This window comes from Gossypium hirsutum, chromosome D11 (assembly GCF_007990345.1).
Source record: "Gossypium hirsutum isolate 1008001.06 chromosome D11, Gossypium_hirsutum_v2.1, whole genome shotgun sequence".
Classification (NCBI taxonomy): Eukaryota; Viridiplantae; Streptophyta; class Magnoliopsida; order Malvales; family Malvaceae; genus Gossypium; species Gossypium hirsutum.
The window spans coordinates 67,506,497-67,578,585 of record NC_053447.1 but is presented as its reverse complement, the minus strand read 5'-3'; the positions used below and the strand labels follow the sequence as shown (position 1 = coordinate 67,578,585).

General features: G+C 33.8%; 4 protein-coding genes across 5 annotated transcripts; 3 read left to right on the top strand and 1 right to left on the bottom strand.

Moving 5' to 3' along the window:
• The first annotated feature begins 19,967 nt into the window (after positions 1–19,967).
• LOC121223269 (TMV resistance protein N-like) lies at positions 19,968–22,085 on the top strand. Its single transcript, XM_041104414.1, has 2 exons — positions 19,968–20,722; positions 20,984–22,085. Exon 2 carries the CDS (start codon positions 21,153–21,155, stop codon positions 22,083–22,085), a length of 933 nt encoding a protein of 310 aa, XP_040960348.1. The 5' UTR covers positions 19,968–20,722; positions 20,984–21,152.
• A 7,289-nt stretch (positions 22,086–29,374) lies between these two features.
• On the bottom strand, positions 29,375–69,068 carry LOC121223268 (T-complex protein 1 subunit theta-like). Its single transcript, XM_041104413.1, has 10 exons — positions 68,877–69,068; positions 61,774–61,851; positions 61,391–61,524; positions 61,133–61,205; positions 60,970–61,047; positions 60,765–60,887; positions 60,532–60,626; positions 59,900–60,124; positions 59,735–59,792; positions 29,375–29,598 (listed from the first exon to the last, which is right to left on the bottom strand). Exons 1-10 carry the CDS (start codon positions 69,066–69,068, stop codon positions 29,536–29,538), a joined length of 1,119 nt encoding a protein of 372 aa, XP_040960347.1. The 3' UTR covers positions 29,375–29,535.
• Positions 35,998–38,001, top strand: LOC121223463 (TMV resistance protein N-like). Its single transcript, XM_041104956.1, has 2 exons — positions 35,998–36,556; positions 36,823–38,001. The coding sequence occupies exons 1-2, from the start codon at positions 36,069–36,071 to the stop codon at positions 37,979–37,981; spliced, it is 1,647 nt and encodes a 548-aa protein (XP_040960890.1). The 5' UTR covers positions 35,998–36,068; the 3' UTR covers positions 37,982–38,001.
• Positions 38,195–41,663, top strand: LOC121203382 (disease resistance-like protein DSC1). 2 transcript variants are annotated; one of them, XM_041104954.1, is made up of 5 exons: positions 38,195–38,241; positions 38,846–39,089; positions 39,223–40,305; positions 40,396–41,153; positions 41,545–41,663. In XM_041104954.1, the coding sequence occupies exons 1-4, from the start codon at positions 38,210–38,212 to the stop codon at positions 41,146–41,148; spliced, it is 2,112 nt and encodes a 703-aa protein (XP_040960888.1). In that variant the 5' UTR covers positions 38,195–38,209; the 3' UTR covers positions 41,149–41,153; positions 41,545–41,663. The 2 variants fall into 2 exon arrangements, with proteins under 2 accessions (XP_040960888.1, XP_040960887.1); XM_041104953.1 differs by lacking the exon at positions 41,545–41,663 and having other exon boundaries at positions 40,396–41,246.
• Positions 69,069–72,089: the final 3,021 nt, after the last annotated feature.

Below are 72,089 nucleotides of genomic sequence, written 5' to 3'. Positions count from 1 at the left end.
AAAAGATTTGTAGAAATCAAGAAAAGGCACAAACTCTGCCAGTACAAGCCAAGACTGCTGAAGATCTTCAAGCTCAGGAGGAGCATGTCTTCACTGCCTCATGTTCTGCAACCACAAGCAAATCCAAATGCAGTTGGCTTGTGGATAGTGGCTGCTCACATCACATGGTATCAGATGAGAGCCTATTCAAGGACCTTGACAGGAGTTTTACTTCAAAGGTCAGGATAGGCAATGTGAATCTAATTGAAGCTAAAGGCAGAGGTGATGTTGTGATCAACACTGGTTCAGGTAACAAGGTTATTACAGATGTGCTCTATGTACCTGAAATAGATCAAAATCTACTTAGTGTAGGTCAGCTGGTTAAGAAAGGCTACTCTCTAGTTTTCAAGAATGATTCTTGTGTTATTAATGATGTTCTTGGTAGAGAAGTTGTTTCAGCACCCATGGCAGATAGGTGTTTCATGCTGGATGTGAGCCAACTTGAGAGAAGAGCCTATACAAGTTCAGTTGACAATGCTGATCTGTGGCATAGAAGATTTGGCCATGTCAATTTCAGGTCACTCAATTTGCTACACAAGATGAGTTTGACAGAGGACATGATTAAGGTTGATGCAAATGAGTCTGTTTGTGAAGTGTGCCAGCTTGGTAAGCAGGCCAGGTTGCCTTTTCCAGTAAACCAAGCATGGAGGGCTCGAGAAAGACTTGAGTTGGTGCACTCAGATGTCTGTGGACCAATGAAGACCCCTTCACTGAATGGCAGTAAGTATTTTATACTGTTTATTGATGATCTGACCAGATTTTGCTGGGTTTATTTCATGAAACAAAAGTCAGAAGTGTTTGAAGTTTTTGGAAAGTTCAAGGCATTGGCAGAAAATCAAATAGGCTGCAGGATTAAGGCCTTGAGGACAGACAATGGTTCTGAATACTTGTCTGAAAGATTTCAGAAGCTATGTGAGCCGGCTGGGATTCATCATCAGTTAACCACAGTGTACACTCCTCAGCAAAATGGAGTGTGTGAGAGGAAGAACAGAACAGTGATGAACATGACCAGGTGTTTGTTGTTTCAAAGCAAGCTTCCAAGCATTTTTTGGGCTGAAGGTGTCAACACCTCAATGTACCTGCTCAATAGGCTACCAACACATGCTGTGAATGATAAAACTCCTTTTGAAGCATGGTATGATCTCAAACCAACTGTTTCCCATTTAAAAGTGTTTGGTTGCATGTGTTTTATACTTGTCCCTACAGAAAGAAGAACCAAGCTCGAGAAGAGGTCAGTTCCTGGTATATTTGTTGGCTACAGTAGCTGTAAGAAGGGCTACAGAGTATTTGATCCCTCAACCAAGAAGATTTTGGTAAGCAGGGATGTCAAATTTGATGAAGGAAGGTTTTGGAGTCTAGATGGCTCTAACACAAGTCAGTTTGAAGAAGAGCAGATTGACAGCAATCTGGAATTGGCAGAAAATGAAGTCAGTAATGCCAATGTAGATGATGCTCCTGTGAGAGGGACCAGGTCTATTGCTGATATCTACCAAAGATGCAATGTGGCCATTGTTGAGCCTTCAAGCTATGAAGAAGCTGCAAGAAGCAAGAGCTGGAAGAAGGCTATGGAGGCTGAAATCGACATGATCCACAAGAATGACACTTGGGATCTGGTAGACAGACCTGATCAGAAGAAGGTCATAGGTGTCAAGTGGGTTTTTAAGGCCAAATTCAATGCTGATGGCTCTTTGAACAAACACAAGGCAAGGCTTGTAGTAAAAGGGTACAATCAACAGTTTGGCATTGATTTTGAGGAGACATTTGCTCCAGTAGCAAGGCTGGACACCATAAAGCTCCTGTTTGTTTTGGCTGCACAGAAACAGTGGAAGGTCCGTCAACTTGATGTCAAGTCAACTTTCCTGAATGGTTTTCTTAAAGAAGAAATTTATGTTGAACAGCCTGAAGGATTTAAAGTCCAAGGAAAGGAGGACAAGGTTTACAAGCTGAAGAAGGCACTCTATGGACTAAAACAGGCTCCTCGAGCCTGGTATGACAGGATAGATGCTTACCTATCTAGGCTCAATTTCGAGAAAAGTTTGAGTGAGCCAACTTTTTTTATAAAGAAGTCCAAAGATGAGACTTTGCTGATTGTCTCAATATATGTGGATGATCTATTAGTGATTGGAAGCAGGGTCGATTTGATTCAGGAGTTCAAGAAGAATATGCAAGACATGTTTGACATGAAGGACTTGGGAATCATGACTTACTTCCTTGGTATGGAAGTAGACCAGCCTGATCAAGGCATTTTTATCAGCCATCATGCATTTGCTTTGAAAATCCTCACTAAGTTTCATATGGAAAACAGCAAACCAGTGAGCACACCATTAGCTGTGGGAGAGAAACTAAGCAGCTTTGGAAATGAAGAAAAGGTAGATGAAAAGGAGTATAGAAGCCTGATTGGTTGTTTACTATACTTGACAGCAACCAAACCTGACCTTATGCATTCTGTTAGTCTACTGTCTAGATTCATGCACAGCTGCAATACTACTCATTTGAAAGCAGCAAAGAGAATACTCAGGTATGTCAAAGGTACTTTAAAGTTTGGTGTAATGTTCAAGAAAGGAAGTGAGCTGAAATTAACTGGCTACTCAGATAGTGACTAGGGTGGATCAGTTGATGATATGAGAAGTACTTCAGGCTACTTCTTTACACTTGGTTCGGGAGTTTTCAGTTGGAGCTCAAAGAAGCAACAAACTGTTGCTCAGTCTACTGCTGAAGCTGAATACATAGCAGCACCTGCAGCAGTGAATCAAGCCATTTGGCTTAGGAAGTTGCTATGTGATTTGAATGAAGAACAGCTTGAGCCTACTGAAATTATGGTGGATAACCAGTCAGCAGTTGCCATCTCCAAAAATCCTGTTTTTCATGGCAAAACCAAACATTTTAAGCTCAAGTTTTACTTTGTTCGAGAGGTTGTTCAATCCAAAGAAGTGTGTCTAATACATTGCAGCTCACAAGATCAGTTGGTTGACATTTTGACAAAGCCTCTTGGTACAATCAGGTTTGAATTTCTAAGGGACTCAATTGGTGTTTGTTGCCTACAGTCCAAGAAGGAGTGTTGAGTATTGGCCTGAAATGCAACAAACTTCCAGCAGCAGTAATGCTAACATGTCTGTTTGAAGATTGAACCAGAAGCAACTTTCTTTTGTTTAAATTTTGTATTTTTGTGATGTTAACAAGTTGGCAAGTTGCTTGATATTTAAAGCTAGTACTTTTAGATTTGAAATTGATGGATGTAACAGCTGAATTTTTTCAGCTTTTCTTTTGTAATATTTTAGTTGGCAACTTGCCAAATTTGGTGAGAGTAGTTACGTTTAGGTAACTGACTTGTTGCTTTTGTAACCCTTATATATTTTGAAATGGAAATGAAAGTAGCAGGGGTGGACTTTTTCTCATTCGGTTACTTGCTGCTTCTCTTTGGATTTTCATTTTGTTCTTTTTGTTTTGTTTTGCTGTTAATGAGCTTTAGTCTTGGCTGTTTGAATTTTGCTTAGTTGCTGCCGTTTTTTTTTCTAACACTGGTTGTTGGGTAAACGATTTAACCAGCCCATAATGAAAGATCACCTTTTTCTTCGCTATTGGTCGCGTGATAAATTATATCCATTTTCCTTGGAGGATAAATTTGGTGACTGTGAAACCAATAAGTTATGGGCAACAGATTGCTTAGATAAAATATGCGATGAGCTTGAGGTGTCTTTCATAGATCGATTTGGACGCCGTGCTAAAGTGAAGAAGTGTGGTGTTAGAATAGTGTATGAGAAAGATTTGGAAGAAATAAAAGAGTTGCAGTGCCGTAGAAATTTTGAACACGTCCACCAACACTCTGCTCACGACGATGGATTAGTAGGTAGCACTTCTCACATAAAACGAAAACGTAATGCCTACGAGGAAGCGAAGGAAGAAGGGCGGCAACCAAAACGGTTGCAAAAAGTTTTCAATTTTATAATGGGCCAGTCGTGGAAGAAGCATTAACTATAGTAAACTATTTAACCACCTTTGTCCTATTAATTCCTTTTTTTTTTTACACATTTACGTTGTTTACATAAAATAATTATTTTCGATATCTTTACTCATAATATGAGAATGAAATATCATCCTTCAAATATATATATTTGAACGGTTAATAGTATTGTTTAAGATAACGACTGAATAAAAGAGAATAATAATACTGGAAAGCAAATGAAATCGCCATCGATCATCATTTGGAGGCATGAGAGGTAGATGAAAAGGAAGAGCAAGACGAAAGCGAAGATGAGGAAAATGTAAGCGGGAGGAGGCTGCAACGGTGGCATTCCAAGCGGACCCAAAAACAGCAGAGCAACCACCAACAGCATCATGGCTATCGAACTGATACCGCATCCGTAATCTTCCATCTTCACTGATAAGCCTTACCTCTTGCAAATGTAACCAGAAAAATTAACTTCCTTGAAGGTGCAAATGATAAGAGACGCTGATGAGCTATCTATAGAGTAGTGGCACTGTATGGATTGATGCACCTTTGGCAAAGGGTTCCGACGATTGGTTCAGCGACATATCTATGCAGCAACCGACTTGATTTTTGCCCACAACAACAAATATTTGTTTTAAGGGCACTTTATTTTTAAATTTTTCAAAAAATGCTGGGCTTCAATAATTTACTCTTTCATTTCCCCCACATTAGGTGGCAATGTTTATTCTTCATTTTTATTAACTGCTCTACACTACACATAGCAAAAGAAGCAAATTGCCATTAGTGATCAATTTTTATTCTTCATTGTGCAGCAAAGAATCTCATTCTCGCTGGTGTCAAACCAATGAGTTTGCATGATGAAGGCTGGGTGGTGGAATTGTGGGATTTATCCAGCAGTTGTGTTTTCCGAGAATGATGTTGGTACAAACAGGGCCCTTGCCTCCGTTTAGAAGTTGCAAGAGCTTAACAATGCTGTGATCATTTCCACCTTAAAAACAGAATTAACCAAGGAACAACTGTCTATAATTGCTTACCTTGTTCTTTTTTAACGAATTCAGAAGCTCCATATTTTTTGTAATAATCCTTGAGACATCATGCTGAAATTCGATTATCATCACCTCAAATTCCACTATTTATATTTGAAGAAAACTAAGTTCAACTTCTTTTAAGCTGGGGAAAGATATGATATGATTGAGCTAAAATATTGCACGAGTGTTTTTAGGATCTGCACATTCTATTCTCTTCCATCACATAACCTTATCTTCATGTTTCGTTGTATTTACTGATATCAGTTTTGAGAAAAGCCATTGAGATTAATGATTATAAGCCTCCTATCTCTTTCATCAAGGCCATGCAAAGGAGGTTTCCACAATTTATGTGCTTGGTTAAAAGTGAATATGTTCTTGTTCATATCTTCTTTCACTCTACAATTTTGGTTTCTGCTTCTTATTAACAAGCTAGAAGGGGATTTAAATTTGTCAGTGTGTTTCATGTTCATCCTTGGTGCGTGATGTATGGGTGTTGATTGCTTATTCAGTTTTCATTCTCTAATTTGTAATTTGTTTGCTTCATGTTGATTCTTTTTTCTATGCAGGTTGGAAATGCATCAACAAATAAGTAAGGATTCAAGCTTTTTCGCATAGTTTGGATGTATTTCAGAATGCTTAAAACTCAAACTTTATGTTTTATAAGAGCCTTTATTTTGTTGTAAGTTCCATCACATTCTTTTGTATACGATATTTCGTAGGACTTAGTAAGAGATATATGGTATTTTTTATGATTTTGACTATTGTCGGCAAATGTTCACACTTTACCGACACCTATGGTCAGCTCGTCAGAAAATTTTTACTGGCATCCGCCTACGACGGTCAACCAGTGGTTCATGATTGCCAGGAAAATCAATACCGGTCTTTCACCGGTGCTTATAAATGCCGGTAAAAAAGAGATCTTTTGTTCCCCATCTCTCCCAATCCCACAACTGCTAGCCAATTATGATCGCCTTTTCTGAAAGATGTCTTGCTGTTTGGGGGATAGAAAAATATTTATTATTTCTTATAGATGAGCAATATCTTATTATTTTAATTATTTCTTACTTTAACATAAGAATATTTTTATTTATTTCTATTAAAATTAAATAAAACTTTGATGAAGTTTCGAATCACACTTTATATTCATTTTTAATTCTACTTCATTGTGATTTAAACTACTATTTTTAATATTATATTGCAACTAAATATAAATATTGATTTACATTATATATTCTTCTTTAATTACATTTTCATTATAATATAAACTATTCAAGTTTATAAATAAAAATATTTTATTATTTTAAATAGTTATTACTCAACGTAAGAAAATATTTTTATTAATATATTTAAACTAAAGTCCCGTTTGATAAACTAAAAAAATTAAGTGCGGAAAAGTTAAGTTATAATATATGTTTGATATATTATTTAAAATTAATAATTGAATATAATTAGATTTTTTGATAAATTTAAATATTAAATTATGAAAAAAAACTATTTTACAATTTTATCCTTAATTTTTAAACATTACACATTATTTTAAACAAAGTCATATTTTAAATAATGTTACTATAAAGATGAAATATTTATAGTAAATTGTACTATTATTTATAAAATATTATAAACATTATGAAAAATAAATATTGTACAGAGATTATGTTGAAGAAAAGAACAAAGTGAAGAAAAAATTGGGACAATATAGTCTAAAAAGAAATAAAATAAAAAAAAGAATTGAACATATTCTTTATTAAATATTAAATAGATTCCTATTTACTTATTATTTTTTACATTCTTTGTGAAAAAAATTCTACAAAGTAATTTTTATTAACAGTTATCAAATATATTTAAAAAAATAAAATTATGAAAAATATTAAGGTTTTTAGTTGAATTTTGGTTTATCAAATAGGGCTAAATAAATATTTTGAGTAGATAAAATTCGATAAATATTGAATTGCACTTTATATTCGTCTTTGAATTACACTTTTTTTAATTTAAATATTGATATTTATAACTAATCAATATATTTTGTATACATAAATTGGTATCCAAGTTTGACAATTTTTCTATTGAGTGAGACGCCATACAATTCACTGGCAGATACTTGCATTTTTGGCGGATTCCCACGTTGAGTTGAACATTATCAGTTTTTCCTTCATTCTATATTCTAATACAGTACCCAACACAATATCACAATGAACTAACTAACCAGATCAATCAAAGAGTTCTTTGTACCTTTTACAACAAACACGTAATAACCTGAATTAACAAATGGAGTATTTACTTTGAAATTCTAGAATCGAATGAGATACTAATCAAATATGGTGGATATCACGTACCCAGATTTCAACACTATACAGCTCATTAGAACCCCAACTGCCAATTTCTCATAGCTTCCATAACCACAAATACACTCTTTCTATTCCACAAATACACTCTTTCTATACTAACACATTACCGAGGAGGATTCCCCATTCTTCAGACAAACAGATACACAATTTTTTTCTAAAAATATTCTTTAATGAACTTATTTGATTACTTCATAGGCTTAATTCGACTCATTTTAACCTTGATCATATCACAACATCCCCAGAATACATCCAGGACTTACCATAAAGAAGACAGATAGTCACCATTTCTCATGAAGACTTGGTTGAACACGCAACAAGGACCAAACAAAATGCGCCACAAAGGCTCAGTTGATCATGCCATATAGGACACATTTAGAATCATGTGTTTACTGTTCCGACGGGCTTTCACAGAAGATGTCATGGTTCCTTAGTCATGGTCTTATACTTAAACCTTATGTCGTGATCTGTCAGTCCAGTTTTTATCATAACGGAGGCATCACCATGAGTATTCATACAAACACATCTTGCCATTGTCTCAAACACATGGACTTATTCACTTCACGTATCGTGACGTACCAATCCAGACTATGTTTCACTAGAGGATACACCACATAAGTGTCATGAGTTTCCACCACATGGTCTTACACATACACTCATATCGTGATATATCAGTCTAGTTAGCAATATACCTGTCATACCAGAGGCATCACAGAAGAATGTTACTCCAACCCCACTTCTCAGATTATTCATACTTACTTGATTCTTACATATATACTTACGAACAACATTCTATTCACACTGAGTTTCATACATTCCATCATAACCACATATATCATCATTTATTTTTCACATTCTTAACAATCTTCAAAGATATCATCATCACTTATGCTTGTTTATATCTAAACAGTAAACATGCAAGAGTCAAGATAAACACTCACCTGGCACTCACCAACTGTAGTTCAAAGCTCCAAAATCGAACATCTTTTTTGGCCTAGCAGCAACAGCTAATCAAAGAACACAATTTCACCATTAAAATCCATATACACAGATTTTCAACATCTCAGTCATAGATAAACCCCATGCAAGACCTTGTTTTAGTCCTACTGCTCATTAAACTCTTAACATCATAAATCCTTCAAAACTTAACATGCAAAGCCATATAACTTACTAAGAGATAGAGTGACCTCTAACTAATCCCAGCATCTTAACATCTAACTTGAAGAGATTAAAATAGCACTTAACTTGAAGAAACAGAGAACAATATTGAAGGAAGAAATAGAAGAAGAATTCTCAATAGACCCTTTTCACCCATATATATAACCCACTCAACCTGTGGGAACTTAACAGATAGTGTGGGAACTTAACAGATGTCAATACATTTAGAACTGTCCTTCTTAATGGCCTACAAGTTCTAAGAGAAACATAAATGAAAGTCCTTTCTCAATAAATATTTGACCAGCCAATCCAGTTGGTTCTTAACCAGATCATGTTCAACTTAACTAGCCCAATGCTCAGACAAATCACGGTGTTAAACATTTGGCGGTATCCTTTACTAGAATTACTTAATTTGAGACAAAAATATTTAATCTCCTAAGCGGCAGGTACATTACACCCTATCGTACTCGCCGAAAGACCAAAAATGGCGAACTATAATACGTCAAATAGATAATATTTGCAACTCTATGCCATAATTTGGATCTACCAAACTCGGGGTGTGACAATCCTAACTAGACAAAAAGTTTCGCCACGCCCTAAACGGCCACATATGAAACAAAATAATGTGAGCTTTTCATACTGAAATCTCTTATATATGAAACTTGTTGAGGAAACCTAAATTTTCTTCCTCCTTTTCAATGGGGATCTCACATCTAATTTAACTCTTATTTGCAAATATTGACTAACACCTCTTGAAATCTGCTTCAAATTATAATCCGAAAATTTCTCAAATAAAATTACCAAACTATCTTGCCACTGCTTCAAAGAAAAATCCTAGGGGAATATCATGTACTTGAACCCAAAACCACGAATAATCACTGGTACTTGCATGGAATCTTCATTAATAGCCAAATGATGGAACACTAACAAATCATTGTTGAAAGTCCATGGTGCTCCATTAATCACCCTATCAATGTCCACCTTATTGAAAAATCTAAACAAATATCTATTCTCTCCCATATTCGAGATCTGCACACATAGTAAAGGATGTCACAAATTTGCCAATGTATTCTTCATCTTCGGGAAGTGGACTACACTAGCTGTAAGAAAACATCCCACCAAATAAAACTCTTGTTTTTAATTTAAATATTGAAATTTATAATTAAACAATATCTTGTAATAAAATAATGTAATGCATAATTTGGTACTTGAGTTTGACACTTTTTTCTAATGTGGTACTCTTGTTTTTTTTTTTGTTCAATTTGTTACATGTATTTGACAAAAATTATATATTTTGGTATTCAAAAGTAACGATGTTAACTTTTTAGTGTTTATTTCAAGTCTGGGAATTGATTTGATGAAAGTTAATTGTAAATATTATTAACATTAAATTTTTCATGATTTTGTTAATAGAATAAATTTAGTGTTAATTATAGATTTGTTTAATTTTACATTTAATTTGTCAAATACAGTCCAATGGATGTGATTTAATTCGGGTTTTAGAGTTGGTTTGGTGAAAATACATAATTAGCAATTAATTTTCATCAAATCAACCCTAAAACTCGAATTAAACACTTAACATCATTAGTTTTGGGTGTTAAAATATATAACTTTTGTCAAATACAAATACATGATTGGACCAAAAAATAACATAAGTATCACATTAAAAAAAAAGTGTCAAACTCAAGTACTAAATTATGTGTTAAGTCTAATAAAATATTTTAATTATTTTACATTACATAAAATAATATACATTTTTAAATAAATAATCATGTATCTTTAAATAATAAATAAATACACTAATTAATAAAATAAATATATAATTAATGAAATAAAAATAACTAGATGAATGTTACATAAGAAACTAGTTAAGCACGTAAAACACAATTAGTTAATACTTTATAATTATGAAGTAAATATGATAATGTAAAACACAAACGGTCCAACACTTATAATTATTGTAGGCTCAATTATGTCGACTCTTTCTTGGATTCTTCCTGGAGACAACATCTATCACTCATCCATCATCCCCCAATTTCCACACCTACGCAGTACGCACTTTCATTTGGAAGAAAAAATGGAAATGTATAGAGAAATTGCTGACAAAAATCTTCGTTGTTTCCCTTGAAATATGATCTGTTTTTCTCCTTCATGTAGGATTGTAGATTAGGTGATACTTATATCATTAAAGGAGACAAGTTTAGTCTTGATTAATGTCTCAACACTGATTTTAAGATTTAAGAAAATGAAAGAAAAATCACTATGCTTCAGAGAATCTAATGTTTGCTCAGGTTTATATGTGCAAAAAAATTGCATATATTTTTCAGATTTGAGAAATATGAGTATGGATCATGGGAAAGTAGTTCGATGATTCGTACATTATCTTCAAAACTAAAACATTACATGCTCACGTATGATAAGTTAAAAATCATGAGGTTTACAAACTTCAATTTTGTTGGAGTATAAATACAAAATTTTGCCATGTGACAATAGATTGCAATACCAATGGTCAAAACACATAGACTTTAAATTGACAGAAAAGTATAAAAATTGATGACTAAAATTGTTATTATACCAATAAAAAAAGTGTTACGTAATAATTGGATGATAAAAATTTAATTTCAAAAAGTTCTATAACCAAATTATAACTTTCTTTAGTTAAGTGACCAACACAAAAACTTATTATAATTTAGTGGCTAATAATGTAGGGACTAAATTTTAAATTTATAATAAGTACAGGGACTTGTGAAAAAATTTAACCAAAAAACTCTTAATTAATTGTTACCGACTCCCTTTCATATGTATTATAATCAAGATAGATTCATTTGGAAATGTAAAAGGTGGGAAATGTATACACTAATTTCTTAGAAAAGTCCTTTGTTGTTTCCTGTAAATTTCTTCTGTTTTTCTCCTTCCTCATTCTCATTTACTTCTTGTTTATGAGGTATTGAGCGACTGATTTTGAACACTACATCCACGTATATTATACCAACTAAAAAAGTGTCACTTAATAGTTGGGTGACAAAAAAATAATTTTGAAAAGTTTAATGATTCTTCTCACGTTCATATACTTATTGTTTCTACTTAGTTTTGAGGTAATGAGCCATCTATTTTCTGATTTTGAACACTATATCCATATATATTGTACAACTCAAATTTTGCCCGGCCCAGCAACCCAATCAATAAAACAGTCCATAAGTCCAAAACAATTGACCCGCGACCCAACCCGTCCACCGTCAGGATCCGCGTGTTTCTGCACTAAAGGTGATATTTATGCGACAAGTCCCTTTGCGTTTTCACCGTAGTGCAATCTGGTCGCTCTTGTTTTTTTAATTTGGCCACATGATTTTCTGCGCGTTTCTTTTTAGCCCGCGCCAAAACGCTGCGCATAAGGATGGGAATATTTTCCTAATCAGCCCTCAGTTCTTTGAGCGCATCCTATTTTGGTCGCCGGGGACCCCTTTCTTTTTATCTGCAACTTAAACTCTGAATTTTGGACCCGATTTCAATCCCGTCCTTAGTTCTCTTCTTTTTTTTAGATTTTTTTTTTAAAAAAGGGCTCTTTTATTATTGTTATATCTTTTAAGTGTTATATATATTATTTATTTTAAAATGTTTTATCTAATATCTACTCTTATTTTTTGTTATTTTTGACTTAATTATTATAATAATTATAGTTTCTTTTATATTTACTTGTTCATTACTATTATATTATAGTAATTTGATGTTATTATTACTATTATTATTATTATTATTCTATCTATGTTTACTTATCTAAAATTTTAAGATTTTGGTTTTTATCATATAAGTCGGAGCCAATTACAGCCGATTCTTCTGACACAAGGTGGAAATGGTTTAAGGTATTAGACTGAGTTTTATATATAGCTTGTACAACATTTAGTTGACTTAGATTTAAATTAGTATTCTAACTCAAGGTTTTATATCATGTGATATAGAATTGCTTAGGTGCTCTTGATGGAACCCACATCAAGATTAGGGTGCCAACAGTTGATAAACCTAGATATCGAACGCGAAAAGGTGACATAGCAACAAATATGCTAGGTGTTTGTACACCTGAGATGCAATTTGTTTATGTTCTTCATGGTTGGGAAGGTTCAGTTGCCGATGGACGGGTTCTTCGGGATGCCATTAGTAGAAGACATGGACTAATTGTTCCTCATGGTAAAGTGGATAGTTAGAGGACTTTGATATTGTTTTGTGGATTAAACTTTTTGAGCTGAATTAATCATTTTAAGTCCATCTAATTATTTTATAGGTTGTTATTATCTAGTTGATGCTGGCTACACAAATTGTGAGGGATTTCTTGCACCTTTTAGAGGACAACGATATCATTTGAACGAGTGGCGTCAGGGTTATCAGCCAAGTTCTCCACAAGAGTTTTTTAATATGAAACATGCCTCAGCACGTAATGTTATTGAGAGATGCTTCGGGTTATTGAAACTTAGATGGGGAATACTTAGGAGTCCATCGTTCTATCCTGTAAGGGTGCACAATAGAATTATTATTGCATGTTGTTTGCTCCATAATTTTATTCGAACGAATATGAGTATTGATCCCATTGAAGCGGAGGTGGGAGAAGGATTACCTACTAATGTGGTGGATGACGATGAACCGAATATCACAAATATTCATCCATCGGATGCTTGGGCTACTTGGAGGATGGAACTAGCGAACCAAATTTTCGATGAATGGCAAGCATCTAAAAATTAGTTTGTGAAACTTTTGTATTGATTTTTGTATTGTACTAAACTTGTTGAATTATAATCTAATTTCTTCTCATTTTAAATTTTAAATTTTTTGTGTTATAATTTTAAATTTTAAATTTTAAGTTATAGTTTGTGTTTGGGTTATTAAATTGTTTTGTGGTATGGAGCTTTTGATTCATGATGTTGAACTTAATTATAATTTTATAAAGTGTTCACCTTTTGATTCATTATATTAAAATAGTAATATGGACTAATTTGTTTTTTTTTTTTTGTTCTTAAGATAGTTATGTCAGGTGTTCCAGAACCAAATGCTTCTTCTCAAGCTTCTCAAGGAACCAAAAGAAAATGGGTTCCAGAAGAAGATGCAGCATTGGTTTCCTACATGGTGGACCTGCATAATGTTGGAACATTTAATGCTGATACCAGGTTCAAAGTCGGTTATTTAAACGAGTTGGAAAGAATGCTACAAAAGGTTTTACCAAATGCAATGTTGAAGGTGAAACCTAATATTGAATCGAGGATTAGGTTACTAAAAAGGAACTGGTCAATCGTCTATGACATGCTTAATGGCCAAAACAATAGCGGTTTTGGTTGGGACGAGCATAGGCAGCTCGTTGTTGCTGAAGATACGGTTTGGGAGTCCTATTTAAAGGTAAGATTATTTCAAGTCTTTATTATCTTATTTTTACCAAAATTATAACTAATATGATTTATTATCTTTTTAGAGTCACAAAGAAGCCGCTCAATTCAAACATCGTAGTTTCCCTTACTACGACCAGCTTACTACCATATACGGAAGAGATCAAGCAACTGAGAAAGATGCTCAATCAGATGCTGATGTTCTTCAAGAAATAAATGCTGAGGATGTACCTCCTACAGATATGAATGAAGAGAGAAACACATTCTAAGCTGACGTCTCTTTGGATGACATGGATGTTTCTGGTCCGGAGCCGCGAGGAGATAGAGACCAAGGGGGTTCCTCATCTTCAAACAAGAGAAAGAAGAAATCTGATGCTCGTGATATGTCTTCTTCATTTGATGAGGCTGCCACTTTATTGGCCGAAAACATCAAGGCCGTTGGCGATCAAATCAGTAGGACTATTACCTCGGAGGTGGTAGTTCAGCAGAAGTCAGAAGAATATCAAAAGATGGAAGAGAAAGCTTCAAATTTATATTCAGCCTTATGGGAAATTGAAGGTTTAACCGACGATCAGCGGTATGAAGCTTTGAGTAAAATTCCAGATCATCCAACTCAAATGATCGTTTTCTTTAGTTTACCTTCTGTTGCCCGATTGGAATGGGCCAGAAGATTTCTTTCTCACCATTAAAAATCATTGTTCAAACTTTTTGATATTGTAAAACTATATAACATATGGATTATGATGTAGAATTTCATTTTCATCTAACATTTTCTTAATATAAGTTAATTATGTCTATGCAGAATATAATTCTCAAGTTATATATTGATTTTAGTAAATTCATATAAGAACATTTTATGATTAAGAATTTTATGAAATTATATATCATTATTAAATTATATTTAATATTAATTATTTTAAATTGTATAAATTCATATAAGAAAATTTATTATCAAGAATTTTATGAAATTATATATTATTATTAAATTATATGTAATAATAATTATTTTAAATTATACAAATTCATATAATATAATTTATTAGTTTTAATTATTTTAAATTTTATTAAATCATATATTTTAATTAAAATATATTTAATATTAATTATTTCAAATTATCTTTTATAGTATCATATATTATGATTTGAGTAAATTCATATAAGAATATTAATTATTAAGAATTTTATTAAATTATATATTTTAATTATAATATATTTAATAATAATTATGTTAATTTATCTTTTATATTATCATATATTATGATTTGAGTAAATTCATATAAGAATATTAATTATTAAGAATTTTATTAAACCATATATTTTAATTAAAATATATTTAATATTAATTATTTCAAATTATCTTTTATAGTATCATATATTATGATTTGAGTAAATTCATATAAGAATATTAATTATTAAGAATTTTATTAAATTATATATTTTAATTATAATATATTTAATAATAATTATGTTAATTTATCTTTTATATTATCATATATTATGATTTGAGTAAATTCATATAAGAATATTAATTATTAAGAATTTTATTAAATTATATATTTTAATTATAATATATTTAATAATAAGTATGTTAATTTATATTTTATAGTATCATATATTATGATTTGAGTAAATTCATATAATAATATTAATTATTAAGAATTTTATTAAATTATATATTTTAATTTTAATATATTTAATAATAATTATGTTAATTTATATTTTATAGTATCATATATTATGATTTGAGTAAATTCATATAAGAATATTAATTATTAAGAATTTTATTAAATTATATAATTTAATTATAATATATTTAATAATAATTATGTTTAAATATGATTAAATTATTTATTATTGATATTAATAATCTTATTAAAATTTAAATAACAATAACAATAATCATTTACCAAAACAAATTTATGCTAAGGGTATTCTAGTCATTTTAGTTTTTTCCATTATGCTATTACACCTCTATTACATTCAACCAAACACAAGAATACTATTACGCCTCTATTCCATTACATTCAACCAAACAATTGATTTGCTATTACACCTCTAATCCATTACGCCTCTATTCCAATACAGCAAACCAAACGTGCTGTTATTGTTTCTACTTTGTTTTGAGGTAATGAGCCATCTATTTTCTGATTTTGAACACTATATCCATATATATATATTGTACAACTCAAATTTTGCCCGGCCCAGCAACCCAATCAATAAAACAGTCCATAAGTCCAAAACAATTTACCCAAATATAAGCCCAACTACCCAAACCCAATTCAACTCAAAATAAACCTAGCCCATAACCTAAACAAGTGACAGAAACCCTAACCTACCCTAGCCACCAACTGTTCTGCCGCCGCCGCTCCTTCAGCGCCGCAGCCGTCACTTCATCAACGCAAAAGACGCCCTCTGCCCACCTTCTCCAGCGCAGCCTGCAAGAAAAAAGGAGAAAGGACAACAAAGACCACGCAAGAACCGTAGAAAATAATATTAAAAAATGTATGAAATGGCTATATAAGCCATAGAACAAAGTTGTAACGGGGTTTTTTTTATTTTACGAACATATAAAAAAAAAGAACGATTTTGAAAGGTGAATATTTTTCTTCAGATTCGGTTTATTTCCTTCTGTTTTTATTTATTTATTTATTTATTTTATATAATGAAATAAGAAATAAAAAGGGGGAAAAGGGAACTCACCGGACGGCTGCGGATGCGCTGTCGAAGGGCTTCTCCTCCGTCGCCCGATTCGGGTCAAAAGGGCTCGAGAGTCCCCATTTTTTTCTGATCCTCGTGGGTTGAGAGAGCTCGGCTCTCAAGGAAGTCGTACAACGAGGGCCGAAAAGCCCATTTTGTGCAACACCGGCCACTGGCCACGGCGGCGGCGCAACAGAGGCCGGAGGAAAAAGGGGAAGGGCAGAGAGTTTTCCATTTTTTTTCCGAGGAAGGAGAAAAATGAAAGTTTTTAAAAAAACATTTGCGCCGTTTTGCAACTAGGGGTCAAGTGCCAAAACGACGACGTTTTGACCGTGACCCGTGACCCAACCCGTCCACCGTCAGGATCCGCGTGTTTCTGCACTAAAGGTGATATTTATGCTCCAAGTCCCTTTGCTTTTTCACCGTAGTGCAATCTGGTCGCTCTTGTTTTTTTAATTTGGCCACATGATTTTCTGCGCGTTTCTTTTTAGCCCGCGCCAAAACGCTGTGCATAAGGATGGGAATATTTTCCTAATCAGCCCTCGGTTCTTTGAGCGCATCCTATTTTTGTCGCCGGGGACCCCTTTCTTTTTATCTGCAATTTAAACTCTAAATTTTGGACCCGATTTCAATCCCGTCCTTAGTTCTCTTCTTTTTTTTAGATTTTTTTTTTAAAAAAAGGGCTCTTTTATTATTGTTATATCTTTTAAGTGTTATATATATTATTTATTTTAAAATGTTTTATCTAATATCTACTCTCTCTTTTTTGTTATTTTTGACTTAATTATTATAATAATTATAGTTTCTTTTATATTTACTTGTTCATTACTATTATATTATAGTAATTTGATGTTGTTGTTATTATTATTATTATTATTATTATTATTATTATTCTATCTATGTTTACTTATCTAAAATTTTAAGATTTTGGTTTTTATCATATATTATTTCTTTTTAGATTAATTCACTATTCTGTTAATAATTATATTATTTTTTTATTTATTTAGACCCTTTTATAATTCCAAACATTATTATTTTTATTATTATTAATATTATCATTTTCTTTTAGCCGTTTTACGTACCATTTATTTACATATTTGTTTATCTTTTTATCTAATTTTAGTTGTTTTTATTATTATTTATCATCATCTCATTTATGTATTTTATTTTTGCTTTTATTAATATTGTTTATGTTATTGCGTATATGATTCTATACACCTTAGCATCGTGTTTTATTCTTACATTTTCCTATAAAGTCACGTTACATTAGTTTTACCCGAGGTATAAATCATGTCTTTAAAACTAGTAAACTTTGTATTTTGACATTGTATTTTTGATTCGATAAGATTGTGCCCTAATTTACGGGATTTCGATTTTTTCGACAAATCCAAATACACGAATTTTTTTAAGTAAAATTTTTTAATAATCTCGGGAATTAATAAAAGATCGTGTTCTAACTTACAGAACATGATTTTCTTTTTTAAACCGAGATAATCGAATATCTTTCGAATAAGTAAAATTTTCGGCATTTATTCTCGTATCGGGAATCTAAGACATTGTGTCTTAACTTACGGGATGTAATCTTTTTTCTCGATTAACGTGAAATATGCCCTGTTCTCGAAAAATTTTCAATATTTTAACAAAAAGATCCTATTTTTAAATCTCTTCAAAATTTTTAATTTTCGACACCAAGACATTAATTAATTAACTAGGTACCAATTTTGGGCGTTATGAGGGTACTAATCATTCCTCGTACGTAATTGACTCGTCTTTTGAATTCTGTGGACCAAAATCATTGTTTTAATAAATCAAATCGTTTGTTAAAATAATTATTTTTGGAGGTGACCCGATCACATCTCATTAAAAAGGATTGGTGGCGACTCTCATATTTTTTTTTTCAAAATCCAAATCAACCCCTTTTTAGCAAAAAAATGGTTTCGACATATATTTTTCTTCTCATAAATCATCACGTCATCGTCACTTTCGAATTCCTCATCCATGTCTAGAAAGAAATATTATATTTTTTTGAGTTTTAGAGATGAAGATACCAGCAAAAATTTATCCACAATTTAGTGATTAATGATATAGGAATTAAATTTTAATTTTATAAAAAATGCAGGGACTTCTGGCACATTTTAACTAAGAAAAACTCTATAAATATTAGTTGTTATTAAAGTAGGCACCAATTGTCAACTCTCACATTCTTGGAGTCTTCTCGGAAAGAACATCTAAGGCTTATCTATGGCCCCCCCATGTGGATCCATCCGACTTAAGAAAAACAAAGAAAAAGTTGAAGAAGCCTTCACCAAGCACGACGAAACGTACAAGGAAGATAACAGATAAGATCCAATGGTGGTGAAATGCTTTGGCACGTAAAACACAATTTTAATACTTAATTTGTAATATAAATATATATATATAACAACGAGTTTGAAAAAGATATTTATTATTTTATACTACTAAATTTAAAATTATCATTATAATTATAATTATCGCTTAATTGTTATTAGAGTTTATTGGGTTCAGTATTCTTTTATATATTTGAATGAGGGAAATGGAGTTGCTTAGGATTGAACCCAAGCTCTCATACCTACAAAATCTAGTTTTTGTAAATAGGCCTTGTTAACAATTATGTTAAGTAGTTATTATTATTTTGAATAATATTACTTTGCATTAGCTACATAAAAGAAAACTATATTATATGTTGAATATGTTTAAAATTATTTAATTATTATTTAAAATTTTCTATTATAATATTTGTTTGAATTGGTAAATTGATACATTTTACATATATTCAATAATTAAAATAAAAAATATTATTTTATACTAATTACTTCAATTAAAAGTATAATATTTAAGAAAATTTAATCAAATATTAAATGCGTAAAATCACATATGTAACATAAGCTACTGATTATAAAGTAGATATGATAATATAAATAAATAAATAAAAAGTAAAACACAAACTGTCCAACACGTTACTTGATAATACTTGTAGGATCTATTTTAGTGCTGTTAAGTTTTATATATTTTTTTCTATTATTTAATAAGTATATTTATACATATAATCTTAGTTTTATAAATGATTTTAGGGATGATTTTGTTGTCGTCCTCTCTAGTTTGGTGAATGTTCGATTCTTTTATCAATTTTTGCTCGTCGCTTTGGACCATCCGAGGTTGATTTCCTTATCATATTAAGTGTTTGCAATTACTCCAAATATTTCGCACTTGAGTTGTGACAAATTTAATTGTTAATGTGTCATAAAGTTCTATTGATGTTAAGACTAAAACTTTTATTGTGTTGATAGAGTCTACCCTTCATCATCTACAACGAGTATTTATTATTTTCTTACTGCTGAATTACATGGTTCTCAATGAATTAATGAATTTAATTTTCAAAAAAATTGTAGGCTGCATTTTGTGAAGTCTCACCTTCTTCGAGTCTTCCCGGAAAGAGCATGTATGACCCCGAATTTCCACACCTACTCCTTTTCATAGGTATTATTACACTGATAGATTCACCTACTCCCTTTGTTCTTCCCTCGAAATTTCATCTGTTTTTCTCCTTCCTTATGCTCATAAACTTATTGTTTCTGAGGTATTGAGCGACTGATTTTGACCACTACATCCACATATTTTTCTTCTCATACATCCTCATGTCGTGTTACTTTCGACCTCCTCATCCATTTCTAGAAAGAACTACGATGTGTTCTTGAGTTTTAGAGGTGAAGATACTCGCGAGAACTTTACGGATCATCTCTACGATGCTCTAAATAGAACTGGGATCGTCACTTTTAGAGATAATCCAAAGTTGGAAACTGGTGAAGAGATCGCACCGGAACTCTTCAACGCAAGTCAGCAATCATGGTGCTCGGTAATCGTTTTTTCCGAGACCTATGCCTTTTCAGGTTGGTGCTTGGAGGAGCTTGCGGAGATTGTTAAACAAAAAAATGACAAGGCTCATAAAGTATTTCCAATTTTCTACCATGTGGATCCATCCGATTTAAGAAAACAAAAAGAAAAAGTTGAAGAAGCCTTTGCCAAACACGAAGAAAGATACAAGGAAGATAAAGACAAGATCCAAAAGTGGCGAAATGCTTTGACTGAAGTGGCTAACATCAAGGGATGTCATTTAAATAATAGGTATTTCTTTCTTATCTTCTCTATCTCCTAATTTTAATGACTAAAAAATTGTTTTTTTATTGGATTGCATGTTATTTTTTATAATTTTGCGTTTAATTGAGAATTCCCATATTTCAACTAACGAGCAAGTTGTGTATTTTGATGCTATAATATATCTTACTGTCTTATTCATACTTTTTGTTTGCTTCCAACCATATTATACTTCATGATTCACTAAACTAAAAATGAAAAAGTGCATATCGGATTTTAATTTCATTGTAGGCACGAATCAGAGTTTATTAGAGACGTTGTTAAGAAGATATCAGCAAAATTATGTCAGACATATCCAGTTGTTCATGATGAGTTGGTTGGAATTAGTTTACATTTGGAGGAGTTGTATTCGAAAATAAATATTGGGGAAGACGATGTCCGCATTATAGGAACTTGCGGAATGGGTGGCATTGGTAAAACAACTCTTGCGAGGGTTGCTTACACTCAAATGTTACCTCATTTTCAAGGTAAATGCTTTCTTGCTGATATTCGAGAAGTTTCAAACAAACATGGACTTGTTTCTTTACAGAAACAACTTCTTTCTCAAATCTTTCCGGATGAATGCTTCAATTTTTTTAATGTTCATGAAGGGAATGCCATAATTAGCCACAGGTTGTCTGGTAAAAAGGTTCTTGTTGTTCTTGATGATGTTGATAACATACAACACTTGAAATGCTTGGTTGGAAGGCGTGATTGGTTCAATTTAGGGAGTAGGATCATTGTAACAACAAGAGATGAACATTTGCTCAGATCTCATCGAATCGATGATGTGTATAAGCCTACAACACTGAATCCCAACGATTCACTTAGGCTTTTCAATTTGAAAGCTTTTGATAGTGATACAACGCCGAAATATGATTTCATTGAGCTTTCTAAACAAGTTGTACATTATGCTGATGGTCTCCCCTTAGCTCTTGAAGTTTTGGGTTCATTTTTGTGCGGTAGAGATATAGTTCAATGGAGAAGTGCAATCGAAAGACTTAAACAAGATTCTAACAAAAAAATTCTTGACACACTAAGAATTAGCTTTGATGGATTGGAAGAAAGGGAGAAGAATATATTCCTAGATATAGCATGCTTTTTCAATGCTTTTTCTACGATGAAGCGGAGGAAGAAGGGCCGCAACCAAAACGGATGCAGAAATTTTTCAATTTTATGGTGCGCCAATGGGGGAAGAAGCATTAACTGTGGTAAACTAGTTAACCAACCTCCTATTGATTTTTATTTTTTTTACACATATGTAGCTTTTATTTCATTTAAAGTAATCATTACATTTGTAGCTTTTATTTCATTTAAAGTAATCATTCTAAATTTATTTACTAAAGAGATATGATCCTTCTATTATATATCAAAAACTTTTAAAATCTTTATTCATACTCATATTGATCAACATGAGTGCATATTCTATGCATATTGCAAATATTGATAACATAGGGTTTTATACCATTAAAAATTTGTCACTTAATTCACTCGTAATTCATGATATGTCTACATTTATATTAGTTTCATTTTTTTAATTAAATTTTTATTTTCATTATATATATATATATATATTCACTTACAGCTATATTTTATTGCTAAGCTGAAGTAAACATAATCAATTTGTGACAAAAATGCGGAGAAGAAAGAATATCTTCCATAACAAAGCACGTAATAAAAATGTGAAAATCCTTAAATGAGGATTTAGATTATAATTTCACTTGAGTTAAAAACCATCATTTTTGTTGCGGAAAGGGTCGATTCGAGAACTCCGATATGACTACAAGTAAATTGACCGGAACGAAAAATAAAGTGAACACAAGGATTTACGTGGTTCGGCTTTAATGCCTACGTCCACGGGCAGAGGCGAAAAGAAATTTCACTATAACAAGATGAAGATTACAAGTGTTTTACACTCAAGACACAACCCGAGAACCTCACAACTCTCAACCCCTATAGAAAACCCGAAAGCTAAAATCCTAGCTTTCAAAGAACAAGCTTTGCTCTCTCTTGGTTTGGGATGATTAATATGGCTAATGAACCTCTCTATTTATAAGAGAGTTCAAGGACATAATTGTCCAAAACTTTGGCAAAGATTTGTGGTTGAAAATGGACACCAACAACCATCCACTAATCCACTACCACCAACAACCCACTACCAACAACAACAATCCACTACCAATTTTAAGCCATTTCTTAACAAATCTCCACCTTGGCTTGAAATTTACCAAGCTGAACATCATAGTGAATTCCTCGAACTGGATCACCTCTTCCAAACGCCTCTCTGGCGCTAATCAATCCCGAATACCTATCAAGTCCAAGCAATGCTTGAACTTATATGCAGGGATCACCTTAGTTAACATATCTGCAGGATTCTTCTCGGTAGCAACCTTGCTGATAACAATGTCACCTTGCGTAACATGTTCCCGAACAAAATGATATCTGACATCAATGTGTTTGGTCCGTTCATGAAACATCTGATTTTTAGTCAGATGTATGGCACTCTGGCTATCGCAAAATACAACAGTGAAATCCTGTTGTAAACCCAAACTGCTTACTAGACCTTTCATCCACAATGCTTCTTTCACTGCTTCTGCTAACGCCATATATTCCGCCTCAGTCGTAGATAAGGCTACGGTAGACTGTAACACAGCTTTCCAACTAATGGCTCCTCCAGAATAAGTGAAAACATAACCCGTCAGAGATCTTCTTTTGTCCAGATCTCCAGCATAATCAGAGTCCACATAGCCCGTGACACTGCTAGTGCAGTCACTCTGATCATATACCAAGCATAAATCTGCAGAACCTCTCAAGTACCTGAGAATCCATTTCACGGCCTGCCAGTGTTCCTTGCCAGGACAACTCATGTATCTGCTGACCACACTAACTGCATGTGAAATGTCTGGACGAGTGCAAACCATTGCATACATCACGCTTCCAACTGCACTCGAGTATGGAATGTGAGACATTTGCTGCTTTTCTTCATCAGATTGTGGTGACAACTCTGCAGAGAGTTTGAAATGTGGTGCCAACGGAGTACTCACAGTTTTCGCTTTATCCATGCCGAAGCGTTGAAGAACCTTTTCAATGTAGTTCTTCTGCGACACACGAAGCTTGCCTGCCTTGCGATCTCTGTGAATATCCATGCCCAAAATTTTCTTGGCAGCACCCAGATCCTTCATCTCGAACTCACCACTCAACTGCGACTTTAACTTGTTGATTTCCGACATGTTTTTGGAAGCAATTAACATGTCATCAACATACAGCAACAAATAAATGTGCGAACCATCTGAGAGCTTCCGATGATAGACACAAGCATCATAGTCACATCTTGTGTAACCATGCTGAATCATGAAGCTATCAAACCGCTTGTACCACTGCCTTGGGGATTGTTTCAATCCATATAAAGACTTCTTTAATAGACAGACATGGTCTTCTTTACCAGGAACTGTAAAACCCTCTGGTTGACGCATGTAGATTGTTTCCTCGAGCTCACCATGCAAGAACGCCGTTTTTACGTCAAGCTGCTCAAGTTCTAGATCAGACTTGGCCACCATGGCAAGTAATACACGAATGGAAGAATGCTTTACGACTGGGGAGAAAACTTCATTGTAGTCAATCCCCTCTTTCTGAGTGAAGCCTTTAGCAACCAATCGTGCCTTGAATCTAGTTGCTTCAACCCCTAGGATGCCTTCCTTTTTCTTGAAGACCCATTTGCAACCAACTATCTTCTGGTTACTTGGCGGCTTAACCAACTCCCAAGTATGGTTCTTGTGAAGAGATTCTATCTCCTCACTCATAGCAATTGCCCACTGTGCCGACTCATCACACGTGACAGCCTCATTATAACTGGAAGGTTCTATACCAATGGACTCCGCCACACTGAGCGCGAAAGACACCAGATTAGCGTAACGCGGATTTGGTTTGATTTGTCTCTTCGTTCTTCCAGTGGCAATGCTATATGGTTTTTCTTGAGGTGACTCATCTTCATCGGAATCTTGCACCTCAACTTGATCATCCTGGACTGAAGTACCTTCCGTAGGAATTGGAGCGTCCACCTGACACTCCACCTGCTTCTCAACACCGTGATCTCCCATTCTATCTGACACCTCCTTTTCCCGGGAATTTGTGGTGGATCGAAGCATGGATGACTCATCAAAAGTCACATCTCTGCTGATGATGAACTTGGACGAAACCGGATCAGGACACCACAACCTGTATCCTTTCACCCCTTGGCCGTATCCAAGAAATATGCATTTCTTCGCCCTCGGTTTGAGTTTTCCCTCATTTACATGAGCATACGCAGGGCAGCCAAACACTCTTAAACCAGAGTAATCAGCAGGAGAACCAGACCATACTTCCTCAGGAGTCTTCAGCTCAATAGCTGTTGACGGAGATCTGTTAACCAAATAACAAGCAGTATTAACAGCTTCAGCCCAAAATTCTTCACCGAGCCCAGCATTTGATCGCATGCAACGAGCTCGCTCCAAGAGAGTTCTATTCATGCGTTCTGCAACTCCATTTTGTTGTGGTGTTCGACGAACAGTGCGGTGTCTCACTATTCCTTCATTTTTGCAGAACTCATTGAATTCACCTGAGCAAAACTCCAAGCCATTATCCGTCCGGAATCGCTTGATCTTCTTTCCTGTTTGATTTTCGATCAAAGCTTTAAATTGCTTGAAGTTGATGAGAACCTCATACTTGCTCTTCAGAAAATACACCCAAACCTTTCTCGAGTAATCATCGATAAAGGTAAGCAGATATCTGTAACCACCTTTAGAAATTGTCGGAGAAGGCCCCCAAAGGTCAGAATGGAAGTAATCCACTGTGCCTTTTGTCTTGTGAATCCCAGTGCTGAACTTTACCCGAGTCTGCTTACCGAAGACGCAGTGCTCACAGAAATTCAACTTTCCTGTACACTGCCCAGACAATAATCCTCGTTTGCTTAGCACCGATAAGCCTCTCTCGCTCATATGCCCGAGCCGCATATGCCATAACTTCGTGGTGTCAGAATCTAGATCATCTGATGATGACACTCCCGCAACACCTGTAACCGAGGAACCATCGAGGAAGTAAAGGCCTCGCTCCAAATTACCACGTATCACAGTCAAAGCACCCGAGAATACCTTGAGAACTCCACCTTCAGCAGAGTACCGAAAGCCTTTCTTGTCCAACGTACTCAAAGAGATCAAATTTTTCTTCATTTCTGGAATGTGCCGAACATCAGTTAGAGTTCTAACAATACCGTCAAACATCTTTATACGAACTGTGCCAATCCCCATGACTTGACATGCGTGGTCATTTCCCATTAGTACTGAACCAGAATGCTTCTCGTATGTTGAGAATGCATCTTTCGAAGTACTTATATGAAATGTAGCTCCCGTATCAAGAATCCATCTCCCACCAGCGTAAGAGTCGGATACTGCAAGAACGATCTCGGCATCACTTGAAGAATCTGCATCAGCTACATTCGCACGATCATTTTGTTGCTCCTGTGATTCTGATTTCTCCTTCCTTTTCGGACAATCTACCTTCATGTGCCCGTACTTCTTACAGTAGTAGCACTGTATTCTCTTCTTGGACTGCGATCTAGGATGGCTTTTACTTGAACTTCCACCCTTTGCCTTGGATCTTCCTCGAGCAACCAAGCCTTCGCCTTCATTGTTTTCGACCACCTTACCAGTGATTTTCTTCCTCAACTCACTGGAACTTAAGGCATTTTTCACCTCCTCTAAAGTCAGGTCATCACGACCGTACATCATTGTATCAACAAAATTCTCATACGAGGGAGGCAAAGAACACAAAACAATTATTGCTTGGTCCTCATCATCGATTTTGTTATCGATATTATTCAAATCCATGATAATGGAATTGAATTTATCCAGGTGCTGGGAAACAGGTGTACCTTCCTCCATCTTCAGGGCATAGAGTCTTTGCTTGAGGTAGAGCCGGTTCGTCAATGACTTCGTCATGTACTTGCTCTCTAACCGGAGCCACAAACCGGACGCGGTTTTCTCATCCGCTACTTCTCGTAGCACTTCATCTCCTAGACATAGCAGAATAGCACTATGTGCTCTTTCTAGCATGTCATCCTTTTGCTCTTCCGAAAGCGTGCTTGGTAATTTATCTTTACCAGACAATGCTTTTAGCAATCCTTGTTGAACCAGCACTGCCCGCATCTTGATGCGCCATAAACTGAAACTATTTTTCCCGGTAAATTTCTCGACATCATACTTAGTCGATGAAACACTTGTAGCCATAATTTGGAACCTTTGAATGAATGATAATATTTTCTTCCTGATGTGAAAGATCAGACAAAGCTGCAGTCACAGGGCAATTCAGAAAATATTATCACTCCTTCAACTACGCTCTGATACCAATTTGTTGCGGAAAGGGTCGATTCGAGAACTCCGATATGACTACAAGTAAATTGACCGGAACGAAAAATAAAGTGAACACAAGGATTTACGTGGTTCGGCTTTAATGCCTACGTCCACGGGCAGAGGCGAAAAGAAATTTCACTATAACAAGATGAAGATTACAAGTGTTTTACACTCAAGACACAACCCGAGAACCTCACAACTCTCAACCCCTATAGAAAACCCGAAAGCTAAAATCCTAGCTTTCAAAGAACAAGCTTTGCTCTCTCTTGGTTTGGGATGATTAATATGGCTAATGAACCTCTCTATTTATAAGAGAGTTCAAGGACATAATTGTCCAAAACTTTGGCAAAGATTTGTGGTTGAAAATGGACACCAACAACCATCCACTAATCCACTACCACCAACAACCCACTACCAACAACAACAATCCACTACCAATTTTAAGCCATTTCTTAACAATTTTTATTTGAGATCTATTTATGTGTTCAATTTAATCAATCAAAATTGTTTTTATATATTTGAAAGATTAAATTTAAGTCCTTAATAGTACTTAAGTAGGTTTAATTCCTTTTAATAAACTACCATTTAAATTTCATGGCTTGAAGTACAAATAATATTATTCCAACTCTTTATTTTATATTTATTATAAAGTATCTATGTTTAGACATTTGTTTTTAACACTTATTCAAATATAAATATAAAGTATATTCTTTTAATTAATTGGAAAAATTTTTCTTTGTTAGAAACATATTCATATCCAATATATTTTTTAAATTCAATAGATTCATTTTTATTCTTGTTTATCATGAGTAAGATTTTCAACGATTGTGTTTTCTATTATATTAAGAAAAATTTCTCGATTTGAAATAAATTAATATACCATTGATATAGATTATCTCAATGCAACAAAAATAATCTTGGTGTTTTATGTTTATCCCTTAGACCGATAAAAACATGAAAGTCTGCTCAAAGGATCGTGCAAGTGAAGGACCAGCAAAAGTTATCAAGTTGAAATGGAAGCAGACACTTACGCAATTATATGCTCGGATGAATTTTGAAAATTTTTAGGTGAGTCAAAATTAAATAATAATTTTTACGATAGTAAAAATAAAATTTAATTATTTTAATAATATATATCTTCATAAATTTTAAATAATTGAATCAAATTTTTATCAATTTTAAGAAAATTAAAGTGTAATTTTATATTTACTAGTTTAAATTTTAAAAATAAAAAAAGTCTAAAAATGTAAATTTTAGGGAGATTATATGCTCGGATGAATTTTGAGAATTAAAATTTGATATAGATTATGTTAATATATAATTAGTTGTTTTTTTTTACATATAATGTAATGTAAATTATATTATTTTAAATGAAATTTTTTCAATTTGTTGTTTTCAAAATGTAATCTAATTGTAATGTCAATAAAACCTTTTAAACTAGGCAGGTTCTTAGAGTTTACAAATTTTAACAATTTGACCCTCATTTTTTTTCTTTTCAACAATTTAACCCTCAACATTTTATTTTGAGTCAAATTATTGATTTTTTATCCCAAATGTTGATTAAACCGATAATTAATGATATTAACGTGACATGAATAATGAATTTATTTTAACTCAACATTAAACTTTTCAAGTATCATCTCATCTGGACCATCTTTTCCTCTTAACTTAAATAGGGGATAGATTGAAGGAAATTCCATTTGACCGGTGCGCAATTTTCCTCTGACTTTATAATTGGTGCACAATTATGATTAGAATGAAATTATCAAATGTTCACCTCTATTTTACAGCGAGAATGTTATAACCTTACAATCAAAATTCTGAAATAAATGTTCTTAAAGACAAATTTATTGCACGAAATAACTAAATCTCAAGTTTTATTCTGAATTAGATTTGTCCTTTTAATACATAATAATTGAAGTTATCACTAAATCCTCCCTAATGCATAGAAGTCTATTCGAATCAATTTATCTGACCGAAACTGATGTAATCCCTTTTATAAAGTCTGTTCAAACAAACTTAATTATTCAGTCGAAACTAATGTAATCCCTTCATATACATATCTAGATATGTATCAAATATAAGTGTTAAATATAGGTACTTAGAGAAAATGAATGGGTTCGTGCAATATAGGCTATGATATAACCAACATCCATGCAAAATCGCGAAAGATATGAATGAGACGATATTCTAACTCCCTACCCCAGGCCCTAATATAGGTTAGCGTAATACGCTAAAAACATAGATCACCACTACTCCCCACCGTAAACATTCTAAAATCACATGCAAAATTCTTTCAAGCTCGTTTTAGCATCTAAAAAGAAAAAATAATAATAATAAAATAGATGCCTAAACAAAGTCCGAATATGGGTGGTGAGATACAAGAGATGGGAAATCAATCATACCATGCAAGATTTAGTCCTAATCCATTCCTGCCGGTTGATCTCTCCTCGCTGGACCTCCAGCTGGTTTCGCCATGATAATCTGCAAACATTGAATTAACGGCATTACTGAGCTTAGTGGAAGAAAATGTTTGGAAAATGAAATACATATGCGATCCTAAGAAACAAATACAGCTTTGCATGAGAATCTAATCCCATCAGCAAACTATTTTAAGTGCAATTTTCATTTTCAAGCTTTCTGCCTCTAGTAAATTACCCGATCTACAAGCAACACAGTGCAGGCAGCATCTGCAACATATTTGAGAGCAAAAAACCTGACAAAAAAAAGTCAACAATTGTAAATTATAAAAGAATCAGAGGTCAATTTTCGATGCAAAAGAGAACAGAACTGAGCCAGAAATAATTGTAAATAGCGACTTACTTAGTGACATAAAGGTCCCAAACATTCACGGTTGAGACATCCTTGCAAACAACATCCTCAAAGTCGTCTCCCCTCAAGTCGATGCCCACTTTAGCATTCCCAGATGCATGCTTTTCATACAACTTAGAAATAATATCCATTGGATTGAGTCCAGCATTCTCTGCCAGGGTTCAAGGTACCAATTCAAAACTTTCAGCAAACTTAGCAATACTGATCCAATCTGCAAAATATCCCGTAGTTAATATTAAAAGCTTCTTCTAGTACTCATCTAATCTACTATAAATCCCAAAAATCTGTAGGAGATACTCAACACAGCTATCAGAATGAACATGACCAATGCAAGATATAAATAACTTGACAGCCAACAATGCAGAAGTTGACTCATTTGACACCTCTCCAGCACTATGCCTGAATACCTAGTTGTTCAGCAGGTAGAATCATGATGGTCGGTTTTGCACCGGTTCCGGTCGTACCGACCAGTGTGGTACTGACTACCTTGGGTAGAATTCCATCAAGCTTAGTCTAATTGGTTTACGTATGGATTTGTTGATTATAATTATTAATAAGGATTCATAATATAAGTGTTTAATTTTATTGAACTACTCTTGTTAGAAAATGTCTTACTTAGTTCAAAATATTTTATTTACTATATTTTGACCAAAAGATTGTGATAATATTGAACATGTATGTAAATTTTCAAAAGTTTTATTGTACAATTTAAAGTATTTATTTTGCCTTCTTATTGCCTATTCTTGATTACTTTTAGGCTACCGAAGTTATTGAAGGCATGGTCATCAACAATAAAAGGTAGGAAAACATACATATAAATTTATTAATATGTACAATTAATATTGTCATTTTTTTAAAAAAATTCAATTATAAACAATGAAAAAAAACCTTTTTGCTTTGCTTGGTATAGTGAAAAAAATTTGAAGGATGAAAATTTGAAGGAATAAAAAATATTATTTTTCTATAGGTGTGCTTGGTAGGAAATATGAAAAATTGAATGGAATGTATATTTCCCTTCTCACTTGCTTTATATAGTGGAAAGTGGGAAGGAAAGAAAAAATAGAACATTTGAAAAAAAAAACATAATTCTGATTATTTCAATTTGGAATGATTGATTTTTATGCATTAAGATGCAATATGCACACTTAAAATTTATGTTCTTTTCACTTTTCCACCCAATAAAACACACACTTAATACTTAATATTTCAATGTTTTATAAATTTTTTATAGAAACACATTACTCTTTCAAAAGAAATTGTAAAGAGATGTATGTTACTGTCTTTGCTAATATTACTGGTTTATATTTGATGTAATGATAATATATATCAATGAACTAGGATATAACATGCCATCATTTGGTTCACTGGTAATGTATAGACTTACACATCAGTGCACCAAACGTAAATCAAAATATTAGTTCTAGTTTTTTAGGCTTAGGCAATTCAAAGTCAAATGTAAGTGTTAGATAGACTATTGTCTAATATGTTCAATCATATCTCAATACCATATTCAGATATGCATTAGATATAAGTGTAGGATGTGGGTACTTAAAAAAACAATATCAATGCAACATAGTTTTTAGATATCAAATGTTTCTGTATATTTTGAAACTCATATTTGTTTTGCTCATGGTTATTAGGGAATCGAGCAAGGTGCTCAATTTGAATGACGATACCTTCTCAAAGATGAAAAAATTGAGATTGCTCAAAGTTCTTTGCCTATCAAATTGTGATGGTCTCAAATATCTCTCTAATTATGAAATACGGCTTTTAGATTGAACAAGATATCCTTTAAGATATTTACCTTCAAGCTTTCGACCGGACAATCTTGTCCCGGTTCTTTTACCATACAGTCACATTGAACAACTATGGAAGGGAAATAGAGTAAGAATTAACTTATCTTATCCTTGTGTTTTAGCTTATTTTAATATAAATTATTAAACTTTGATTAAGGTGAAAAAAACAAAAACAAAAACAAAATTGAGCATTATTATGTTTTCTCTCTAACTTATTATTGTCTTCAACAGCCCTTGTATAAGTTGAAAATGATCAACCTCAAAGGGTCTCAATACCTGATCAAGACACCAGACTTCACAACAACACCAAAACTTGAAGCTTTGATTATGGAAGGTTGTACCAGATTAGTAGATGTCCATCCATCAATCAGAGTGCTTAAGATGCTTAAACTTTTAAATTTAAGAGACTGCACAAGTCTTAGGAGTCTTCCAACCAGAATTGGAATGAAATCTCTTGAAACATTAATTCTTTGAGGTTGCTCAAGTCTTGTAAGGTTTCCGGAGATTAATGGGAAAATGGAACATCTAAAAACTCTTGATCTTTCTAGTTGTTATAAAATTAAATATTTGCCAGTGAATTTACAGCAAGTAGAGTTTTTGGAAGAGCTTGACTTGAGTGAAACAGCGATAACAGAACCACCATCCGATTTTTCAATTGCAAAATCTTAAAATTCTGTCTTTCAATGGGTGCAAAGGACCATCATCTAAGTTACGACCAAATATGCCTCTGATGTTGCCTTCGTTGTCAAGTTTGAGTTCATTAAGAGAGTTGAAGCTAAGGGACTGCAATCTTCGTGAAGGAGGTATTCCTAGTGATATTTTTTGCCTATCCTCCTTGACAGATCTTGATCTTAGTGGTAACAATTTCCTCAGCATACCTGCCTCTCTTACTCCACTTCGCAAGCTTAAACTTCTTATGTTATCAAGTTGCAAACAGCTTAAATCGTTGCCTGAGCTTCTAACAAGTATAGCAAGAGTGTGCATAGATGGTTGTGCTTCACTTGAAGTAATTGCAAGTCCATCAAAAGTATGCAATTTATTGGATTTAGCTTCCATTAAAGCCATTAACTGCTACAGATTGGCTGAGAACATCAATGCGTTAACATTGTTGAAAAAACATCTCGTTAATTAATCTCTCTTTCTTTCCCTCTCATACTTGGGAATTTATGGTTTTATTTACCAAGTGACTGAAGTTTCATTTTGCAGGCATTTGCGAATTCAAGACAAATGTTTGATGTTATTATACCTGGAAGTGAAATCCCAGAATGGTTTAGCCAACAGAGAGGTGGCTCTACAATTAGGATACCTCTACCACTCAATATTCAGAATGATAGTCAATGGATTGGAGTAGCTTCCTGTTGCATTTTTGTCAATGATGATGCTTCCCGGGATAAGTTTATCAACTGCAGAGCTGTTATCCATTGTAGAAATTCTGGACAAGCCGGTCGAAATGGATCTGTCTTTCGAGATACAGATCTTCGACGTGTCGATGCAAGTAGTTGGTTGTTTGGGAAACGTTTTAACCAGCCCATAACGAAGGATCACCTATTTCTTCGATATTGGTCGCGTGATAAATTATATCCATTTTCCTTAGAGGATAAATGTGGTGAATGTGAAATTAATAATTTATGGACAATAGATTGCTTAGATCAGGAATGCGATGAGCTTGAATTGTCTTTCACAGACCCGGATGTTCCCTGTGTTAAGGTGAAGAAGTGTGGTGTTAGAATGGTGAATGAGAAAGATTTGGAAGACATAAAAGAGCTGCATAGCCATACCACTCATTGTTCTCCAAATCTTGAAGATGTCCATCAACACTCTGCTGATAACGATGGATCAATAGATTCAATAGGTAGCACTTCCCATGTAAAACAAAAACCAAAATGGATGCAAAAAAATTTCAATTTTATAATGAACCGATCGAGGAAGAAGCCGTAACAGTGGTAAACTACTTCACTAGCCTTGCCCTATAAATTCTGGTTTTAGACCTTTTTATCGACCTTATTTACATCTTTTATGTTATTTAAAGTATTCATTTTGAACATCTTTACTCAACATATATTTTGATACGAGTTTGAAATATGATTCTTCAAATTATGTAATCAACTCTAAATTTTGAGTATAGACATGTTGAACACCAACTTGTATTGAATGACATGTTTTGTTTGAAAGACAACATAGTGTTTTTATACATTTAAAAATTTATTCATCTAATTAATTAATTTTTACATGATTGAAACTTGTACTGTTTAATGAAATTTATTATTTATTTATTAAATTTTATGTTATATATATAAACTTACATCTATATTTCACTGCATGAAGAAGCAGGTAATAGGGTGAAAAATAATCATCTTTTGTCTTTGTCATCAGACTATTTTCGCTAAATAAAACGCCATGGGAACCTGTACTCTGTTTTGGTGTTGCTTAAATAGTATTTAAATTGCTGACAAAAATCTTCGTTGTTCCCTTGAAATTTGATCTGTTTTTCTCCTTCACGTAGGATTGTAGATTAGGTGATACTTATATCATTAAAGGAGACAAGTTTAGTCTTGATTCATGTCTCAACATTGATTTTAAGATTTAAGAAAATGAAAGAAAAATCACTATGCTTCAGAGAATCTAATGTATGCTCAGGTTTATATGTGCAAAAAAATTGCATACATTTTTCAGATATTGGATAGATATTTGAGAAATTTGAGTATGGATCATGGGAAAGTAGTTAGATGATTCGTACATTATCTTCAAAACTAAAACATTACATGCTCACATATGATAAGTTAAAAATCATGAGGTATACAAACTTCAATTTTGTTGGAATATAAATACAAAATTTTGCCATGTGACAATAGATTGCAATCCCAATAGTCAAAACACATAGACTTTAAATTGATAGAAAAGTATAAAAATTGATGATTAAAATTGTTACTATACCAATAAATTAAAAAAAGTGTTACGTAATAATTGGGTGATAAAAATATAATTTCGAAAAGTTCAGTGACCAAACTGTAACTTTCTTTAGTTAAGTGACCAAAACAAAAACTTATTATAATTTAGTGGCTAATCATGTAGGGACTAAATTTTAAATTTATAAAAAGTACAGGGACTTGTGAAAAATTTACTCAACATATTAAATATTAAAATGTACCGACTCCCTTTCATAGGTATTATAATGAAGATAGATTCATTTGGAAAAGTAAAAGGTGGGAAACGTATACACAAATTTCCTAGACAAGTCCTTTGTTGTTTCTTGTAAATTTCATCTGTTTTTCTCCTTCCTCGTGTTCATATACTTATTGTTTCTACTTTGTTTCTGAGGTATTGAGCCATCTATTTTCTGATTTTGAACACTATATCCATATATATTTTTCTTCTCATAAATCGTCATGTCATCGTCACTTTCGAATTCCTCATCCATGTCTAGAAAGAAATATTATGTTTTTTTGAGTTTTAGAGGTGAAGATACCTGCAAAAATTCAAATTTATCCATAATTTAGTGATTAATGGTATAGGAATTAAATTTTAATTTTATAAAAAATACAGGGACTTCTGGCACATTTTAACCAAGAAAAACTCTATAAATATTATCAACTCTCGCCTTCTTGGAGTCTTCTCGGAAAGAACATCTAAGGCTCATCTATGGCCCCCGATGTGGATCCATCCGATTTAAATAAACTATTTTCGTATTGTTAAGTTTTATATTTTTTTCCATTATTTAATAAGTGTGTTTATGCATATAATCTTAGTTTTACAAGTGATTTTAGAGATGATTTTATTGTCGTCTTCTCTAGTTTGGTGAATGTTCGATTCTTTTGTCAATTTTTGTTCGTCGTTTTGGACCATCCGAGGTTGATTTTCTTATCGTATTAAGTGTTTGCAATTACCCCAAATATGTCGTACTTGAGTTCTGACAAAACTAATTGTTAACGTGTCATGATGTTCTATTAATGTTAAGACTAAAGCCTTCATTGTGTTGATAGAGTTTATCCTTCATCATCTACTATGAGTAATTATTATTTTCTTTCTCCTGAATTATATGGTTATGAATAAATTAATGAATTTAATTTTCAAAAAAATTATAGGCTGCATTTTGTGAACTCTCACCTTCTTGGAGTCTACCCGGAAAGAGCATCCATGACCCCGAATTTCCCCACCTACTCTCTTTCATAGGTATTATTATACTGATAGATTCACCTACTCCCTTTGTTCTTCCCTCGAAATTTCATCTGTTTTTCTTCCCTCATGCTCATTTACTTATTGTTTCTGAGGTATTAAGCGACTGATTTTGAACACTACATCCACATATTTTTCTTCTCATACATCCTCATGTCGTCGTTACTTTCGACTTCCTCATCCATTTCTAGAAAGAAATACGATGTGTTCTTGAGTTTTAGAGGTGAAGATACTCGCAAGAATTTTACGGATCATCTCTACGATGCTCTAAATAGAACTGGGATCGTCACTTTTAGAGATGATCCAAAGTTGGAAACTGGTGAAGAGATCGCACCGGAACTCTTCAACGCAATTCAGCAATCATGGTGCTCGGTAATCGTTTTTTCCGAGACCTATGCCTTTTCAGGTTGGTGCTTGGAGGAGCTTGCGGAGATTGTTAAACAAAAAAATGACAAGGGTCATAAAGTATTTCCAATTTTCTACCATGTTGATCCATCCGATTTAAGAAAACAAAAAGAAAAGGTTGAAGAAGCCTTGGCCAAACACGAAGAAAGATACAAGGAAGATAAAGACAAGATCCAAAAGTGGCGAAATGCTTTGACTGAAGTGGCTAACATCAAGGGATGGCATTTAAATAATAGGTATTTCTTTCTTATCTTCTCTATTTCCTAATTTTAATGACTAAAAAATTGTTTTTTATTGGATTGCATGTTATTTTTTATAATTTTGTGTTTAATTGAGAATTCCCATATTTCAACTAACGAGCAAGTTGTGTATTTTGATGCTATAATATATCTTACTGTCTTATTCATACTTTTTGTTTGCTTCCAACCATATTATACTTAATGATTCACTAAACTGAAAATGAAAAGGCGCATATCGGATTTTAATTTCATTGTATTTGTAGGCACGAATCAGAGTTTATTAGAGACGTTGTTAAGAAGATATCAGCAAAATTATGTCAGACATATCCAGTTGTTCATGATGAGTTGGTTGGAATTAGTTTACATTTGGAGGAGTTGTATTCGAAAATAAATATTGGGGAAGACGATGTCCGCATTATAGGAATTTGCGGAATGGGTGGCATCGGTAAAACAACTCTTGCGAGGGTTGCTTACACTCAAATGTTACCTCATTTTCAAGGTAAATGCTTTCTTGCTGATATTCGAGAAGTTTCAAACAAACATGGACTTGTTTCTTTACAGAAACAACTTCTTTCTCAAATCTTTCCAGATGAATGCTTCAATTTTTTCAATGTTCATGAAGGGAATGCCATAATTAGCCACAGGTTGTCTGGTAAAAAGGTTCTTGTTGTTCTTGATGATGTTGATAACATACAACACTTGAAATGCTTGGTTGGAAGGCGTGATTGGTTCAATTTAGGGAGTAGGATCATTGTAACAACAAGAGATGAACATTTGCTCAGATCTCATCGAATCGATGATGTGTATAAGCCTACAACACTGAATCCCAACGATGCACTTAGGCTTTTCAATTTGAAAGCTTTTGATAGTGATACAACGCCGAAATATGATTTCATTGAGCTTTCTAAACAAGTTGTACATTATGCTGATGGTCTCCCCTTAGCTCTTGAAGTTTTGGGTTCATTTTTGTGTGGTAGAGATATAGTTCAATGGAGAAGTGCAATCGAAAGACTTAAACAAGATTCTAGCAAAAAAATTCTTGACACACTAAGAATTAGCTTTGATGGATTGGAAGAAAGGGAGAAGAATATATTTCTAGATATAGCATGCTTTTTCAATGGGGAGGAGAAAGATTTGGTAATGAAAGTATTGGATGGTTGTGGGTTTTTTCCAGATATTGGAGTCGATGTTCTCATTAAGAAATCTCTCATAAAAGTCAGTAATGACAACCAATATTTGCGGATGCATGTCTTGTTGCAAGAAATGGGAAGAAAAATTGTTGAAGAAAAATGTGTTGATGAACCCGGAAAACGTTGTAGATTATGGAAGAAAAGGGATGTCTATCATGTCTTAGCAAAAAACACGGTAAATCATTCAACAAAAATTACATACAAAAATTTCTTTTATCAATATATGATGTAAATCCAAAGCTTATTCTAATTGGTTTATATATTGATCCTTAGGTGACATTGAGTAGCTTTAATTTTATTGAATTACTTTCATTAGAAAATATTTTATTTACTATATTCCAACCAAAATATTGTGATAATGTTGAACATGTGTGTAAATTTTCAAATGTTTTATCGTACAGTTTAGAGCCTTTATTTTATCTTCTTATTGTCTATTCTTGATTACTTCTAGGCTACCGAAATGGTTGAAGGCATGATCATCAACAATAAATGGTAGGAAAACATACACGTAAATGATCATCTCTTTCTTTATTTTTTTCTCTCATTTTTTTTCTACCAAGCATACTTTATTCTCATATTCCTTCACTTTTTCACCTAACCAAACACATTTTTAATGCTTAATTTTTCAATCTTATATTTATGAAATTTATTAAAAAAAAACACAGTGCTCTTTCAAAAGAAATTATAAAAAAATTAATGTCATTGTCTTTGTTAATATTAATGGTTTATATATGATGTAATGATAGTATATATCAATGAACTAGGCCATAACATATCATTAAAAGTTTTCAAAAGTAAATCCAAATAATGCCATCATTTCGCTAGTAATGTGTAGAATTACACATCAATGCACTAGACATAAATCAAAATATTAGTTCTAGGTTTTTTAGGCTTAGGTAATTAAAAGTGTGAAATAAGTGTTAGATTAAGTATTGTCTAATATATTCAATTATATCGCAATACCATATTTATATACGCATTACATATAAGTACTGGATGTGGGTACATAAAAAAAATATCGATGCAACATAGCTTTTAGATATTCAATGTTTTTGTATATTTTGAAGCTTATTTTTGTTTTACTCATGATTATTAGGAAACCGAGCAAGATGTTCAATTTGAGCGCCGATACCTTCTCGAAGATGAAGAATTTGAGATTGCTCAAAGTGTTTTGCGTATCAAATTGTGATGATCATCTCAAATATCTTTCTACTGAACTACGGCTTTTAGATTGGACAGGATACCCTTTAAAATTTTTGCCTTCAAACTTCCACCCAGATAATCTTGTTGCACTTCTTTTACCATATAGTCATATTGAACAACTATGGAAGGGGAATAGAGTAAGAACTAACTCATCTTATCCTTGTGTTTTAGCTTATTTTAATATAAATGATTAAACTTTGATTAAGGTAAAAAAAAAACAAAAATTAGCATTATTATGTCTTCGGCCTAATTTATTATTGTCTTCAACAGCCCTTGTTTAAGTTGAAAATGATCAACCTCAAAGGGTCCCAAAACCTGATCAAGACACCTGACTTCACAACAGCACCAAAACTTGAAGCTTTGATTATGGAAGGTTGTACCAGATTAGTAGATGTCCATCCATCAATCGGAGTGCTTAAGAGCCTTAAACTTTTGAATTTAAGAGACTGCAAAAGTCTTAGGAGTCTTCCAACCAAAATTGGAATGGAGTCTCTTGAAACATTAATTCTTTCAGGTTGCTCAAATCTTGCAAGGTTTCCAGATATTGATGGGAAAATGGAACATCTAAAAACTCTTCATCTTTCCGGTTGTTTCAAAGTTGAATATTTACCAGAGAATTTGCGGCAAGCAGAATCTTTGGAAGAGCTTGACTTGAGTGAAACAGCCATAAAAGAACCACCATCCTTCATTTCTCAATTGAAAAATCTTAAAGTTTTGTCTTTCAGTGGATGCAAGGGACCATCATATAAGTCACGATCAAATTTGCCTTTTCTTTTCAAGGTAATCCAAGGAAGAAGGACGAATCCCATAGCTCCGATGTTGCCTTTGTTGTCAGGTTTGAGTTCATTAAGAAAGCTAAAGCTAAGGGACTGCAATCTTTGTAAAGGAGATATTCCACGTGATATTTCTGGTCTATCCTCTTTGATACATCTTGATCTTAGTGGTAACAATTTCATCAGCATACCTGCATCTCTTACTCAGCTCTCGAAGCTTTCGTTTCTTGATTTGTCAAATTGCAACATGTGCACTCTTGGTGAAGCAGATATTCATGGTCTATCCTCTTTGAGTGATCTTTATCTTATGGGTAACAATTTCATCACCATTCCTTTGGCTCTTACTCAACTTAGCAGGCTTTATTTTCTGGGATTATCAAATTGCAAGATGCTTAAATCGTTGCCAGAGCTTCTAACAAGTATAGCAGATGTGCGTATAGATGATTGCTCTTCACTTGAAGTAGTTGCAAGTCCATCAAAACTGCGCAATTTAGTGGATAGGGGTATCATTAGAGCCGTTAACTGCTTCAAATTGGCTGAGAATATCAATGCATTAACACTGCTTAAAAAATATCTTAAGGTCGATTAATCTCTTTATTCTCCCTTACAAAATCTCATACTTGGGAATTTATGGTTTTAGTTACCAAACGACTTGTGTTTTGTTTTGCAGGCATTTGCAAATTCAAGAAAAAAGTTTGATATTATGATGCCCGGAAGTGAAATCCCAGAATGGTTTAGCCAACAAAAAAGTGACTCTTCAATTAAGATACCCGTTCCGAAAGATAGTCAATGGATTGGAGTTGCTTGTTGCTGCATTTTTGTCAATAATGATGCTTCAAGGGATGACGAGCATATCGGTTGTGGAGCATTTATCTATTGTAGAAATTCTAAAGAAGCCAGTTGTAATGGAGCTATTTTTCGAGGTAGAAATCGTATACAGATTGATGGGAGCGGCTGGATGGTGGGTAAAAGCTATAACGAGCCCATAATGAAAGATCACCTTTTTCTTCGTTATTGGTCGCGTGATAAACTATATCCAAATTCCATGGAGGATAAATATGGTCATTGTTTAACCAATAATTTATGGGCAACAGATTGCTTAGATCAGAAATGGGATGAGCTTGAGGTGTCTTTCGCACATCCAATTGAAAGCAGTGTTAAGGTGAATAAGTGTGGTGTTAGAATAGTGCATGAGAGAGATTTGGAAGAAATAAAAGAGTTGCAGTGCCATACCACTCAATCTTCTCCAAATTTTGAACACATCCATCAACACTCTGCTCACAACGATGGATCAACAGATAGCACTTCTCACATAAAACGAAAAGCTAATATCTACGATGAAGCGGAGGAAGAAGGGCCGCAACCAAAACGGATGCAGAAATTTTTCAATTTTATGGTGCGCCAATGGGGGAAGAAGCATTAACTGTGGTAAACTACTTAACCAACCTCCTATTGATTTTATTTTTTTTACACATTTGTAGCTTTTATTTCATTTAAAGGAATCATTCTAAATTTATTTACTAACGAGATATGATGCTTCTATTATATATCAAAAAGTATTAAAATCTTTATTCATACTCATATTGAACATGAGTGCATATTCTATGCATATTGCAAATATTGATAACATAGGTTTTTATACCATTAAAATTCAATAGATTCATTTTTTGTTTTTATTTAACGTGAGCAAAATTTTTAACGATTGTGTTTTCTACGATATTAAGAAAACTTTCTCGATTTGAAGTAAATTAATATACCAGTGATATAGATTATCTCAATGCAACAAAAATAATCTTGGTGTTTTATGTTTATCCCTTAGACCGATAAAAACAAGAAAGTCTGCTCAAAGGATCGTGCAAGTGAAGGACCAGCAAAGGTTATCAAGTTGAAATGGAAGCAGACACTTACGCAATTATATGCTCGGACGAATTTTGAGAATTTTTAGGGAAGTCAAAATTAAATAATAATTTTTACGATAGTAAAAATACAATTAACTATTTTAATAGTCTATATCTTTATAAATTTTAAATAATTGAATCAAATTTTTATCAATTTTAGAAAAATTAAAGTGTAATTTTATATTTACTAATTTAAAATTTTAAAATAAAAAAAAGTCTAAAAATGTAAATTTTATGGAGATTATATGCTCGGATGAATTTTGAGAATTAAAATTTGATATAGATTATGTTAATATATAATTAGTTGTTGTTTTTTTACATATAATGTAATGTAAATTATATTATTTTAAATGATTTTTTTTCAATTTGATGTTTTCAAAATGTAAAATAGTAATCTAATTGTAATGTCAATAAAACCTTTTAAACTAGGCAGGTTATTCGAGTTTATAAATTTTAACAATTTGACCCTTATTTTTTTCTTTTCAACAATTTAACCTTCAACATTTTATTTTGAGTCAAATTATGGATTTTTTATTGCAAATATTGATTAAAGCGATAATTTAATGATATTAACGTGACATGAGTAATGAATTCATTTTAATTCAACATTAAACTTTTCAAGTACCATCTCATCTGGACCATCTTTTCCTCTAACTTAAATAGACGATAGATTGAAGGAAATTCCATTTGACTGCACTACACCAAAACAGGTCTTTAGCGGCATATTTTGTCGCGCTTGGACGAACAACGCCGCTAAAAATCGAGCATTAGCGGCGCAAAGAACTAAACGCCGTAAAAGAACATCATTAGTCGCGTTTACCACAATGCACCTTGAAATCTCTTAACCAAAACGCTGTGTTTTCGTCTTGATGATTCCTAAAAGTAGTGGCGTTTATGCGAAACGCCGTTAAAGGACAGTAATAGCGGTGCTTTTTGGAAACGCCGCAAAATAGCTTAACCAAAACGCAGAGTTTGGTCTTGAGGTATCTTAGAATTACTGGCGTTTATGGGAAAACGCCGTTAAAGGATAGTAATAGCGGCGCTTTACGGAAGCGCCGCAAACTATCTGAACCGAAACACATCGTTTTGGTCTTGATGTATACTAGAACTAGTGGCGCATACGGTCAAACGCCGCTAAAGAATAGTATTAGCGGCGATTCGTGGCTAGCGCCGCAAAATATATTAACCAAAACGCAACGTTTTGATCTTAATGTATATAAAATTAGTGGCGCTTACGGTAAACCGCCGCTAAAGAATATTAATAGCGGCGCTTTGTGAGAAGCGCCGCAAAATATCTTAACCAAAACGCATAATTTTGGCCTCGATGTATAGTAGAATTAGTGGCACTTAGGGAAACGCCGTTAAAGCATAGTATTAACGACGCTTGGATAAAAGCGCCACCAATTATCTGAACCAAAACGCATCGTTTTGGTCTTGATGTATACTTGATTTAGTGGCGATTACGGTAAAATACCGCTAAAGCATAGTATTAGCGGCGATTTGTTGCTAGCACCGCGACATACCATAAACAAAACGCAGTGTTTTGGTCTTGATTTATACTAAAATTAGTGGCGCTTTGTTGAAAGCGCCGCAAAATATCTTAATAGATTTTTGGGTTTTAACCATGCATTATATAATGTAGGTTACTATATATTTAGTTTATCATATTTGGTTTAGGTATAGGGTATTAGGGTTCATTATATAATGTTTAGTATTTTTGGATTACAGTGTAAAGTTTAAAGTTTAGGGTTTACGATGTAGGTTTAGGGTTAAGGTATTAGAGTGTTTAGGGTTAGGGTATTAGGGTGTTTTGGGTTTAAGGTTTAGGAGTCTGGGGTTTAAGGTTTAAGGTTTGGGGTTTAGGCTACTTTAGTCATGTTAATAGGTTAATTATTGTTTTGGATTTTGGGGTCTGGTTGTTGGTTTTAGGGTTTAAGGTTTAACGATTTAATAGCTTAGGATTTTAGGGTTTAGAGGTTTAGGGTTAAATCCCAAAAGTGTGCATGAACAACGGTTTAATGTTCAATTGTATACATGAACTTTAATTTGATATAAATATTGTAAAATATTTACACAATTATTGATATAATTAACATCATTTTTCATTTATATATTGCATACATAAATATTTATATTTATTCAATATAAAAATATATTGATGTAAAAATTTTTATAGATCATGAAATAAATTTTTAAAAATGCATTATTCTCCCATTTTTTATTAATTGATAATTTCATTTTATAAATTTTGTTTTAATTTTGGATAAATTTGGCTTGAATCTTGGAGGAAGGCATTAGCGGCGCTTGAGCAAAAGACGCTACTAAAGGTGATGTATTACCGGCATTTTATGAAGAAACACCGCCAATTTCCTTAAGTGTAACAAAGACACGGTGCCCTTTTTTGTTTTCATTTAGTGGCGCATTTGGAAAATGCCGCAAAAATTTATAACGAGTTGAGGAAACGGCGTCGTTTCCTATTTTTATTAGTGGCGCTTTTGCTAATGCGCCACAAAAATGTTACGGTATATAAGTGAAAACGGCACCGTTTTATTCTGAACTTGGAATTTTAGTGTCGTTTTTATTTAAAACCCGTCAAGTGTGGACTCAATAGCGGTGTTTGTTCTCAACGCGCCGCAAATCTGACTTAAAAATTTCTTAAACGGCGTCGTTTCTTAAGAGGACATTTAACTTAATACCCTTCTGTCGTCATCCAAAAACAGAAAGAGTGAATTTGCAGAAAAGTTAAGTGCAGACCTCAAGTGTCGAAAGGGAACAAATTTCGGACTTCTTACAAAGGAAAAAAGAAGGTCGGGGTCGGTCTTGAAAGAAGTTTGGCGCAGCTGCGAGATTTTTCAATTAAATAGGTAAGGCGTTTCTGTTATTTTTGGATTAAATTTTTAGGGTTTTAGCTCAGTCCTAGTTATTTGGGGTTTTAGGGTTTCGATTAAACAACTTCAATAATGTACTATTCCGATTAAATATGTAAGGCGTTTCTGTTAAATAGGTAAGGCGTTTCTGTTATTACAGCCACTTATAGAGTTGAGTTTCATATTCCAAATTCTGGTATTGATTTGTGGTATTGAAAAAATTTATATTACAGCCACAATATTGATTTGTGGTATCAATTTACTATTCCGATTTAGATTATAGCACATGAGAGGGTGGCAAAATTTATATTCTGATTTAGATTATAGCACATGATTATGTTGTTATGTTCTGAAATAATTGAGTGGATTTGAAATAATTTGTTTTTGATTATGTTGTTATGTTCTGAAATATGCTTTGGATTTGAAATAATTTCTGAGTCTGAAATAATTTGTTTTTGATTATGTTGTTATGTTCTGAATTATGCTTTGGTTCTGAAATCTGGATCTGGTTTTTGTCTGCGTTGCTTTCTTAGCTTGCTGGGTTGGAGCTCGTTTCATTGCTGCCGAATTTGGATATTCTTTGGCATGGAGGTAAATTTTGTAAAGGTAAATTTTATGTTACAAATAAAAGGTTTTTAGTTAATCATCTTTAGTTAATCATCTTGCTGTTCGTGGTAGTTATATACCCGTTGCATTTTGGTCAGCCTGTCATGTATTATGCAAATCCCGAAATGGTTTTAAGCAAGTGGACTTTGTTTATTTAGTTATGCACATAATACTTTTCTATTTTATTTGTTGTAGAAGTTGGTATTGTTGTTCCAATAGGGTCGGAAGCGTGTAAATTATTGTACTAAAAAATCACACAAAGTTCAATTCCCAGGGAAGAGAGGTGGATCACAATGATCTCTTAAATACCAAGTCTTTCCTTAGTCAGAATATCCCTTCTATAGTAATTTAATAGCACAATTAAATACTACTATTATACCCTCAAATATTGAAAGAAAAATAGGACAAAAAAGAACACAAGAGTTTTCACGAGGTTCGGTAAATTATACCTACGTCCTCGGGCACTAACACCAGATGATAACTTTACTATCTCCAAAATATTACAAACAAATAGAATTCCTTAAGAATTCTCAAATGGGAGAAGAGAGAAAACTAAGAGAGAAAGATTGGTTGGGATGGTTGAAATGAGAAATGGTTAGGCCTATTTATAGTTGAGGTTCAGGGACTAACTTGCAAATGGCCTAAAAAATTAGGGACCAAAATTGCAATTATCCCATTCAACTTTAAACAACTTGCCTATCACTTTTTTTTCTTTCGGTGCCACTTGCACCTCCCATTTTTGACTTTTCAACAATCTCCACCTTGAAGATTTGATTAGGATAATCACATCTTCACACACTTCCTTCAACTCCCCAAATTCGATAAAGCTATCTTTTGTAGTGCCTCCAAATGAGCTTTCGAGCGCCATACACCTAAAGGTGCTCAAATTCTCAGGATGTTAATCAAGTTCAAACAATGATTAAACTTGATTGTTGTTACCACCTTGGTCATCATATCTGCGGGATTATCTGCTGTTGGAATCTTCTGAAGTAGAATTTTTCCTTTTTCAAAGACTTCCCGCACAAAGTGATATCTTACGTCGATATGTTTGGTTCTTGAATGATAGACTTGATTTTTCGCTAAATGAATAGCGCTCTGCCTGTCACAATATAAACTTATGTGACTTTGAACAACTCCTAAGTCTTTCAACAATCCATTAAGCCAAATAGCCTCCTTAACAGCTTCTGTAACTGCCATATATTCTGCCTCTGTAGTAGACACAGCTACTGTAGACTGTAAGGTAGACTTCCAACTCACTGGGGCTTTCGCAAGAGTAAACAGATACCCCGTAGTTGAACGACGTTTATCTAAATCACCAGCAAAGTCGGAATCAACATATCCAACTACAAACTGACCAAGTGATTCATCCTGTTCAAAAATTAAACCAACATCTACGGTTTTTCGAAGATACCGTAGAATCCATTTCACAGCTTGCCAATGTCCTTTTCCAGGATCATGCATATACCTGCTCACAACTCCAACAGCTTGTGAAATGTCAGGCCTCGTACACACCATCGCATACATCAAACTCCCAACTGCATTAGCATATGGGACTTTTGCCATATATTCTCTTTCTTCTTCAGTTTTCGGAGATAATTGAGCACTAAGTTTCAAATGAGAAGCAAGTGGGGTACTTACATGTTTTGTGTTTTCATTTACACCAAAACATTGTAATACCTTTTTCAGATATTGCTTCTGATTCAAACAAAGCTTGCCTCTCTGTCTATCTCTACTTATCTCCATGCCGAGAATCTTCTTGGCCTCACCTAGATCTTTCATCTCGAACTCTTGATTCAACTGAGCCTTCAGCTTATCTATCTCATTTTGGCTCTTCGAAGCGATTAACATATCATCAACATACAAGAGTAGATAAATGAAAGATCCGTCATGCAGCTTCTGCAAATATACACAATTGTCATATTTGCTTCTTGTGTACTTCTGCCTTCTCATAAAGCTATCAAATCGCTTGTACCACTGCCTCGGGGATTGCTTCAATCCATATAGCGATTTGTTAAGCTTACAAACCCAATTTCTACCACCAGCATCTGTGTATCCTTCTGGCTGAGTCATATAGATCTCCTCTTCTAACTCACCATGCAAGAAAGCCGTCTTAACATCAAGTTGAGCTAGCTCCAAATTCAACTGTGCTACCAAGGCCAACAAAATTCTAATGGAGGAATGCTTCACAACAGGGGAAAATACATCATTGTAGTCAATTCCCTCCTTCTGAGCATATCCTTTAGCTACCAATCTTGCCTTGTAGCGAATATCCTTCTTGCTAGGAGATCCATCTTTCTTTGCGAATACCCACTTGCATCCGATTGCCCTTTTACCTTTCGGTAATTGCGCCAACTCCCAAGTATTGTTCTTCAGGAGAGACTGCATTTCTTCATCCATGGCGCTTTTCCATTTATCACTTTCTAAGCTTTGCATTGCTTCTTGATAAGTGATAGGAATATCATCAACAACGGGAAGGGCGTAGGCCACCATATCAGTAAATCTAGCAGGTTTACGAATTTCTCTCCGTGGCCTTGCAACTGCAACTGGTTCTGGTGTACTTAGTGGTTCTTGGGTCAGAACCTCTTTAACCTCTAATTCCTCCATTGTGGCTGGAGAATTAGACTTATTAACTGGGCAAATCCCCATCTGCTCAAACTCCACCTGTTTTGGCGTACACTCCACCTGCTGTGGAGTATTGCTCGTCTGAATATCTTTATCTGCTACCTTTTTCAATGTGGCAGATTCATCAAAGGTAACATCTCTGCTACAGATCATTTTCTTTGTGCTTAAGCACCAAAGACGAAATCCCTTCACTCCAGAAGTGATTCCCATAAAGAGAGCTTTCTTTGCCCTCGGATCTAACTTTGACTCCTTCACATGGTAATATGCAGTGGTTCCAAACACATGTAAGGAATCATAATCTGTAGCCGGTTTTCCAGACCATACCTCCATAGGAGTTTTTCTTTCTAATGCAGATGATGGCAAACGATTAACAAGATGGCCAGCGTATGTCACAGCCTCAGCCCAAAATTGCTTGCCCAACCTAGCATTGGACAACATACATCGAACTTTCTCCAGCAATGTTCGATTCATACGCTCTGCCAATCCATTCTGCTGTGGTGTATCCCTAACTGTGAAGTGTCAAACAATACCATACTCTTGGCACACATCGAAGAACGGATCACTTTTATATTCCCCTCCATTGTCCGTCCTAAGCCGCTTGATTTTCTTGCCAGTCTGGTTTTCGATCATAGTTTTCCATTTAAGAAAAACTCTAAGCACTTCATCCTTAGTTCTCATGGTATACACCCAAACTCTTCTGGAAAAGTCATCAACAAAAGTAACAAAGTAGTGTTTTCCTCCCAATGAAGGTGTCTTGAAAGGCCCCCACACATCTGAGTGAACATATTCCAAAATACCTTTTGTATTATGGATAACAGTACCAAATTTCACTCTCTTTTGCTTTCCCAGAACACAATGCTCGCAAAATTTTAATTTGCAAGCCTTTGCACCTTTCAACAATCCTTGCTTTGCCAGAATTTGCAAGGATTTTTCGCTGGCATGTCCCAACTTCATATGCCACAACTGTATTGAGTCCAATTCTTTGTTGCCGAAAGCTGCAGCGACTGCTCCAATAACTGTACTACCTTGGTAGTAATACAAGCTATTTTTCTTGATGCCCTTCAATATCACAAGTGCGCCAGATGTCACTTTCAAAATCCCATCTCTCATAGTAACAACTGAACCATTGGATTCCAAGGCTCCCAATGAGATGAGATTTTTCTTCAAACTGGGCAAGTACCGAACATCAGTCAGAACTCTGGTTGATCCATCTTGATTCTTTAATTGGATTGAACCTATCTCAACAGTTTTACAGGCATTGTCATTGCCCATATAAACAACTCCTCCATTTAGTTCTACTAAATCAGAGAACCACTCCCGATTAGGGGACATATGATAGGTACAACCCGAATCCAATATCCACTCATCTGAATGGAACGACGATGATGATGCAACCAGTGATAGTTCAGAGTCACTAGTATCATGCTTTGCAACACAAGCATCTACAGCAGCTTTTTCCTTATTCTTCAGCTTTGGACAATTTTTCTTCCAGTGGCCTTTCTCATGACAAAAAGCACATTCATCTTTCCCGAGTCTGGACTTTGACTTTGATCTCCCCTTTTGAGTTTTCTTCAGAGTGTATGAACGACCTCGGACTACTAAAGCTTCTGTATCTCTGATTGAGTTTTTCTGTTTGTCCTTCTTTCTCTGTTCATAACTGTATAAGGTCGCACAGACTTCGCTCAGAGATATATCACTCCTGCCATGAAGTAGAGTAGTTTCTAGGAACTCAAACTCCTCAGGAAGTGACCCCAACAGCATCAAAGCCAAATCTTCATCTTTGAATGTCTCATCCATATTCAGCAAATCAGTTACTAACTGATTAAATTTGGTGATGTGATCATTCATTGTGGTACTTGGGACGTATGTGAAGCGAAACAGTCTTTTCTTCAAGTGGAGCTTATTTTGACTGTTTTTCTTCAAAAAATTTTCTTCAAGTGCCACCCACAACTTATTTGCAGAAGTCTCCTTTGAAAAAGCATACCTCTGCTCTCGAGAAAGGCATGATCGAATTGTGCCACATGCCAACCGATTGATCGCCTTCCAATCTTTCTCCTGTACATCATCTGGTTTCTCTTCATCAATGGCAATGTCTAGACCCTGCTGAAAAAGGGCATCTAGAACCTCACTTTGCCACATACCAAAATGGCCTGTGCCATCAAAGATCTCCACGGCCAATCTTGCATTTGCAATTGTCGGTCTTGTCCACATGGACGATGTTGAAGCTCCTACATCGACCGTTTTCTCCATAATCTTTCAATATACCTAAGGAAATCTTTTCTGATGTGGAAGATCAGTTTAAACTGCAACCACAGAGCATACTACGATTAACCTTCGGCTCTTGATACCACTTGTTGTTCCAATAGGGTCAGAAGCGTGTAAATTATTGTACTAAAAAATCACACAAAGTTCAATTCCCAGGGAAGAGAGGTGGATCACAATGATCTCTTAAATACCAAGTCTTTCCTTAGTCAGAATATCCCTTCTATAGTAATTTAATAGCACAATTAAATACTACTATTATACCCTCAAATATTGAAAGAAAAATAGGACAAAAAAGAACACAAGAGTTTTAACGAGGTTCGGTAAATTATACCTACGTCCTCGGGCACTAACACCAGATGATAACTTTACTATCTCCAAAATATTACAAACAAATAGAATTCCTTAAGAATTCTCAAATGGGAGAAGAGAGAAAACTAAGAGAGAAAGATTGGTTGGGATGGTTGAAATGAGAAATGGTTAGGCCTATTTATAGTTGAGGTTCAGGGACTAACTTGCAAATGGCCTAAAAAATTAGGGACCAAAATTGCAATTATCCCATTCAACTTTAAACAACTTGCCTATAACTTTTTTTTCTTTCGATGCCACTTACACCTCCCATTTTTGACTTTTCAACAGGTATCTCACAGTTTCTCATCAAATGTATGCGAGTAGTATCGAATGCAAATTGTTTTAACAGCCATTTGATCAATTGTTCTGTTTTTTTGTAATATTCCTTTATAACATATTGGAAGATATGTTATGTTTTAACTTAATATATTTGAAACACAATATCTTATGCCTCACAAAATCCAATTTTTGATGATTGTCTTATTTTAAATAATGCTTCCAATCAATGGTATGTGTATTATTTAAACAAAATCCACGAAATAAAAATTACTTACTAAAACTTGTAATTCAAATTTTAATTTCAACTCCAAATTAATATTTTACTTAAATATATTACTTACAATTTAATTTAACTTATTAATAATATATATTGTTAAGTAATAATTTTTTGAAATTTATATCTTACATTACTTAAATATATATTTTTAAGTATATTTTACATGACTTACATTACTTACTAAAACATATTTTTCACTAAAATTTACTTGAATATATTAATTAAATAAATTACTTAAATACTTGATTGTTTGAAATTGGTTTAAATTTTAAATACATTACTTAAATATATATTACTTACTAAAATTTAAGTATATATTACATTACTTACATAACTTGTTAAAATATATTATCATTTCAATTTTTATTATATTTTTAAATATATTTTTACAATTTAATTTAACTTATTAATAATATATATTGTCTCATAACAATTATTTAAATTTTATTAAATTTTATTAATAATAAATTAATAATAAAGATTGCTTATGTAACTATATTTAAATTTTATTAATAATAAATTTATAACTTAAATAAGTATTACTATTTTTTTAATATTATACATATATTCATTTACGTATGTAAGCTATATTTAAATTTTATTAATAATATTTAAACATATTTTGTTGTCAAATCAGTGACACATATACCTCTCCACGAATTATTCAGTGGAAGATTAGTTTAAAAGCAAAGATTGCTTATGTAAGCTATATTTAAATTTTATTAATAATAAATTTATAACTTAAATAACTATTACTATATTTTTAATATTATACATATATTCATTTACATAACACATAAATTATATAACCTACTTAATATATAACTTGCATAACTTAAATAAGTTACATAATAATACATAATACACAACTTACATGTGTAAATAATATAGAACTTACATAACTTACATACCCTACATAAATTAAATAAGTTACATAATAATACATACTCTACATAAATTAAATAAGTTACATAATACACAACTTACGCATCTTACATAAGACATAACTTACATGTGTAAATAATACATAAATTACATAACTTACATAAGACATAACTTTCATAATACACAACTTACGCAACTTACATAAGACATAACTTACATGTGTAAATAATACATAAATTACATAACTTACATAAGACATAACTTTCATAATACACAACTTACGCAACTTACATAAGACATAACTTACATGTGTAAATAATACATATTTTACATAACTTACATAAGACATAACTTACATAAGTTTCTTAATACACATCTTACGCAACTTACACAACTTACATAACTTACATAACTTACATAATGTATATCTTGTTGTCAAATCCTAAACCCGTGCAATTTATTGTCAACATCAGACTTCAAGAATTAAGAAATGGACCAGTCTTGGATGAATTTGTCAAGGGTAAGCGACGGTTATCGAAATGGGGTGCAGAGTTTTCTAAATTTTGCATTTCAATATGCAAGCCAAGAGAACATGATTCTTTGCCCGTGTAAGAAGTGTGTCAACATAAACTGGCATTATCGTGAGGTTGTATACGAGCATCTAATTGTTGATGGGTTTGTTCGGGGTTATAAACAATGGTTATTTCATGGAGAATGCCAGCGTAGTACTTCCTCTTCAATGATCGATGTATCTTACTCTGGTACTACTTACCATCAGTCTGATAGAGGGGATGACATGGAAGGTATGTTGCGGGATGCATTTAATATGCACAGACATGGTGTGCAATCGTTCCCAGGGGATTTTATGGTATCTGATGATTGTAATATTGGTGGAACTGCTTTTACCGAACCGGGAAGTAGTGTACCTCATGAAGAGTCAAATGGAGAAGCGGCGAAGTTCTACGCTCTACTTAATGACATGAACGAAGAACTGTATGAGGGATCAAAATTTTCAAAAATGTCCTTCTGTGTTCGTCTTTTTCAGTTAAAATGTTTGGGAGGGTGGATCGAAAACTCGTTGACAATGCAATTACAAGTTATACTAGCACTAGGGACAATAATCCTGTCGAGGGAAATGTAGAATATTTCGGACAGCTTACTGACATAATTGAGTTGGATTACTACGGCAAATGGAAAGTTGTCTTATTTCGAGGTGATTGGGCCGATGTTAATACAGCTCGTGGAATCAAGCAAGATCAATTTGGTTTTACAATGGTGAACTTTGACCGATTGATTCACACAGGACAACAACTGATAGATGAGCCGTATGTATTCTCAAGTCAAGTCAAACAAGTTTTTTGCTCAAAAGATCTAACTGATGAGGTTGGTATGTTGTACTCCGTAACATCCCTAGAGACTTGTTTGACATGGGCAGTGGAAGTAGAGATAACATCGACGACAGATCAGAAACTTTTCCATTTCCAGAACAAAATTTAAACGATAATATCCCTAGTACTAGTGCACAATTTCAATGGCTTCGTCAGGATACGGATGAAGATATTTATGAATAATGATGTAGTAAGATTTTACGATTGTTTAATTATATGTAACTTACATTAGTATTAAATCTTGGTCTTATTATATAACTCAACTATTTTATATGTGCTGTTATTATTGTAATTAGTTATTAAGTTTAATTACATTTTATGTGTATTGCAGATAAAATGCCTAGAAGAAAAATTATAAGGGAAAGCATTGTTCAAAATGATCCAAACTCGATAGAAACAAATAGTACTGAACAACAGACAGCAATTGGATCTTCGAATGTTCCGATTACACACGAGGATCCTATGGAAGTTCAAAGTAACTTACATTAATTACATGCGTGTTGACTTATAATTGATTTATTTTTCAAATTCTTATATTATAATATACCATTTGTAGCTAAAAATGGTGGGACGCGTAGAGGTCGAGGACGTACGATACTTAGAGAGTTATACGAGTTAGATCCAGCTGAGCGTGTCAAGGTATGCAGAAACAGTTTTGGTTAGCCTGTTGGATCAGAAGCTCGACTTTTAGCAGGATACATGGGCATTTTAGCACAAAATGGGAATATGTTGCCTATCAACTACGAGTCATGGCGTCAAATGCCCGATAGCAACAAAAACCAAGCCCTCGATAATATTAAGGTAACAAAATGTTAATGTCATCTGTAATGCTTAGGAAATAGTTTCATTTATATTTACTTTATTAACTTGTGTTTTTTGTAGGCGAGGTTTGCTTTAGAGGTCTCCGATGCTTATGTAAAGAAGGCATTGGGAAAAAGATGGAGAGACAATAAAAGTACTTTGAAGAAAAATTATTATAAGACAAAAACAACCCTCGATGAGAAATTGCAAAATGTCCCGCCGGGTATGTTGAGGTACCAATGGGAAGATGCGGTTAGATTTTGGCATTATCAGAAAGGCGAGGTATGACGTACTTCCAAACTATTGTAATTATTTTGGTTTATAGTATTTACTATTTACGTACTAAAAATTTTATAACGTAGGATTGTGAACGAGTTGGAAAAAGTAGCCGGCAGCAACAAAAATTCACTCACACAGTCGGGTCGAGAAGTTTTGCATGTGTAGCTGAGGCGGAGGTATTTTTAATTTTTTAATATTCTCAAATATGTATAACTTTCTATTAAATAATATTTTTACTACTATATTATAGGAACGGTCGTCCGGTCAAAAAGTTGGACGCCTACAACTTTTTGAAATTACACATAAGAAGAAAGATGGATCTGCTATGACTCCTGAAGCTGGTGAAATTATGGTACGTTTACTTAATACGATTTCACTTGTTTTAGTTATTTATAGTGTTTATTTTCTAATGGTTTAATTCATTGCTTGCAATGCGACTATTGTTATATTGCATTTGTTTTTTTTACTATATATATTGCGTTCCTAACTATGTGATTTATTTATTAGGAAAAACTAAAGGAAAAAAAGACGGAGTACGAAGCAATTGCTTCTAGTGATAGTTTTGTTCATCTTGAAGACATTGATAACCGGATTATTACTGAAGTTTTGGGTCTTGAAAAGTATGGTCGGGTTCGATTTCAAGGATCTTTTATCAGCTCAACCCAATATTTTGGATCCAGCTCGCACCAATACATGGCTTCGGGGAGTCAATCTCAAGCTGAAGTTCAGAGGTTAAAAGACCAGATGGCTCAGATGCAAGCGACCACATTTGAGGTTCAAAGGAAATATGAAGAACTTCAGCAACAACTTAAAGCAGAGGCGGCAGCGAGAGAAGCAGAGGCTACAGTGAGAGAAGCAGGGGCCACAGCGAGAAAAGCAGCGATAGAAGCAGTGATAGAAGCAGAGGTTCAAAAGAAATATGAAGAACTACAGCTACGACTTCAAAAAGATGCGGCATCAAGAGAAGCAGAGCAGAGCAAAAAGTACGACGAACTTCAACAGCAGCTTCAGATTATGATGAAGATGTTTCAGCAGTCGCAACTTCCGCCGTCATAGTGTATGTTGCATAAATACTTTTAATGCTTTTGTAAAGAAAAGTATGAATTCAATTTTATTTATATCAATTAATATTATTTTAGTCATTTAATTTGAAATATTATATAAAATTATTGTTTTTGGTTGGTTTTGATCTGGTTGCTTTTGATTTTTTGTTGCAGGAGGGCTGAAAAAAACAGAAAATTTTATTTAAAAAAAATCCCAAAATTAGTGGCGTTTTTCAAAAAAGCGCCGCTAAAAGTCATATCAAACAGTGCCGTTTGTGAAATAAGCGCCGCTAAAGAACACTACTTTTAGCGGTATTTTTTAACAAGCGCCGCTAAAGAACATGATCTTTAGTGGTGTTTTTTTCCTTAGCGCCGCTAAAGAACATGATCTTTAGTGGCGTTTATTTCTAAGCGTCGCTAAAGAACATGATCTTTAGTGGCGTTTTTTTCTAAACGCCGCTAAAGAACATGATCATTAGTGGCGTTTATTTCTAAGCGCCGCTAAAGAACATGATCTTTAGTGGCATTTATTTCCTTAGGGCCGCTAAAGAACATGATCTTTAGCGGCGTTTTTTTCTGTAAGCGCCGCAAAAGTTTGCGACGTTGTCATTAGTGGCATTTTTGCGACGCTTCTTCAAGCGCCGAAAATAGATTTAGTGGCGTTAAAAAGTGCCGCTAAAGGCCCAAAAAAACGCCGCTAAAAACTTGTTCTGCTGTAGTGCTGGTGCACAGTTTTCCTCTGACTTTATAATTGGTGCACAATTATGATTAGAATGAAATTATCAAATGTTCACCTCTATTTTACAGCGAGAATGTTATAACCTTACAATCAAAATTCTGAAATAAATGTTCTTAAAGACAAATTTATTGCACGAAATAACTAAATCTCAAGTTTTATTCTGAATTAGATTTGTCCATTTAATACATAATAATTGAAGTTATCACTAAATCCTCCCTCACTAAGAATGCATAAAAGTCTATTCGAATCAATTTATCTGACCGAAACTGATGTAATCCCTTTTATAAAGTCTGTTCAAACAAACTTATTCAGTCAAAACTGATGTAATCCCTTTATATACATATCTAGATATGTTGCGCGGAAGCGTGTAAAAGAGTAAAATTATTGTACTAAAAAATCACTCTAAGTTCAATTCCCAGGAAAGAGAGGTGGATCACGAGGATCACTTAAGTACCAGGTCGTTCCTAGCTAGAATATCCCTCTATCATAATTTAATAGCACAATAAATCACTACAATCACATTCGCAAAATATGCAAAATAAACAATAAAGAACACTAGAATTTTAACGAGGTTCAGCAAATTTTGCCTACGTCCTCGGGCACTACCAAATATATTTCACTCCAAAATACAAGTGAAAATTTACAAATAAGGAGAGAGAACAATGCCTTAAGTAGAGAATGGCATATGTGGGATGTGTAAAATGAGACATAGTTAGGCCTATTTATAGTTGAAGTTCAAGGATTAACTTGAAAAGTCCCTATACAACTAGGGACCAAAATTGCAATTATTCCATGCCAAATTTCAACCCAATTTCAGTGCCTTAAATGCTCAGATTTTCGGTGCCAATCTCCTGACACCCATATCTTTGAAAAGTCAAAGATTGCATGGTTGCCAATAAGATATGTATCAAACATAAGTGTTAAATATAGGTACTAAGAGAAAATGAATGGGTTCGGGTAAAATAGGCTATGATATAACCAACATCCATGCAAAATCGAGAAAGATATGAATGAGACGATCTTCTAATTCCTTATCCCAGGCCCTAATATAGGTTCGGGTAATACACTAAAAACATAGATCACCACTACTCCCCACTGTAAACATTCTAAAATCACATGCAAAAATTCTTTCAAGCTCGTTTTAGCATCTAAAAAGAAAAAATAATAATAATAATAAAATTGATGCCTAAACAAAGTCCGAATATGGGTGGTGAGATACAAGAGATGGGAAATCAATCATACCATGCAAGATTTAGTCCTCATCCATTCCTGCTGGTTGATCTCTCCTCGCTGGACCTCCAGCTGGTTTCGCCATGATAATCTACAAACATTGAATCAACGGCATTACTGAGCTTAGTGGATGAAAATGTTTGGAAAATGAAATACATATGCGGTCCTAAGTGTAATACCCAATTTTAGCCCGGGCTCACATATGGAAACATAATTTTTGAGGATATGCAATTTTAGATATGATATGCAATCCTAGATATGATATGCAATCTTAGATATGATATATATAATCTTAGATATGATATGCAATCTTAGAATATATGATTTTGTAATCTTAGAATTTAATTTGTAGATACCCTTTAATCTCAGCCGTTGATGTAATTGATCTGTACCGTTGGATTTTGGGAGGCTCAACTATAAATAGAGGCCTCTCCCTTCATTGTAAAAAAAAAAGAAGAAGAGAAAAGAGGAAGAGGAATAAAAAAGAGAACGATTGGCAATTTTTTAAAGGTGGCTTACTTTTTTTTCTTTCGATTATTTTTTTTACTTATTTATGATTTTAAAAAGGGGAGAAGGTGATACCACTGCGAATTTTATTTATTTTATTTAGCCCCTCCGCCTTTTAATATTTTTGTAATTAAGTTTTTTTTATTTTTCTTAATTTACCCTTTTATTTATTTTTATTTCAATTGGGTCTAAGTTGAACGGCGTCGTTTTAGAGGAGAAGGGAAAATTTCCCTTCTAGCCCCTCTATGTAATTCGCGCGTTCAAATTAATCCTTTTACTTTTATTTATTTGCTGATTTACCCCAGTGTTTTTATTGCAATTCAATTTAGTTTTTCTTTTCTTTTTTTGTTCTTTTCATTTATTTTATTAATTAATAACGTAATCATTTTTTTTTATTTTTTTTAAATCTATACATGTATATTTTATGCACATATTTTTAACTTATATTTTTCTCACATTTATATATGTATATATATGTATATTTATTTTTAAAAAAGATTAATTTTGATAATGTACTCATTATTTAATTTTTTTGTCCATGTATATTCCTTTTATATGTACATGTATATATTTTTTTAAAACGAATATTATCCTATATTTTTTTAATGAATATTTTCATATTTATATGTATATATTTACGTTTTTTTTTAATGATTAAATACTTACTTTTTCTTTTTTAAAATATACTTATTTTTTATTATTTCATATATGTACGTATAATTATATTTTTTCTTTATTTGCATAAGTATATTATGTATTGTATTTATATATAAATTCTATAACCCAAAATTTTATTTGTAAATTATATGTATATTTTTAATCTTCATAATTTTCATGTGTATATTATACGTCTTTTGATCCTTATTTATTTGTTTGCTATCCCATCCATTGTATAATTGTGTTTACATTTAATATTTTGCATGTCATGGATTACCTTTTTTTATTATTTCGTTTATTCATTTGCTTATATTATTTTTATGTCGATGATGTATTTATTATTGTTATTATTATTATAGCATTTGTATATGTATAAAATCACGTTACATCATTTTTTTACTCAAATTTAAAGATAGAAATTTTTTTAAATTGAGATAATGTTCGTATTTAGGATTTTCAAGGGAATTGAGCCCTAACGTATTGGGTTCCGATTTTCTTCGTTAAATCCGACAATCGAGCATTTCTCTTCAATCAAAAAAATAAAAACTCATTATTGGGAATTCAACACGTTGTGTCCTAACGTATTGGATGTGACGCATTGATTTCTCGAAATGAAGATTTTTTTTTAAAAAATCATGACGGAAATATTCCGAGTTTGAGATTCTAAAGGAATTGTGCCCTAACGTATTGGGTGTGATTTCTTAAATCTTGGATGAGTGGATGTTCTTTTAAAGTAAAGGAAATATTCCGAGTTCGGGATTCTAAAGGGATTGTGCCCTAACGTATTGGGTGTGATTTCTTAAATCTTGGATGAGTGGATGTTCTTTTAAAGTTTTATTGTATAAATATTCTGACCTAATTCATTTTGGGGGAAATTAGAATGTTGTGCCCTAACGTATTGGGTGTGGCATTTTTGCTTCTCTGAATTGAAAAGGGTCTTAATATGCAACGTTTTAAGTTTTTAAAGATTATATTTTTAAAATTTTCGACCTTAAGACATTAATTAATTAACTAGGTACCAATTTTTGGGCGTAATGAGGGTGCTAATCCTTCCTCATACGTAACCGACTTTCGAACCCGTTTTTCTAAAATTCGTAGACCAAAGTCGTTTTAGGTGATCCAATCACACCTCAATAAAAAATTGGTGGCGACTCCCAATTTTCTTTTTTTTAAAGTCGACAACCTAAAATTTTTTGTTTTCAAAAAAATAGTTTCGACACTAAACAACAAATACAACTTTGCATGAGAATCTAATCCCATCAGCAAACTATTTTAAGTGCGATTTTCATTTTCAAGCTTTCTGCCTCTAGTAAATTACCTGATCTACACGCAACACAGTGCAGGCAGCATCTGCAGCATATTTGAGAGCAAAAAACCTGACAAAAAAAAGTCAACAATTGTAAATTATAAAAGAATCAGAGGTTAATTTTCGATGCAAAAGAGAACAGAACTGAGCCAGAAATAATTGTAAATAGCGACTTACTTAGTGACATAAAGGTCCCAAACATTCACGGTTGAGACATCCTTGCAACCACAATCCTCAGAGTCATCTCCCCTCAAGTCGATGCCCACTTTAGCATTCCCAGATGCATGCTTTTCATACAAGTTAGAAATAATATCCATTGGTTTGAGTCCAGCATTCTCTGCCAGGGTTCTCGGTGCCAATTCAAAACTTTCAGCAAACTTAACAATGGCATACTGATCCAATCTGCAAAATATCCCGTAGTTAATATTAATAGCTTCTTCTAGTACGCATCTAATATCTACAATAAATCCCAAAAACCTGTAGGAGATTCTCAACACAGCTATCAAAATGAACATGACCAAAATGCAAGATATAAATAACTTGACAGCCAACGATGCAGAAGTTGACTCATTTGACACCTCTCCAGCACTATGCCTGAATACCTAGTTGTTTAGCAGGTAGAATCATGATGGTCGGTTTTGCACTGGTACCGGTGTGGTACTGACTACCTTGGGTAGAATTCCATCAAGCCACAAATGTGTTCATGTCATTCATACAAGTGTAATGCTTAAACTTGCAGCTTAAATATGAAACAACACATGCAGGATGGCATTTTGCATTAAGAAGAGCACACGGAAAAAACAAATCACCCTGTTTCCTTGAAGGAGAACTCTTTCAGTCTTCTCGCCAACCCGATTTCTGTAGCAGCAGCTCCAGGTACTATACGACTATCCCTGCACATTGCCTGACCAAAAATGAATGGGCATTAAGAATGGGATAATGATTCTTTCCTCGGAATTTACATCCAAAAAAGATGGAAAAGACAATTTCAGCAGGTGAGGTTTATATGGCATTCAAAGAAAAAGATCAGCAAAAAAAAAACCTTATATGTATTGACTCCATCATCAACAGCTCTTTCAAGATCATCCAATATACTATCAGTACTTCCTCGCAGAACCACAGTGGCAACCTTGTTACCCCCATCTTCACTTCTCACAACAGTGACCTACATTAAATTGGAAAAGGCAAAATAGAGTGAGGCAAGGACAAGGAACCAAATATAAGTAAATCCACCTCTTCAAACATACCCGAGAACCACCGATTTCCTCAACTGAAATTGAATCAACAAATCCCAAATCATCTGGCTTTGGTTGGCTGAGTTTCAGCTGTCAGAAGAATTAAAGGCCCATTAGATTGCAATCAAAATATATGATCTTTTTTCATATAACATAATCTAGATAGAATGCTCACAAGAGCAGAAGTGCCTGTTGTGCGGCAGAAGCGTCGTAGTTCAAACTTTGAGCTAATTTTCAAGACCATTAACCTGCCCAAATAAAATCACATATCAGAGATGTTGACCAAGAGAGCAAAATAATTGAAATAATTTTGAATCCAAAAAGTAGGTGAATCTATCAACACAACATATTCAACATCATGGGCTTAATATCAAATCAAAACAAGAAAGAGCAAAGTAAAGAGTCGGAAATATGGGAAGGAAGCTTGATGTACTTGTAACGGTCACAGAAATGCAATGCCATTTCCCCGACTGCTCCTCCACTAACGATAACTTTGGCACCAGAATCAGCAACTGCTTTAATGAACTCCTCAACCTTAGCTTCTTCAGTTTTTGCGTAATTCTCTAGCTATAAGAAAAAAAACATAAAGAGAAGCCTTCCACATTTAGAATATTTGACCAACAAAAGCACCCTATACCAATTTACAAAATGTAAAAACGGACAGCATGAGATAAGAAAATCATTATGCCCATATTGCCCAAAACCACAGATTTTAAAATAACAGGAATGCATTCAAAACAATTTGCCTTCTAATCGGTTGCTTCTTTCATACGATCTCCTATTTAAAAAAAGAATTAAAAAATTATCATAATTTACCTGCTCAGCAGAGTGAATCAAAACAATTCCTTTTGTTTCAGTAGCAGATGAATCAACACCAATTGCAAACACAGCCACCTAACACGAAGTGAACACAACAATACAAGTCAAAAAGCAACGAGACCTTTAACTTGGCCAAGTGAAAACTATCAAGCAGCTTTGTATAACTTAAATTAATCTGAAATGGATAAATAGAAAGAAAAAAATTAATTTAAATAATATTTTAAAAAGTTAATATATTGGTGCATAACATAAAAAATTAAATATTTTTAAATAATTAATATAAATGTTTTAAAAAATTGTATTTTGCTAAAGTATTGAATTTTAAACTATGTAATAATCACTAGCTAAATTGTTGGAGCTAAGTGCAACAAATAGCAAGGTTCAACAAAAAGCTTGCCGAGCAAGAATCGAGACTTGCGGCAGAAACAAAGAAGAAAAATGAAATAAATTTTAAGCAAAGCTAAAATAGAGAGTATATGGATGAAATCTTGATTGAATTCATTCATCTTTTTTTAAAATGGCATAAAGTCTATTTATACAAGCTTACAACTTGACAACTTAGTTGGAATACAACTAAGTTTCATCATTACATCCACTTAAAATAAATCACCACTTACTACCACTAACAAACTTAGTTGGAATACAACTAAGTTTCATCATTACATCCACTTAAAATAAATCACCACCTACTACCACTAACAAACTTAGTTGGAATACAACTAAGTTACATCATTACATCCAAATAATAATAATAATAATAATAATAATAAAACATGTGATTGCTACATGCTAACCATTGCTTCAATACTCCTCCTTGGTTTGCATGGAGCAAACACCTAGCTTCCTTCTTAGACATTCGAACCTTGTGACATTAAGGGCTTTAGTCAAAATGTCTGCAAGTTGATCCTCAGAATTACAATGGATCAGCTTCACTTCCTGAGCTTGCTCCATTTCTCGAACAACATGCAACTTGATGCTGAAATGCTTTGTTCTTCCATGGAACACTGGATTTTTAGCAATTGCAACTGAAGATTGGTTGTCACAGAAGATCTCAGTAGCTTCCTTTTGATGCACTTTCAAATCAGCTAAGATTTTCCTTAGCCAAATGGCTTGGTTGATAGCACTTGCAGCTGCCACATATTCTGCTTCAGCAGTAGATTGAGCCACCAGACTTTGCTTCTTCGAGCTCCAGCAAAACATGGCTGAACCAAGGTTGAAAGCATACCCTGAGGTGCTTTTCATGTCATCTATCGAGCCAGCCCAGTCACTATCAGTGTAGCCAACCAGCTTCAGATTTCCTTCCTTGCTGTACCTTAAACCATAGCTCAAAGTGCCTTTGACATATCTAAGCACTCTCTTAGCAGCTTGTAAATGTTTTTTATTGCAACAATGCAAGAACCTTGAGAGCAATCCTACAGCATACATTATGTCTGGTCTAGTGGCAGTTAAATATAACAGACAACCAACTAGACTTCTGTAGGTTGTTTCACAAACCTTCTCAAAATCACCTTGGCTCGATAGTTTTTCTCCAACAGCAACAGGTGTTTTAGTTGCTTTACTGTTTTGCATGGAGAACTTGGTCAGAATCTTTGTGGCAAAGTTTCTCTGACTTAGAAATATCTCATTTTGTGCTTGAGTCGCCTCCATTCCAAGGAAATAAGACATTTCCCCTAGATCAGACATTTCAAATACTTCTTGCATCTTGGTCTTGAAATCGACCAGCACTGCTCGATCTCCTCCTGTCACCAGCAGGTCATCAACATATAGGGATACAATGAGCTGTGTTTGTGTCCCTTGCTTCTTGACATACAGTGTTGGCTCACTCTTGCTTCGATCGAATCCCAAATTAGTCAAGTAGCCATCGATTCTGCTGTACCAGGCCCTTGGAGCCTGTTTTAAGCCATATAGGGCCTTCTTCAGTTTGTAGACCATATGCTCTCTGCCAGCTATCTCAAACCCTTGTGGTTGTTCAACATAGATCTCTTCATCTAAGAAACCATTCAGAAAGGCTGATTTCACATCGAGTTGATGGATCTTCCACTCGAGCTGTGCTGCTAAGGCAATCAGTAATCTGATGGTGTCTAGCCTGGCCACTGGTGCAAAGGTCTCCAGGTAGTCCAGGCCATACCTCTGACTGAACCCCTTGACAACTAGTCTTGCTTTCAGTTTGTTCAAGGTACCATCAGCATTTTGCTTGGCTTTGTACACCCATTTCACCCTAATTATCTTCCTTTTGACTGGCCTTTCAACTAATTCCCAGGTCTGGTTCTTCTCAATCATGCTAATCTCCTCAGCCATTGCCTGCTTCCACTCTTGCTGAGCTTCAGCCTCTTCAAAATTGCTTGGTTCAGCTATGGCTACATGAGCTCTTTCATAAATCTCAGTCAATGGTCTTGTTCCTCTAACTGGTTCATCATCAATGTCCATTTCAGGAACATTTTGATCTGGCTCAGCTTGATCTGCTGCAAGTCCTTCTGAAACTTCCTCAGGTTCATGTTTTTCCCAGTTCCAACATGACTTTTCATCAAATACCACATCCCTACTGACTGACACTTTCTTTGTTGAAGGATCCAAGATCCTATAGCCCTTCTCAACAGTGCTGTAGCCCACCAAAATACCAGGTCGAGCCCTTTCAGACAATTTGTCCCTTTTGACAGCAGGTACATGAGCATAACAGATGCATCCAAAGACCTTCAGATGAGCCAGTGATGGCTTGAATCCAAACCAGGCTTCGAATGGAGTCTTCTGATCCAAGGCCTTGGTTGGAAGCCTATTTTGAATGTAGTTTGCAGTGTTAACTGCCTCTGCCCATAGTGCTTTAGGCAGATTCTTCTGAATCATCAAGCACCTGGCCATATCCATCAGACTCCTATTCTTCCTTTCACTTACACCATTTTGCTGAGGTGTATATGTGTTGGTAAGTTGATGTTTGATGCCTGCCTTATCACAGAAGGCTTGGAACTGAGCTGAGGTGTACTCAGTCCCATTATCAGACCTTATGGACTTCAGCTTGCAACCTGTTTCAGTCTCAGCAGCAGTCTTGAACTTCCAAAACACTGAGGCCGCCTCTGATTTCTATTTTAGGAAGTAAAGCCAGCAATATCTTGAAAAATCATCAATGAACAGTATGAAGTACCTGTTTCCACTTAATGACTCAGTCCTCATAGGGCCACACACATCAGTGTGCACCAGTTAGAGTTTTTCAGAGGCTCTCCAGGCTTGATTCGAGGGAAATGGGAGTCTGGCCTACTTTCCTAGCTGACACACTTCACACACATCATCATGATCCACTGAGTTGATGAAGTTTTCAGCCAAGTCCTCTCTGACCATTCGAGCCATCGATCTGAAGTTGGCATGTCCCAGTCTTTGATGCCAAAGCTTGGATTCATCTGATGTGACTGTGTAGGCAATGTTTGACTCCCTGGTCCAGTCAACTACAAAGCTCTTATTAGCCATAGGAACTGCCATCAGCTTGGATCCACTTGGATCATTGATTTGGCATTGGTTGTCTTTGAACACAACAGAATACCCTTTCTCCAGCAACTGAGCTATGCTGAGCAGGTTTCTGTCAATTTCAGGCACCAAAAGCACATTTGAAATCACTTTGGCACCTGTGGGGGTGCATATCAGCACATCACCCTTGCCTTCAGCTTGAATAAAATGTCCATTTCCTATCTTGACTTTAGTTCTGCAGCTTCTGTCTAAAGACTTGAAGATTGCAGCATCAGGTGTCATGTGGTTGGTGCATCCACTGTCTAGAAGCCAACCAGATGAGAACCTTTCTTGAGTAGCTGAGCATAACACAGCAAAGACTTGCTCCTCTTGGTCACTGTCCTCCTTAGCTACTCGAGCCTCAGCTTTCATCTGTTGAAACTGACTCTGCCTTGATTTGGCCTTGCTCTTGCAGACTCTCTCAACATGACCCTTCTTTTTACAATGCTGACATACAGCATCTGGATTGAACCAGCATTTTTCTTTTGGATGACCAGCCCTTCTGCAGTGCTTGCAAGTCTGACCCTCTTTTCTTGCAACATCAGTCCTTGGCTTGTCTCTCCAGGCCTTCTTGCCTTTGTAGGCAGTGTTTGTTCTTGCCTGAAAGGCACCTTCTTGATGCTCCTCCAGTCTGCTTGCTCTTCTTTGCTCTTGAGCATATAAAGCATTGATCAACTCTGTCAGGGAGATGGTGTACAGGTCCCTTGAGTCCTCGAGAGATGAGATTTTTGCCTCATACCTCTCGGGCAGAGTTGCAATAACCTTCTCCACTATCCTAGCTTCCTTGAGCTGCTCTCCAAGGAGCCTAATGCTGTTAACCACAGCCATAATCCTGTCAGAGTACTGCTTGATAGTTTCTTCTTCCTTCATCTTCAAATTCTCGAAATCTCTCCTTAAGTTCAGCAACTGTTGCTGCCTTGTCCTCTCTGTCCCTTGAAACTCCTCTTGCAACTTGTCCCAGGCTTGTTTTGGTGATTCACAGGCCATAATTCTTGTGAAAATCACATCTGACACTGAGTTCTGGATGCAAGACATGGCTTTGTGCCTCTTGGTCCTCTCATCAGCATGCTGCCTGATTTGAGCTACTGTTGGATTGCCTCTAAGTGGCTCTGGTTCAACATCTGAGTTGACTACCTCCCACAGATCGAAAGCTTGTAGGTAGGTCTTCATTTTAACCACCCATATGTGGTAGCCTTCTCCATTGAAGACTTGAGGTGCAGCTGGTGAAAAGCTTGATGAAGCCATGAATTTGTATAACAGATCCCTTAAGAAATAGGCTCTTGATACCAATTGTTGAACCTTGCTATTTGTTGCACTTAGCTCCAACATAAATAAACACTAGATTAAGAAGAAAACCAAGAGTAATTGAAGTTTTTATTGCTAATTATGTTCCATCATTGGAAAATTGAAGGAAAAACATAAGAATGAGATGAGAAAATTAGAGAAGTGGATGAGAAGAAATTGATAGTTTGCAACAGAATACACATGCCATTTTCCTTCCCTTTCTTGCTACCTATACCCACTCCTCTCGCACAACAAAATCATTAAGTCAATGCTAATGTGGATCCATTACAAAGTCATTATATTTGTTAGGTGGCCTCATTGTACGTGTTATTCTCTTTGGATTTATTTGTCCCAGTTGCTTAGTCCCAGCATCCGTTGAATCTTGTTGATCGATTGAGCCAATGTCATTGTTGTTTACAACAATAGTCCCCCCATTGGAAAGAACCTAGTCCTCAAGGTTGTAATTGGGAAAAATCTTGAGTAATTTATCCTTGTCTTCCCAAGTAGGTTATTATTTTTTTATGATATAACTTGATCTTATCACAACATACCCAGAATACATCCAGGAATTACCATAAAGAAGACAGATAGTCATCATTTCTCATGAAGACTTGGTCGAACACGCCACAAGGACCAAACAAAATAAGCCACAAAGGCTTAGTTGATCACGCCATATAGGACACATTTAGAATCACGTGTTTATTGTCCCGACGGACTTTCACAGAAGATGTCATGGTTCCTTAGTCATGGTCTTATACTTAAACTTTATACCTTATGTCGTGATCTGCCAGTCCAATTTTTATCATAACGGAGGCATCACCATGAGTATTCATACAAACACATCTTGCCATGGGCTCAAACACACGGACTTATTCACTTCATGTATCGTGACCTGCCAATCCAGACTATGTTTCACTAGAGGATACACCATGGGTGTTTTCATATCATAGTGTCATGGGCTTCCACCACATGATCTTACACATACACTCATATTGTGATATATCAGTCTAGTTAGCAATATACCTGTCATACCAGAGGCATCACAAAAGAACGTTACTCCAACCCTACTTCTCAAATTATTCATACTTATTTGATTCTTACATATATACTTACGAACAACATTCTATTCACACTGAGTTTTATACATTCCATCATAACCACATATATCATCATTTATTTTTCACATTCTTAACAATCTTCAAAGATATCATTATCACTTATGCTTGTTTATATCTAAACAGTAAACATGCAAGAGTCAAGATAAACACTCACCTGATACTCACCAACTGTAGTTCAAAGCTCAAAACTCGAACATCTTTCTTGGCCTAGCAGCAACAGCTACTCAAAGAACACAATTTCACCATTAAAATCCTTATACACAGATTTTTAACATCTCAATCATAGATAAACCCCATGCAAGACCTTGTTTTAGTCCTACTGCTCAGTAAACTCTTAACATCATAAATCCTTCAAAACTTAACATGCAAAGCCATATTACTTACTAAGAGATAAAGTGACGTCTAACTAATCCCAGCATCTTAACATCTAACTTGAAGAGATTGAAATAGCACTTAACTTGAAGAAATAGAGAACAATATTGAAGGAAGAAATAGAAGAAGAATTCTCAATAGACCCTTCTCACCCATATATATAACCCATTTGCGGGAACTTTAACAAATGTCAATACATTTAGTGTGGGAACTTAACAGATGTTAACACAATTAGAACTATCCTTCTTAACGGCCTACAGGTTCTAAGAGAAACATAAATGAAAATCCTTTCTCAATAAATATTTGACCAGTCAATCCAGTTGATTCTTAACCAGATCATGTTCAACTTAACTAGCACAATGCTCAGACAAACCACGATGTTAAACATTTGGCAGGTACATTACACCCAATCGTACTCGCCAAAAGACAAAACATGGCGAACTATAATACGTCAAATAAATAATCTTTACAACTCTATGCCATAATTCGGATCCACCAAACTCGGGGTGTGACAAACCTAACTAGACAAAAAGTTTCTCCATGCCCTAAATGGCCACATATGAAATACAATAATGTGATTCTTTCATACTGAAATCTCGCGTATATGAAACTTGATAATGAAACCTAAATTTTCTTCCTCCTTTTCAATGGGGATCTCACATTTAATTTAACTCTTATTTGCAAATATTGACTAACACCTCTCGAAATCTGCTTCAAATCATAATCCGAAAAATTCTCAAATAAAATTACCAAACTATCTTGCCACTGCTTCAAAGAAAAATCCTAGGGGAATATCACGTACTTGAACCCAAAACCATGAAAAATCAATGGTACTTGCATGGGATCTTCATTAATAGCCAAATGATGGAACACTAACCAATGATTGTTGAAAGCCCATGGTGCTCCATTAATCACCCTATCAATGTCCACCTTATTGAAAAATCTAAACAAATATCTATTCTCTCCCATATTCAAGATCTGCACACACCTTAAAGGATGCCACAAATTTGCCAATGTATTCTTCATCGTTGGAAAGTGGACCACACTAGCAGTAAGAAAACATCCCACCAAACAAAACTCTTGTTTTTAATTTAAATATTGAAATTTATAATTAAACAATATCTTGTAATAAAATAATTTAATGCATAATTTGGTACTTGAGTTTGACACTTTTTTCTAATGTGGTACTCTTGTTTTTTTTTTGTTCAATTTGTTACATATATTTGACAAAAGTTATATATTTTGGTATTCAAAAGTAACGATGTAACACCTCTTAACCCTAAACCGTCACCGAAACAGGGTTACGAGGCATTACTGGACATCTCGAACAATTTATAAATAATTCTTAGATAAATAACGAACATACATAAAAAAATCATAAATTCATATAAATTTATGCTAATTGGCTTCATTCATTTTTTTATTTTTTTTAAATTTCGACAGTATTTCTGCTTATTTTTACATAAAACCCCCTGCAAACTTAAAACCAAAATCAAACCAATACCAATATTTCAATCAATGATTTTATACTTTAAAACGCTACTAAATCATGCTTAATAAATTGATTTACTACTTTAATTATAAAAGGTTAAAGTTAACATGTAAAAAAAAAACTAATTCATATCTTTCATTTCATTTCAAGATTTAATACTAAGTTTACTAATTTATAACTTTAAACTTTATTTATCATCCAAAAGATTATAACCATTTATTTACAACCAAGATCATTTAGCATATATATTTACATATATATACGACTCGTGTACAATCACCTAGTACATGCCACTTAAACAAAAGGAAGAAATACATCACCAAAATTTTCTTGATGGAGTCGGGATCTTTCTGGATGCTAAACTGGACCTTGAACTCTAATGACCTACGCACGGAAACAACCGTACACTGAGTATTTCATACTCAATGGTATTACCATAATTCAAATTATAATATTAATAAACATGTAATGCATAAAATCATACATACAAATTTAAACTCAAATTTCATATTTCTACAATAACAATTCATCAATTAATATCATATATCCACAATTTGAAACTTGGACACATCATGAACCTTAGATTCATTTCTCAATCTCATATCACATTTCAATTTACAATTCAACTATTTGTTTCATTTCAATAGCTCGATTGTTCAACTCATTCAGTTTATCATTTCATTATTTACCCTATTAACAAAACTCGGACTTTGACGGATACACGGATCCAACCAAACACTCTAGTATGGCACCCACTACCTTATCGAATAGTTCGAAGCAATAGTTGACACCCAGTGTCTCATCGGTAAAGCCGAAGAAAGTTGGTACCCAGTACCTCATTGAATCTATCCGAAGAAATATAGTGACACCTAGTGTCTCATCGACTCGAGGTCGAAGTATCCCTGAACTCTTTCAATCCTATGGCATGCCAACTATATCCGACTCAGCCCGACTAGTTAATAGGGTCTCCAAATTGACATTTCAATTCAATTTCACTTTTTCACTTTTAATCACAATTTAATTCAAAATTCACTTTTCCATTTTCAAGTCAATATTAATTTCAATTCCACACATATATTCATCATTCAATTGAATTTCTTTCAACTTAATAATAATACTTACCTTATATTTCACTTACCATACATATAAATTTAAATATAGCATTAAATAATAAATAATTTGAATTATAGTAATACAAACCGTAAATCTCCCGTTTTAGTCCTCGATAGCTTTCTCCTTTCCTTTCGATGTCAATGCCTCAAGTTCTTTGTTAGCTACAAAAATAATAATTATTTTCACTATTAATTACAGCATTAAATTATAAAAATAATAATAATAATTAAATTTTATTCAATTCCTACTTATTCCCAATTTAATTCTAACTAAGCTTACTTACTTTTCTAGCTTAATTCATACTTCTTTTCTACTTAATTTCTTGCCATATTTAACTCAATTATTCAATATTCATAATTAAGCCCTAATTTAAGACTTCTTATAACTTAATCCCAACTATGTAAAACTTATAGCCTAGTTTACAATTTAATCCTTTTATCTATTCTAACTAGAAATTCTATCAACTAAACCCCTAATTTAACAACTTGTTCAACATGAATCATGTTCAAAAACCTATGAACTTCCATAACCTCCACTTAATTTCAACAAAACTTTGTTTTAAAGCTTCTAAAACATCAAAATTAAGAGAAAATGGCTAAAGTTAGCTTGCCAATTAAACTTGAAGCTTTAAATCCCAATTTTCCCCATTTCTTTTCTTTCCCTTTTTCTTCCCCTGTTTTCGTTTCATTCTCTGTTCTTCTTTTGTTTCTTTTTTTTCTTTCTTTTATTTTTACTTACTTCACTTTATTTCTTTTGTTGTTCTTTTTAATTACTAAATAATTAATTTAATATCAATATAAAATATATTATGCTTATATATTAAGTAAACCAATTGTTTAATTACATTTGTACATATTTATTTTATTACACTTGTATAAATTTTATACCATTTATTTGTCAATTATCTTATTTATTTAATAAAAATCTATTTAACAACAAATAATAATATTACAAATGTACATATATTTTTTATTTATAAATATACAATATCATCTATACCATACATTTGTCATCATTTATTTTATTTATCACACAAAAAAAAATCTTATTATTTAATTATTTATATAATAAATATCTATCTAATAATTTAATATAATTATTACAAATGTATATACTTTTATCAATACATTTGTATTAAATCACTACCATACATTTGTCTTTCTTTAACTTATTTCATAATATAATAATAATAATAATAATAATTAATATTATTTATTATTTAGTACTAAACCTTAATGATTATTAATGAAATTTTAATAGAAAATATCACATAAAAATCTTCAATCATACTCAGCTTATGCCGCCTCATTCTTATGAATTGGCTTAATTGTCATTTTGATCCTTTATACTTTTTTTATTTATAATTAAACTTTTACCCTTTACTCTATTTAGTTCTTTTTTTCCTAATTATTTTTAATTAGGCTAAATTCACCTAATTAATA

Excerpts from the sequence above, each read along its gene's own strand:
- LOC121223268 (XM_041104413.1), bottom strand. The coding sequence starts at position 69,068 with ATGAAGAATACATTGGCAAATTTGTGGCATCCTTTAAGGTGTGTGCAG. Across the intron at positions 61,206-61,390 it reads CATTTCTGTGACCGTTACAA|GTTAATGGTCTTGAAAATTA; the intron begins GTACATCAAGCT and ends TTATTTGGGCAG. Across the intron at positions 60,125-60,531 it reads TTCTCCTTCAAGGAAACAGG|ATTGGATCAGTATGCCATTG; the intron begins GTGATTTGTTTT and ends GATATTTTGCAG.
- LOC121223463 (XM_041104956.1), top strand. The coding sequence starts at position 36,069 with ATGTCGTCGTTACTTTCGACTTCCTCATCCATTTCTAGAAAGAAATAC. Across the intron at positions 36,557-36,822 it reads GGATGGCATTTAAATAATAG|GCACGAATCAGAGTTTATTA; the intron begins GTATTTCTTTCT and ends TTGTATTTGTAG.
- LOC121223269 (XM_041104414.1), top strand. The coding sequence starts at position 21,153 with ATGGGTGGCATTGGTAAAACAACTCTTGCGAGGGTTGCTTACACTCAA.
- LOC121203382 (XM_041104954.1), top strand. The coding sequence starts at position 38,210 with ATGGTTGAAGGCATGATCATCAACAATAAATG. Across the intron at positions 38,242-38,845 it reads ATGATCATCAACAATAAATG|GAAACCGAGCAAGATGTTCA; the intron begins GTAGGAAAACAT and ends CATGATTATTAG. Across the intron at positions 39,090-39,222 it reads AACTATGGAAGGGGAATAGA|CCCTTGTTTAAGTTGAAAAT; the intron begins GTAAGAACTAAC and ends TGTCTTCAACAG.